This window comes from Telopea speciosissima, chromosome 2, assembly GCF_018873765.1.
Source record: "Telopea speciosissima isolate NSW1024214 ecotype Mountain lineage chromosome 2, Tspe_v1, whole genome shotgun sequence".
NCBI classification, from domain to species: domain Eukaryota; kingdom Viridiplantae; phylum Streptophyta; class Magnoliopsida; order Proteales; family Proteaceae; genus Telopea; species Telopea speciosissima.
The window spans coordinates 27,145,297-27,217,385 of NC_057917.1; the positions used below are offsets into that span (position 1 = coordinate 27,145,297).

At 41.7% G+C, this 72,089-nt stretch overlaps 1 protein-coding gene across 2 annotated transcripts; it reads right to left on the bottom strand.

The window, feature by feature from the left end:
* Positions 1–417: 417 nt before the first annotated feature.
* LOC122653215 (probable sodium/metabolite cotransporter BASS4, chloroplastic) lies at positions 418–57,494 on the bottom strand. Of its 2 annotated transcripts, XM_043847166.1 has the most exons (14): positions 57,236–57,494; positions 56,829–56,934; positions 39,953–40,060; positions 39,788–39,855; positions 21,244–21,322; positions 21,061–21,119; positions 20,897–20,965; positions 20,468–20,581; positions 13,047–13,068; positions 11,585–11,652; positions 10,758–10,843; positions 1,092–1,221; positions 602–703; positions 418–518 (listed from the first exon to the last, which is right to left on the bottom strand). In XM_043847166.1, exons 1-14 carry the CDS (start codon positions 57,431–57,433, stop codon positions 444–446), a joined length of 1,284 nt encoding a protein of 427 aa, XP_043703101.1. In that variant the 5' UTR covers positions 57,434–57,494; the 3' UTR covers positions 418–443. The 2 variants fall into 2 exon arrangements, 1 of the variants encoding a protein (XP_043703101.1); XR_006331722.1 differs by lacking the exon at positions 1,092–1,221.
* Between the last annotated feature and the right edge of the window lie 14,595 nt (positions 57,495–72,089).

Consider the following 72,089-nt stretch of genomic DNA (forward strand, 5'->3'; position numbering starts at 1 on the left):
GGTGCTCCTATCATGGGAGACACTTGAACTGAGCAAATGTCGAAAGATCGCTAATTACAGGCAGTGTGTTCCACACTTCCACCTATGAGAAGATCAATTGAACAGGCCTCTGGCTTAAGGAGCATAAAACAACACTAAACAGAAGCACGGTCTTTAATCAGAGAAAAAATTTTCCCTTACATAATTACTCTCTGTAGGTAACTCAAAACCCGACAGGAAAACAATTCAAAGAAAATAAAGAGGAAATTGGCAAGATATAGAACTAAGACATAAAAAATGTATTAATTCGAGACCATGTCAAAGAATAGATAATAAAAACACCAAATGCTTCCTAGCACTCCATCCTCCACATTTGGATCCACAATGATGAATAACCACATAAGATGTTGCAAATAACCAAGTACCTGTCAGTGGTCCCTTCCTCAAATTTTCTTGTCCATGTTTCATGCTTCCTTGGCATTGTTAGATGACTGATCCTTTTGGAGCCAGAAGTTTACTAGAAAAGAGTCAACGATGATCTACATTGACAGTTTGGTGCATGAGGAGGTGATGCATTGTATTGTATATTGAAAAGACAGAAGATAAACATACACATAATTACCTGGTTGATATGTGCTGCGACACATGGAAGAACTAGCAAGCCTGATTCACCAAGAGCACCACCGAGCTGCTCCACAACTGCTACCATTACAGGAAGTGTTTTCTACAGAAACACAATTAAGACTCAATTAACACTAAAGCTATTAATTCATCCGAAAAAACACTAAAGCAATTCTAGACTAGAGGAGTGAAATGTTGCACACACTGGGAGAAAGACCCCAGCAGGGAACTTTTCCAAGATTTTAGCAGAAAAATCTCTAAAATTTTACCCATATTGTTTTCCATAAAGTTTCTGTTATTGCATGAAAGTATGTGTGATTACAAATTACAATCACCCAGTTGAGCTGACCTCTTATATAAGCCTCGTAGGTGCAGCAATTGAATAATCAAACACACACCCTGGCTATTTACCAAATATACTGGCATTATATAGTAGATGATAGTGACTGTCCACATCAGATCGTAGATTATTTGGCAAAGAACATACTGACCTGGCTTGCAACAATTACAACCGCACGGGTATTCTCTTTCTTGGCAAAAACTGATTCTCTACCACCAGGGACACTCGAAAGGATCTTTATTAAAAGAGCATTCAAAGCCAATAGGATGAGATGCAGGACTCTGCAATAGGTGATCATTGCTGTAAGTTGATAAGATTCAACAACGCAAGAAATGTTCAACCATGCACCCAAACTGTAGCAAGGGGAGACATAAATGTTGTGATGAGTAACATAAAATTCACAGATCCTTTCAAAATACATGAGACATGGCCCATTGAGTCATCATGATGGTGTTAGAGTTTATGTAATAGGGGTACTTTAGTCACTGATTTATTGTAATCTCATGTTGAGTTGTAATTTTTATCTTTTTTACTTTTTACCTTTTACCTTTACCTCCCTAGGGAGGCACATGTAATTTCCATGAAATGATAAATGGACAATATAGGGGAGAAGTCGATTCTCTCTCCCTATGGTTCTCTCATCTTTTCTTCTTCTTTCTTTCTTTCTTCTCCTCTCTTCTCTACTCAGCCTTTACTTCCATGTTCCTTGTTTGAATCAATCCATACTTGGTATCAGCGCCTGGTATGAGAGTCGACCAAGCTTACACTTTCTTTCTACATTTCTTTGGAACCCTAGAAAGGTAGAGGGTTCCAATAGAAGCTATACCATGTAAGATAATACTATTAGAAGATCTAATAGAGTTCGTCCATTAACTACAAGACCTAATAGAGGAATATTTGGGGCTGTGAAGGTCGATTGAAGAGCAAAAAAGTCCAAAACAGGGTTACTGCCAGCCTCCTCTTCATGTCTGAGTTTCTCTCTCATTAAACCACCATTTGAAGTGTGGCTAAGCCTACTGTGGTTGGTTTGCTCGCTGGATTGTGTTTTGGGTGGAGTTTACTCCCCACTTGATTGCAGTTTGACATTAGTTCACTAAGTGCTAGTAGTTTGGGTGGTACCAACCCCAGTACGACTCTCTTTGAGAACCCCAATACCTAGATATCCGATGTAAAGTTGGACAATACCAACTATTTAAACTGCGCTCACTCTGTGAAGTAGGGGGAAATTGGGGTACATTACTAGTTCTATTAAGGCCCCTGCGTCGACTGGTCCCATGTATCCGAAATGGGAGACAGAGAACTCGACCATTATGACTTGGTTGATTTTCTCTATGAAACCTGAGATTGGCAGAAGGTTTATGAGGAAGGAGACTGCAAAGAAGATTAGGGACAGTGTCTCTAAGACATTTGACCAAGTGGGTGACTCAACAAAAGTCTATCAACTCCTTCAAAAGGTCTCACTATGAAACAAGGTGACCGGAGTATTTCTGAATATTACAACACTGTCATTGGTCTCTATGAGTATGATCATTATAGGGACCTCCAACTATCCAACCATGAGGATGAGACAAAAGTGTATAGTATACTTGAGAAGGAACGTGTTCTTATTCTACTTGGCGGGCTGAATCCTGAATATGAGCCCATTCGACTATAAATTTTGGGATGGTCCCCTCTTCCATCTTTAGATGTAGTTTGTAGTTATTTTCAGAGTAAGGAGACCAAAAGAGTAGCCATGGACACTGCACCATCCCTGGAGACGTGTCAACCATATCTCTACCTTCTACTCCCTTCTGGGGTCATTGACTGTGGTGCCACTAATCACATAACTAGTATGTCTCAGTATTATGATTCCTACTCCATTTGCTCTAGTAGGGATAAGGTTAGGGTGGCCGATGTTCCCTCTCTTCTATTTTTGGTAAGGATAGTGTTCAAGTCACTTCTTCTATTTCCCTTGTCTCTCTTTCATGTTCCTAATTTCACCACTAATCTATTATCTGCAAGTGATCTCACTTGATCTCTAAATTGTCATGTCACTTTCTTCCCTTCTTATTGTCTTTTTCAGGATTTGGTGACGAAGAGGATTATTGGCAGTGGATGTGAGGAGAAAGGACTCTACCTTCTTGATCCCCGCACACCTGTGTTGCCTACTGCTTAGTCCTATTAGTGTAGCCGGAATGATAGCAGTACTATGGATTCTGTGATGCTTTGGCATCAAGGTTTAGGCCACCCATCTTTTGTTGCTATGAGATAACGGTTAACACACTTGTTTCCTTCTTTTTCTTCCCATGTTTTTAAGTGCGAACTATGTATTTTGGCTAAACATTGTCGTTCATCTTATCCTTGCTGATAACAATGAAGAAGAAGAGAATGGAAGAGAAGAGAAGAGAAGAAAAAGAGAATGGAAAAGTAGCCGTAATATTCACTTATCTCTAAAAAGAATGAGATACAAAGTATATACTAGGGATAGGGGCAAATAAGGAGAAAACCAAAAAGTAAATAGGGATTCTTGGGATTAGCACCTAGCACTAATCCAGAGACCCACTAATGGGACCCACACGATACTTCTAATACTCCCCTTTAAGCTGGAGCATATACATCAATCATGCCTAGCTTGTTACAAATATAATCAATACACCCACTACCCAAAGGCTATGTAAACACATCTACCAGCTGCTCTCCGGTTCTGACATGACTTGGAAGAATCAAACCACTCTGCATCTTCTCATGAACAAAATGACAGTCGATCTCAATATGCTTTATCCTCTCATGAAACATAGGATTTGGAGCAATATAAATGGCTGCCTTGTAATCACACTGCAGCTGTATGGGAACTGAGATTTTAAAACCCAACTCAGATAATAACTGTTGAACTCACATCAGCTCACAAGTCACATGAGATAGTGCTCTATATTCTTATTCAAAACTTGAACGAGCCACAACACTTCTTGCTTTTCCAAAAAACAAGGTTTCCACCAACAAAAGTACAGTATCTTGTAGTTGACCTCCTATCAACTGGAGATCCTGCCCAATCAGCATCAACTCAGTTATGATCATGATCACAATACACTATTCCTCTACCTGGTGCCTTCTTGAGATATTGTAACAACCGAATAATAACATCCCAGTGAGGAGTCCAAGGAGAAGAGAGAAACTGGCTCACCATACTAACAGGAAAAGCAATATCTAGTCAGGTAACCGTTAAGTAATTCAGCTTACCTACCAGCCTTCTATACCTCTCAGGATCATCAAGAACATCTCCCTCTTCAGCAGTCAGCTTTACATTGTGATCCATAGGAGAGTCAATAGGCTTGTACTCAAGCATGCCTGTCTCAGTCAACAAATCCAGAACATACTTCCTCTGTGATAGAAACACTCCCTTTTGAGACTAAGCAACTTTAATTCCCAAAAAATACTTCAACCTCCCTAAGTCCTTGGTCGGGAATTTCTGTTGAAGATAAGAATTCAAATTCACTATACCTGCTGAATCATCACTAGTGATAATAATGTCATCAACATATACCATAAGAAAAATCCTCCCTACACTTGAGTGTCTATAGAAGGAGTGGTCACCACCACACCTAGATAGACCAAACTCAAGGACTACCTAAGTAAAACGATCAAACCATGCACGATGGGACTGTTTCAGCCCATACAAAGACTTTCTTAATCGACAAACCATATCAAACTCCCTCTGAGCAACAAACCCGGGAGGTTGCTCCATATACACCTCTTCTTGCAACATACCATGCAAAAAGGCATTCTTGACATCTAGTTGAAACAAAGGCCAATGATGGGAGGCAGCAAGAGATATCAAAATACGAATAGAAGCTAGCTTGGCAACATGAGAGAAAGTGGCATCGCACTATGAAATCTCCCAAACCAAGCTCGAGGGGACTGCTTTAGTCCGTAAAGGGCATTTTTCAATTTGCATACCTTCCCATGAGTCTTCTGAGTAACGAAATCAGGAGGAACATCTAGGTATACTTCTTCTTTTAGTTCACCATGGAGGAATGCATATTTTACATCGAGTTGATGCAAGTCCCATCCAAGGTTAACTACACATGACAAGGTCACACAGATAGTATTCATCTTTGCAACCAGAGCAAAGGTCTCTTGATAATTAAGCCCATAGGTCTGCATAAACCCCCTAGCAACCAACCTAGCCTTGTATCGATCCACAGTGCCATCAACATTTTGTTTTACTGCAAATACCCACTTACGGCTGATAATCTTCTTCTGAGGAGGAAGGTGAAATAAGTCCCATTTATTGTTCCTTTCCAAAGCCTGCATCTATTCAATCATAGTTGCCTTCCACTACAGATCTTGATGTACTTCCTACCAATTTTTAGGAAGAGAGATAGAGGACAAGGAAGAAACAAAAGCACGGTATGATGGAGAAAGAGACTCACAAGAAACCACTTTAGAAATAGGGTGTTGCGTACAAGTTCTATCCCCTTTCAGAACGGTAATGGGAAGATCTAGAGTAGGATCTGAAATAATAGGAAAAGGACAAGATGGTAGAATCGGTGCAGTAGTGATGGTGTCTATTTGCTTCCCACAAGCTCGACAGGTATAAATAATGGGAGTTGGATTGACTGCAATAGACTGAGGAGCCTGGACAAGATGGTTATCAACAAGAGAAGGCATGTCAAGCATATTAGGTATATCATCAACACCCATCCACGTGGAGCCTCCCCCTTGATAAGATGCCGGAGAAAAATAGGGTGCAGCCTCATTAAAAATTACATCCATAGTAACATACATGCGGCGAGACGGAGGATGGTAACAACGGTAGCCCTTCTGGGTAGGAGAATATCCCACGAACACACATTTCAAACTCCTAGGTTCCAATTTACTGGGATTTTTTATGGTTCCTGGCATAACACACACAGCCAAATACTTTTGGTGGGATGATGAATGTAGTTCATCCCTGAAGAACAAGAGGGGACTGAAAATCCAAAACACAAGTAGGCATGCGGTTGATCAGATAAGCAGCGGTTAAGACATCCTCACTCCAATAATGTAGTGGAACATTCATTTCGAACATGAGAGAATGTGCCACCTCCATTACATGTCAGTTTTTGCGTTCAGCCACCCCATTTTGAGCAAGGGTGTCAACACAACTTGTTTGGTGAATGATGCCCTGTACTGCAAGATATGCCTGAACTGCACCACCCTTATACTCTAGCCCATTATCACTACGAAGGATTTAAATTTGGGGATTAAACTAGGTGCGAACAAGGTTGTGAAACAATTGAAAATAGGAAAAAACCTCACACTTTTGATGCATAAGATAAAGCCAAATAACACGGGTGTGACAATCAATAAAAATAACAAACCATTTATAGCCAAAAATAGAGGTAAAATGGGAAGGGCCCCACACATCCGAATGGATTAAGATAAAGGGAGAAACACTGCAAACATTTCAACGAGGATAAGAAGAACAGGCCTGCTTGGCTAAAATGCAAGCATCACAAAACAACTCTTTGAAATTTCATTTAGAAAATCACAAGGGAAAAGCCCTAACTAAAGTACCCACTGGGGGGTGACCTAAACGCCTACGCCAGAGAAGCAAATCAGGAGGAGCAACTGGTACTGAAGCAAAAACGGTCTGATGAACATGACGGTGAGATGGGATAGCTTCGTCGAGCAAATAAAGAACCATCATGAGCCCTACCAGAGCCAATCATTTCCCCCGTTACCAGGTCCTAAAAAAGACAATGAGAAGGGAAAAAAGTCACTTTACAATTAAGGTCGGAAGTGAGATGACTTATAGAAATGAGATTGGTAGTAAAATTAGGAACATATACAACAGAATTCAATGGTAAGGTAGGAGTACATGTGATGGATCCCTTCCCAAAGACAGGAGAAAGAGAACCATCTGCAATGTGAACCATGTCTTTATCAAGGAGAATATTTAAAGAAAAGACTGGTGTTATTGGTCTTGTGATTAGAGGCACCAGAATCAATAATCCATGGACGGGAGGCCATGGATGTACAATGGCCAGCAAAATAAAGACTTGAAGATGCAGGAGTCGAAGGTACCAAAGTGGAGGAAGAGGCTGAAGCATAATTAGCAGAGGCAAAAGAATCTAATTTGATTACCAAATGATGGAGAAGTGTATTCAGTTCATCTTGCGAAGTGGCAAGGGCAATACTAGGTGGAGGATCAGCAGCAACAGTCTCAATATGGTGGGCAGAGGGTTTCCCATGACCATGTCCTTTGTTCGAAGTGGAAGTAGCAGTGGGACGTCCATGAAGCATCCAACAAAATTCCTTAGTGTGCCTCTCCTTCCCATAATAAACACACCGGATGGGTTCTCGATCAGTAATAGAGCGATCATTGGGACGAGAAGCCCCACCTTTGGGCTGTACGGGAGAACCTGAAAAAAGGGTCGATTGGTCCTGGGAGGGAGGAGGCAACATGGCAGCCCTGCGGCTGTCCTCAAGATGAAGCAGAGAATAGGCCTGCTTCAGAGTAGGAAAGGGATCTCGGCTAAGGACCTGAGCACGAATTGGATCATACTCAATGTTAAGGCCAGCAAGAAAATCACACACACGGAATTTGTCTTCCATTTTCTAAAATGCTATAACATCAACAGGTGTTGAGGCCTGAAAAGTGTCATAAAAGTCCAATTCCTGCCATAAGCTACGCAACTCTGAGTAATACTGGGACAGGTTGAACTCCTTCTGCTTGGTCTCATGAAGTTTCTTGCATAATTCATAGACATGGGCATCATTCCCAACCAGTGAATAGGTTTCTTGAGCTGCCTTCCAAATTTTTGCAGCAAAGTCCAATAAGAGATATCCACAAGCAAGATGGGGTTCCACACTACTGAGGAGATATGACATAACAACAAAATTTGCCGAACCCCATTTTTCTTGGTCAGCACCTTCAGTGGTGGTTTCACTTTTGTACCAGTGAGATAACCCAAATACCCGTGAGAGTCGTTGGCAAGATAGCAAGAACGTGACCACATCAAATAATTGCTTCTGTCTAAGCAAACGAAGCAAACACGGAAGGTGGGAAAGCTGTCATGAGAACCACGAACTTGCCAATCAGTTACAGATGTAGCAGTAGAAAGATCCGAATTTTGTGCCATTGTTCCCATAGGAAAAATTACACAAAGTGCTGGAGAAAGCCTAAAACATCAATCAACGCCAACAAATCCACAGGAAAAATGGAGAAACAGTCCTTCAAAACATCAAAGACGAAAAACACAAAAAGAGACAAAAGGGGCCCTCGGTGGCTTAGAACATCACCACTGAGGGTGGCAGAAGTGGTGGGAGGGTGTACAGCCCTCTCGGTGGTGCTAGAAAGGGCGCCGGGAGAACCAAGAGGGAGAGAGGTGGCAGTAGAGGGTGGCGGTGCTAGGAGAAAATTGAGAGAGAGAGAGAGAGAGAAGAGAGGAGAGGAGAGAGCCGATTAAGGTTGAGACTCCCTAGGTTGATTTTGCTCTAATACCATGATTGATTTAGGGAAGTGTGACTTGTGTCTATGAGATACAGCCCACCTTTATTTATAATAATGACTAATGGAGTACAAAGACAATAACACCCTTAGGGCAACACAAGTTATAAACCCTATGGACAATTATACCCTTGAACCCCATATTACAACACCTTTTTTATTCCATTATCATCTTTTCTTTCCTTCCGTACCTTATCCTTGAAGTCTCTGAACCTACCCTCATGTTACCTTATTCCAGCAATACTGTCAGACCCTAACAATTGGTTCGATCTCCCCCCACCTCTTTTCCTTTCTTCCTCATACCTTGGGATTAACATCCAAACTGTAGGGCAACCTAGACCCTTGGGTCACACCCCCCAAATAAAGCCCTATTGTGAGAAACACTACCAGTTTCAGGTCTGCTTTGCTGGTTTCTGCCAAACCCAGTTGCAGAGAATGAAAAGTTAGTCATTTACTTGATTTTGGTCTATCTTTTTTTTGGTAAAAAGACAATAGAAATTAATTAAAAGAGAGAAATATCCTAAATAAAAGAGTGAGATCTGGTACGTCTGGCTTTGATTGCCAGGTCATTAGCATGGTGGATAACATCTCTATCTTTCTTACATAAATTAAACTTAGAAAAAGTCCCTAAAATCTTCCTAATGTCCCATAAAACAGTAAAACATTCCCAAGGCCAATGTGGAGTAGGTTGGGATAACCACTGGACCAGATCAAGGCACTCAGTCCAGATGTTGAGGGTAGCGCCGTTGTCTGAGTCTTTTTACTTGATTTTGGCCTTAACGCTGGTTCCTTGTAAGAGTGTAGGTAGTAAGAAAGCTTCTTCAGAATTTCACTTCGATCCGACTTCATATGAAGGAGTTCTAACATTAGAAACAGAACCAGTTTGTCTATTGGTTGCCCTGATCAAAAGGTAAGGGACAACCCACCTACAATATAAACTACGACCCCCTTATTCCCTTCTTTCCTAGATTACCCCTCCCTTATTCTTTTATCCATATTAGTCCTTCATTCCAAGTCTGCACTTGATCGATAAATATAAATCTCTTTTTTCCTCTTTGTTCTATTTATCTACTAAATAACCTCTTGAAATTTCTGGTTAATTACCAGATTGTCATTACCTCCTTATAAATTGGGCTATATTTCTTTGGGTAGGCCCATAGCGATCCCAAACAGGGTTCTCAAACCTGGGATTGCATCAAGAAGGTTAACAGCGAAAAAGGACAAAAAAGAGCATCAATGCAATCAACTGACATCTATGTTTCTTTTCTTGATCATAGCCCACTCAGGCGGTGTTCAGCAATCAAACCCTTGTGGATTGATGCACAGGCAGCTAAGTTGGAGGAAAATCTACAAGAGACTTCACCCCACAGAAAGGTCCATATTTTTCATAACAGGTCATATGTGGACCTGTAAAAAAGTACCAAGTAAGCTAAAATACATTAGCTGAGTTTAGAGCGTTGAGGGATGGCCTCAATCTTTGCGCAGAGATGAGATTCATGGGTTTCCATGTGAATTCGGATTCTGCTCTGGCAGTTCATTGTGTTTCTAAGAAAGTGTGCAATTTCTGGAACGGGTGGTATTATCTCCATGGAATTTTGTTCCTGATGGAGATTCTTCAACCTATGATTTCTTTCACATTTAGAGAGGGTAACAGGGCTGCGGATTGGCTGGCGAATTATGCTTGTGAATCGGCATCCAACACATTATTTAGATCTGACCTTCAGCTTCCTATTGAGCTTAGGCGGATTACTCACGAGGATGCTGTAGGTCTTCCTGTTTTGAGGAAATAATTTTAGCTTTTTAATGCCTTCGGGGCTTTGTAAGGGGGTGAGCTTCTCTTGTTTTTTTTTTTTTTGAGAGCAATGCGTCTCTTCGGGTTGGAGTACGGCGGGAATGTCCCCTCCCCTTGTTTGTTTCTTCTCTATGAGTTTGCTTATTAATAAAATCCTAGGGGCCATCCCGGGTCCCAGAGAATATTTGGGATTAAAAAAAAAAACACTAGCTATAATACAATTAAGTATTTTATTCTAAAGGGCGTACCCAGTGCACAAGGCTCCCACCACTGTGGGGTCTAGGGAGGGTCATAATGTACGCAGCCTTACCCCTGCTTTCACAGAGAGGCTGTTTCCAGACTCAAACCTGTGACCACTTGGTCACAATGGAGCAACCTTTACCATTGCACCAAGGCCCGCCCTCTATTAAGTATTTTATTCTAATTGGGAATATATGTCATGTCCATAAATATATGAGCAAATTCAAGTCCCTATTCAAAATGATATGCAAGATTCACATTAGAAGATAAAACCTAAAAATTAGTTAAGAGTAAGAGATGAAGAGAGAACGTACGTTCCCATCAAAATGGCTACAAAAAATACAGCTGGCTTAACCATTAAAAGCAATGGCCTTGATCTGCTCACTTGTATCCATGGAACCTGGTACACATATGATTGAAACTTGAAATGATTACTCAAGAAAAACAGTTCACACAGTATCCTCATGACAAAGCTTCTAGGCAATAACTATTGGTATACAAATACAAACTTAAGGCCAAGTAATGTGAAAGTTGAAGACTGGAGCAATCGGGAAGGCCAAGAATATGCATTACGGTAGTGAGAGAAAATGCAGGGGCTTTGGTTTAGTGGATGCATGTGGCCCTAAGAGAGAGTGGACTGTGAGAATAGATTTGTTTCCCTAGATAGAGTGGACCGCCATAACAGATTTGTTTGTCAGGATAAGGATTTGTCAAGTTGATTTGGAAATGTATAGCAAGGATTTACAACAAAAAAAAATCATGTGATGGATTTGGATTGACTACTAATGGAGTTTACAAAGCCAAAATATCAGCATGTCAAAATGATATGGGAAGCATTTTATGCACAGAGCACTCAGTGGTGTTCTGATGTATTTCCTCAGAAATCAAACACACATATGAATTTTGCTTCTTCCAATCTTGACAGAATCCTCCCCAGTATGTCATACTTATATAATTGCATGACCTTACACATACTACTAAAAAAAGGGGCAGTTAAAAAAATATCTATGTATGACTTGTTTCTTGCAAGAAAAAAGAAATAAGATTGCTAATATTATTCTGTTCAATACTTCTAAATGTGAAAATAATTAACTGAAGACCCCAGACATAATAGGAGGAACACAACAGGTTCAAGTCTTACAAGACTGAGGAAAATAGCACTGATCATGGAGAAAAGTTTACGGTTCTGATCAACACACTCTGCCACACCTACAAGGCAGATTATCAGGTTCAGTATCAAGGATCACATGCATGGATGTTTCAAAGGAATTTAAAGTTAACCTCTTTAGCTAACCCTACAGCATGCATAAGTACAACGTCAAATTACTAATTTCATGCAAAGGACATGTAATGTAAGGTTAGATTATGGGTAACCTAACCGCAATGAATGCCCACAGATGATCAACTAATCCACACTCAACAGCAGCCAAGATATTGAGGCCACAGGTCTGAAACAGGTACTTAGTTATGCCAAATATCATTTAAGTAAATGGTTTTCATTTACTTAAGATATTATTCATAAATAAGCAACCCCCCAGTTCAAGAACAAAAACTAGATTTTCGGTGGTAGGTGAAATTTTCAACTTTCTAATGTTCGGGTTTTTCTCAAATCTAAAAATTTACTTAAATGATATTAGGCCAAAATTTGGTCGAAACAGGTCAAAACTAGTGAAATATGGTCAAAACAAGAAGAAACGGGTTGAGTTGAGTCGAAACATGGGACTTTTTAAAGTCGATGACCATCTAATCTCGGTTTCTTGCGAAACCAAGATATCTCGGTCGAAAGCAATCCTTTCATTCATCTTGCGAAACCGAGATATCTCAGCCTTTCATCCTCTCAGGAAGACATAAACATGCTCAAAGCAATCCTTTCATTCATCATAAAATTGTTTGGAGGCCTCTAAGGGCATTACATTATATAGACTCAATGGTTGAGCCCAATTGAGCCCAAAATAGAAACAATAAAAATAGAAAGTCTCATATAAGAGCTGAGACTTGAGTTACAAGTAATTGAACAAAATTAGAAGGTAACTAAAATAGAAACTCTAACTCAGCTAAGTTCCAAAATAGAAACTTCCTATAAATCTAGCTGCCATACATCAAAATAGGAACTCCTTAAAACAAAAATAATAACAAACTGAAATTAGAACCTACCTAAATGAAATAAAATATACTTTCTAACCTGAAAATAGAAACTAAACTATGGCAGCATTAGGATAAGAGTCTTACTCCGCTTGATGGACCCACAAGATCTTCTAAAAAGCATCCCCACACAAGGCTAATATGGGCTGTGACACTGTTCATGTGAACAGTGTTTTGGACTTTTTTTCTTCATATTTCGATCTACATCAGCATATGAAGTAACTAAAGCAACTCTTAGATGTGATTATCAATATAAGCAAAATTATGAACATGGACACATCATGCATGACAATTAGACACAAGTTCGCAAGCAGATGGCCATGTCCATCAACTTGGTTAATACTTTTTACAGGGACTGGTATTAAAGCATACATATGAATTGGAGGATGCAACACACTTCATTTGTCCATTTGTCATGTAGAAAAGCTATCAAAGGAAAATGAAATTAGGATAACACTAACCATTGAATATATCTCGAGTGACCTGCATATTAAAAGCATGTATAAGCCCCTGAAGTATTAACTGAAAAATCCATATAACATTTATGTAATATAGAAGAACAATGGGAAATTTCCCTGTTATATGCTTCTATAGTACAGGCATATAAACATTTTCGGGGGACTCCTTGAGCTCTCAAGGAAAATGATAGAAGATGTATTAACCCTCTTCAAATTCTACATATAATGATGGTTTTAGGATATGGTGTCAAGTTGTATGAGTAAATACCAGAAGAAAGAACATCATATTTGCTGCCATATTACTGGACGTTGGAAATAAAGAGATGGCATGAGAACATAAATAGGCTGAGCTCCTGAACATTTGGATCAGCTGGTCAGCAAGTGAATCAATTTTACTAATTTCAAAGCAATGCTTGGGGGGAGGGGTTGGAAATGTGGCTGGCTATGTGGTTATCTCTGACTTACCAGGTTATTTCCATGGATAAATAATAATTGGCCAGGAATATTTTAATGTTCTATGGGATCAACTATGATGGATTAGATGGATTGTTGAATGCTTGAAGATGGAAATTTTAGTTTGAGAAATTCAAAGGATTTAATGAAATGGAAAGGTTGATAATATGGACAGCATAGTAGTCAAGGCGACAAGGCGCCCACCTAGGCTTTAGATAGGCTCCATAGGCATATATGTAATATAGCAATGATAATTTTATATAAGGGCTCATGTTCTCTGTGCCGCAGCACAGGCTGCGCCCAGACACATGGGCCTGCCACTCAGGGGGGCAGGGTGGTCATTGCGCCCACCCCCATGTGTCTGGGTGCAGCCTGCGCCCCCAGCAGAGAACATTCTCCCTAATTATGCCTATATGGAACATAGAAGCCATATTAATGGAATATGATATAATTATGCTAGTAATGAACTAATACGAAAATCAACATATAATAAACAAAGCATAGGATTTAATACAAGCATATTCATCAAAAAGCAAAGCAATAAATATATATCAACGTAAATTCGTGAAGTGCCAAATTTGATATAACATAAGTCCTGTTATCACAAAGCCACAAGGTGACACCTAGGTGATCACCTTTCTTGCATCAAACAAGGCGTGTTGTCACCTTGAACTCAAGAAGGCACCTTGACACCTAGACGATACCTTGACAAACATGATAGATGAGGTAGTACCATGCAATTAAAAAAAAAAAACTAGCGGGAGAAATCCAAGTAATTAAAACAAGAGTGATGCAGATTCATCACCAAATAGGGCTTGTTTCATTGGGAATAAGTCTAGGGTTGGGTTACATACATGTTGGGCCTTTGATGCCAAGGGTTTCTAATGTAATAGGCCACTTTTATGGGCCTAAAAAGTGGGTATAGAGGTTGCATACGGGATTAGCCCAATACTTAGTTTATTTTTAAGTTTTTTAATTGAACCGGTTCAAATTAGTTGCATCCAATTGGTTCAATTTAAGTGATCATGTGACTTGGTTAAGTGGTCATGTGACAACTTAAGTGGTCATGTGATGTAAGTTGGGTTGGATTAGGACTCTATAAGTCCAGCCATGTTTTGAGTCTATTTCTTTTAGTATTTTAGTTTCCTAGTTGATTTAAGTTACCTAATGGGTTAGGGATAGGGTTAGACCATTCCTTTTTAGTGTCTAAGTCTATTTTTGAGTCTTCTATATAAGTTTGTAAGGGAGGCCAGCATTACATACGAATTTAATTAATGAAAAAGCTTTTGTTTGCTGCCATAGTTGCTGCTCTGCTCTGTTGAGTGAACCTTGTGAGTAATATCAAGGTGAAGGGATTGGTGGACTCCGATCGACTCCTTGCATCTTGTAGATCGGGAGGTCCTTCTTCTTATTCAATCAAGCTTCTTCAAGCTGATGCTGCTGCCTTTGAAGGAGATCAAACTAGTAAGTAATTTTAATTTCCTGTATATATTCTTCCCCTCTTCATCCACACCCCCCTCCATCCATCAACCCTAATTCTCCATTAAACCTGCACTCCTACCTCCACTAGGATTCCCCCATAACTCCAGATTTAGCCTTCACTTTCAAACCCTACTTCCAGCCTACATTCTCCACATCACTCCCCACACTCGACCTTAACCCTAGCCCTTAGTCTCCACTCTCCACTATAACCCCTCCATTCCTCTACTCCATTAAAACCCTATAAACCCCATTACCATTAGTTAACCCTAACCCTAATTCTGCCCTAATTAGCCTAAGCTGTCCCAATCGGCCAGCCTTGTTTGGTGATCCTATTACCCTGGTTCCTAGTGGGACTACTCCTACCTAGGACTACATTAAAGAGGGCATTCAAAGCATCAAGGCCTTTGACCACTTGACGCCCAAGAAATGGCACACGCCTTACCGAAGTGAGGCAAAAATTCTAAAAACAGTTCCTTGTTTTTTTTTTTTTGAGGGTGCAAAACAGTTTGACAGTAACAATAAACAACTATATAAAAGTACAACTCATCAGAGAATGCCAATTAGGTTATAGTGTAACCATTTTGCAAAACTAAGAGTAGACTTATGGCCATACCGGTCAAAGAAAATGAGGTAACACTTAGATTGCTTGAATAAAACAGCCCAACCGCAAAGGGCACAACCACACAAACAGAAAATAGAGGCACAATAAGGCCCGCTTCGTAGTGAAGTACTGCCTCTTACCTGAGTACAAGGCACTTGCCTAAGGTGTGCTGTCACGGGCTTAGTAGTTAGTATCTACTAAGCCAATCGTGCCGACACTTAGCCCTCCCCTAGTACTAAGTCAACCTTCTACACTGCTTGAGGGACTTGAGAAGAAAATTTGGATGAACACTTAGAGAGTTTGGGAGAATGAGAATTGTATTGCACTAATAATACTTCAAGTAAAAGGCTAGAATGCTCAATTGCTTGGCGGATGCCTTGGCCAAATGAGGCGACCCCTATTTACAGGCACCCTAAGTTACAATGAATGGCTATGATATTTACAAGTGTCCCCCATCTCTAGCTAAGGGGACTAGAATTTTCCCACCTCCTTAACGGAGGGCTCTAGAAACCTCCTACATTATATTCAAGTGTCCTCTAGAACTTTCTTTCTTCTTGAGGCTTCTCCAGTAACATTTAAACTCTTATAAGTATAGAGAGTTCTAGACAATGGGCCTTACTTAGCCCAATGACCCAATAGGCTATAGTGAAGCTGGCCTGTGGGCCTGGTGGCGGGGCGTGACAGTCCACATAGTTGACAAATTCAGATTCAGTACTAATTCGGTTTAAATAAATTCGGTCAAATTTTGGTAAAAAAATCTGACTATTGGAAACAATTTGGACTCAGATTAATTCAAAAATTAATCTTTTTCTAAACAATTGAAAAAAAAAAATCGGTCCAGAATTTTTATTGAAATTTTGAAGAAATTCCAAAATGTTCATCCATTATTCTTTATTTTTTGTTGAGATTTGTAAAGATGCCAAATTTTTCCAACCAACTTTGGATTTGGTCCAAAGATTTTGCAAACTTGGTAACTATGGGTGTGCTACTTAATAATACTGGGAGAAAGCTAGGTCACCTTCACATAGTGAATCAACACTAGAAGAGAAAATTTGAGCAGCAAATTTTGGTTAATTAACTGAGGAAAATAAGTGAAGTGCTCCCTTTTGAGTCTCATATGCTTCGAGTTCCATTAAGATTTGGACCATTCCTACTCACATCATGACTCCGACTATTTAAATTCCGTTATTTTGTTAATAGGAAGCTGTAAAAAATTATCCATAAAAAAAAGGGGTTCAAGGGTGTACGTTATCATTGTATATGATCATATGACCTAGTTCTTCACAAAAAACAGCACATTGTTTTTTTTGGGTGAACAAGAAAAATATATAGAAAAGAGGAAAGAATCCATGAGCTACCCCTAAGAGCCAGAGGAGAATGAAAAAGAAAGTAAAGAAATACAAAGACATGGCCCTCAGCTAGGAAGGGCTCAGGTCATGGTACAATGAGAATGGAAGGTCCCGAGAATCAACAATAAGCCTGTTTTTAGGGGTGGTCTACATCATTAAGAGAGTTCCAGCATAGGCAGCAGTTGGTGGAGGCAGGAATCCATCTCTGGTTGAGGAAGGATTGCATCGGAAGAGAGCGGGTAAGGGCCTGTCAGACAGTGCAGTCATAGCGGGGTATGTGCCTCTTGAACCAAACAATGTTGCACCAAGGAATCACGGGGGCCCCAGCTCGAATAAGATTCCAAGCAGGCTTGGAGGAGAACTGGCCAGAGATAGAAGTAGTCCAAACAACAAGATCTCCACTCCTGCTAGATCTTCTCCTAATATCTGGAAGGGCTTCCCAGACAGCGAACAAGGAGGGGTGGAAGAAGTCTAAGGGGCTCAATCATTGCCAAGAAGGATATCCAAAACCTTAGTCATCCTGTCATACCCTAAGTTAAATCTGGATCTATCGCTGACCGAGTGAATGAAAAACCCAATGCGGTGCCAAGGATCCAACCAAAGAAGGGTGTTAGCCCCATCATCAATAAGGGATTTGATGACAATAAAGGCAAGGTGCCTGAATGTCATAATTTTTTTCCATACCTAAGAAGCATTTGAAGGAGAAGCGGCAGTCCAGATGGAATCATTTGAAGGAGCCCAAAGTAGGCCCATTCCACCCCATAGTTATCATGACGTTTGGGCGACCCAAGGGGTTGGAGGGGGGTCCAGACACAAGGCGACCAATGCACCTGGACGCCTAGGCAACACCTGTGCAACTATGATCTACCCAAATGCTTTTCTTCTAGGAAGCCAGCTTCCAAATCAGCTTATGGATGCCAAAGATGTTAATATCTATAATTCTTCTCAAAACATAGACCCCCTTCCTCGGATCTGACTATGCCTGGTTGTGGGGTTTATCGAACCCTTCTTCTCTGATCATTCTTCTTTGATTCATGTCTTATTGTTCTGTGATGACACTTGTTTGGGGAAGCAAACTGAAGCCCAAGTGCAGATCTGATAAGTTCGAACCGACTGGCATACGAGAGGAGTTTGTCCTTCCATAAGTGGAGCCTCTTGTGGATAAGATCAAGGATGGGGGAGCAATGGCAAGATGACAACTTGGAAGGAATCACAAGGAGGCCAAGGTATTTGATCGGGAGCCGGCCTAAGGAAAACCCCATGATGCCCTTCATACTGTGCTTTTCAACCTCAGAGACACCAGCCAAGAATAGTAGGGATTTCTAGTGATTTACAAACATGCCCGACATTCCTGCGGGCTATTTTGGCTCTAAAATTGGCATTCGTCAGGGCTGTCCCATTTGTCAACTCCTTGATAACCCATTCTTAGTCCGTACAGAATAGGATGGATTTCAGATCTTCCTTGATAACCCATTTGTCAACTCCAGAGTCCTTATGAGTGATTGCCAGCCATTATGATGGACGAAAATGTTGGATATTTTGACATTTGATGTGTTTCCATCAAACCCAATTCAATTTCGATTAATTAATTAATTACATTTCATTATGTGCTTGTTATAATCGTTAGATTTTTGTTCAACTGCCCAATAGTGCCGTTACTTGTTCTCAACTATGGACAGACTTGGGTACTCTGTTCTAGGGTTGTTGTATTGTATATTTCCCCAATGGGGATTGGATGAAAATATAAGTATGGGCACTTTAATGTGTTGAACATTGATCCATTTGAAATTACTGATAGTTCACCACCAGTTATTTAGCAACAATAATTTTTGGTAGTCTCTTTTTTCATACCTAAGAGGTACTTACTGTCACATTTATATTTTGTGTGTTTGTGATGGGCCAATAGTTGATGCCTACCAACAAGACTGAATACATACCAGTCGCTCAGCATACATGATACGAATGGTGATGGGGGTGGTACTCAATAAGGTTTCCATTGCTCTTCTTTTATGAAAGAACATCCAAGTAAGTGAGTTGTCAGAATGTGACTAGTCGAAATCCAAATCTGGAAATTATTTTGTAAAGAGTTTGCAAAAAGTGTTTTTATTTATACTATATTAAATTATATTTGAAAAATATTTTTCAACTGTTTCGTGTCCAGTCACTGGTCATGACACTCCTATAATTATTTGCAATAGATTTATTTACATGGAGGTGATTTTTATTCCATGGTTGCGAGGTCCATTGCGGATGTCAGTAGTGTGGGTAGAAAGTGTAATGAAAATATCTACCATTGGGGGTTTTTAGGTTACGCCTTGTCATCCTTTTGTGCAATTAAGAACAACTTAAAGACTACCCTTTAGGATCACATGACTTGGCACGATCTACTCCGTTAGATTGTAATCTCCTAAGTAAATTTTTTTAAAGAGAAGCTTTGCTGAAACCCTGATTTTTAGTCAGCCCCTCATCCACCCTTCAAATTTTATGACTCAAATAGCAAACAAAAACTAAAGCAACATGCTAATGCCAGAACTCACTGTGACAGCGATGAATGGAGGAAGGAGGATTCATCATATTAATGGGAGATGCAGGAAGACAACTGCTAGCGCAGTTGGTTAGTACCCTGCCAGTAGAGTGCAGGTGTTCCGGGAGGTCATGGGTTCCACTCTCCTGTCTTCACCCCTACCCTCCTTCCCCCCTCACTCTCTAGTAGCTGTGGTCAAAATCCCATGGGGAACTGTTAGATAGTTAGACCCAAAAAAAAAGGGTGATGTGGCTCTAATTCAAAGAGAATTTCAAACCATCTACTTTGAGGTGAACTGTGCAGTTCAAGTCATTGGCTAAACAAACCATCCAGCTCCCAAGTCCTTGCTGTTCGTGGTCTTACAAGTTACAACTGAACCAGTTAAGTGTTATCTTTCAATTTTAAAACATTGGCAACTTGAGATAATGCTCTGTATCTCACAGAACATAATAGATATTTTGCCATATTGAAACTTTCAAGAATTAGTTACTCAATACAAACAAGTAAAAAGCTCTTTTACTTCATGGTGGAACCCAGTAAAGCACTATTAATAAGAGAATGATGTTCCCCTTCCAATCACATTGGTTTCTGGGACTGATGTAGCAGTGTAAATTTGTTATTTAAGATCTTCATATTATGTTTTTCCTGAGACAGCATGTTCACATTTCATTAAACACAAATGATCTTTACATATGCACTATTACTTAATGAAATCAATTTCACTTTTCCTGTCAAAAACTCATCTAACTTGTTTAAATTCATAATTAAATATGGTTGATCTCAATGTGGCTAAACTATTGTCCATAAGATACTAACCTGCAATAAAATGCAATTTTCTACTGATTAAGATAGAAACTAACTGGTTGATAGCCTTCCACTGACAAGAACTCTTATAAAATAGAAAACTATTCTATTCAAAAGATTTACAATATGAAAGCCCCAAGCATTATTTTCTATGGGAAATCAAAACTGTTTTTTTTTATTTTCAGTAAGTGCATCGCAGGGAAAATGTTACCTTCCCTAATATCAAAGGGACCAAAAGTGTAGCAATAAGGCTTCTAAACAGTTGCTCAGTTGGAACAGGAACACCAACTCCAGCTGCTATGAACTTTGAGAGGGAAAGAGGTACCTAAATGTCAGGAGGACCTTTAGCAGTGATAAAATGGCAAACTAAACAATTTACAAGTGAGAAGGGCATTGAGCAATAAGTCATACAAATATAGATATTTTCATACTTGCATCTGATTGAGCTTTTACAAATCTTTTTTTTGTGGGGGGGGAGGGGGGAGAGGGAAGAGTGAAAGTTCTCATCGAAGAAATAATCCAATCTGCCATATTAGAAATGGATGAAGGACCATCTAGAAACCACAAATAAAGAACAAATAGGCTGACATCTGAAAAAATCTTCAACCAGAAATTCTATTAATGTAGTTAAAGTCCTTACAATGAAAATGCCTAACAGATTTGATATCACCGTCATCGCAAGGGCAAGAGCTGAGTTTCCCCCAACAAGCTGCAGGTGAGTATAAACTATAAACTTCCTCAGTTATATGCATAGCTGTTACGCATAAAGTTACCAATGAGGAAGAAAACAATAGATTAGCATACCTGTGTCAATGCCACTCCACTAGACAATGTTGTTGGCATGCAGCTAAAAATAGCTAAACCTATAATAGAAGTTTAACTTACTAAACGAATTGCAAATAATATAGTAACAGTCAATGCCAGAAAGAAATTATTCCTTGAACTAAAGCCACAGAATGTTGGAGCATTTATGTTCAGTCACCATGCCTGTGACAAATTCTTGTGGGGACAGCTTAAGTTGCAAAATAATCCTTGAAAGGAAGGGAGTTAATAACAAAATGGAAACCTGCAAGAACAAGAAAAAAAATTTTAACGTCATATGCAGAGCAGAGAAATAAAAAGAGAGCACGAATAAGTTACTAGGGTTAAAGACTCGGCAGCATTGCAGTACATCCGAAAAACTAAAAGCATAACATTAGTAGAGCATAGGAACCAATAGAACAAGTCAAAACTAATATAAACTTACATAAAATATATAAAGCAAAAATAAAGTTCAAAGATGCTAACCTTCATGTTGAAGAATCCGAAAAGCTTCAATTCTCAATCCTTTTTCTTTTTTTCTTTGGGGGGTTGGTGTGGGGGAGGGGGAGGGGGGAGGGGGGTGTTTTATTGATTATGGAGTTCATCCAGCATTAATTTAAGTGATGGTTAGCTTGCAGTAATATAATTGGGGGTATGGTTGTCCTGAAGTTTATACCTTAAATTATTACCAACAAGGGACAGAGTTGGGCACTCTGTTTGTATGGTTGTCACATTGTGTTCTTGTGAATGGTGATTCCAGACACAAATGTGAGTAACACATATTTGTGTGTATCAGACTGCATCAATTGAGAATCTTGAATGGATTACTGTTAGATGGTTACGGACAAGATTCTCATTAATAGTTCATGATTGGTCCCTAGACCTGAGAGGTTCTTATCATTGCAGTAGAATACTAGAATACTATGGAGCTTTGATGTATTAACGTTGATGCTTCCCTAGCTATATATCAATGCATGATGTTCGTCTGAGACAAAAGAGATGCTCAAAAAGGAATTCACTTCCCATACAATGTGAATACCATGAGAGAGGTATAAGGCCATGATTGGACAGAAATTCCGAATTCAGTGGCATGTTCTGTAAATAGTTTGCAAAAGAATTTAAAATTTTATTATTTATCACTAATTATATCTTAAAAGAGTTTTGAAAATATTTTATGTCAAATCAGTGGTCAGGATTATCTATATACGATATTTTGATGGACTAGGGTGGTGACATAAATAAATTGCAGGCCTATATATATCGTAAAGTGGAAGGACTAAATCATAATAAACCTATTTTATTGGGGATGCAATTGTTATTTCTATTCAAAGTCATCCTTATTATCATTTCTTAAGAGTTAAGAAATGTCCTTCTTTGAAATTATCATTTCTTAAGTATTAAGAAATGTCCTTATTTGCAAAAAAAAAATTGTTTTCGTAAGTGTTAAGAAAGGAAAAACTGAGTAGGCTTACCTAATAGGATCCCACCACTTGGCATCTTGACTGTCACAAGGGGTAGAGATTTAACAAATAACAATAAAAAGGCAATAAAGGAGGTGAGAAAGGGTAGTGTGTTATCTCTCCTTTATCCAGTCCTAATGTTGATGTCCGCAAGATGAGAAAGCCCATATAAAAATCAACTAAAGACCTAAATGAACAAATCCAAGAAACTAGGAAGTTTGACTTAAAAAACTATGTGACTTTACCGTTCACGGACTTCCGTGAGTCAGTGACGGTCATCTGTGCTTATAAAGATAAGAAGTCAGCCTAAGGATTCCCGAACAGACGACCGTGCTTAATATTGAGTGTCTGCGGATGGTTTTGACAGATCCGTGAGCTGCTTCCGTCCAAACCTGAGTAAGGTTCTGAGTCCCTGTTTCCACGGACTTCACTTGGCGATCGTGCAGACTTTCGTCGACAAAACATTGACTGTTCCGCTGTAGTGATGTTTGACTGGTTTTGAATACAATTAAAGCATCACTTGGTCTCTAACCAACTAAGTGGGAACTCTAACATCTTCACCGATGTTGATAAGCTCCAACAGCTATTTTTCTTGGAAAATAAGAAGTTGATTCTTGAAAACCAAAATAATTTGAATACTTCCTATCTTTGAGAAAAACCATGTTTGACTCCAATGGTTAGTTTGTTGACTCCAACAACTAGTTTGTTGACTATATAAAGGCTTGAGTCATGAGAATTCAATAACAAGTAACAACTAAACTTACAAAAAAAAAGGTAAAATTGAAACTACACCCATGTAAGCGATATTATTGTCCCCCATGCATATTTTACATGTCTATGCCCAGGTTACCCACATTAGCTATTCCAACAACATATTCCTATTAATTCCACCTACAAATCCTATAGACCTTTTCCACCTGTCTCTTACAACACAATGATATTCAAGTTAGATTACCAACTCTATCAAAAGATTATTATTGCCACTCTCTGCTTAACAAAAGCTATGTCACAAACATTACAAGAGATCTAATGCACCTTCATTAGGAATTATTTTGTTCTCCCTAACCAACTATCCCTTTGATACCCACCCTCCACCAAACACCATATCTATCAAAACAATCAGCCAATTCTTCCCCCATGTTGTTTCTTGTTAGAATAATGTACACCAGAATACCGTGGGGGTATTCTGGTCCTTTTGGGGTTATTTTTATTTTATTAAGTGTTATTAGCTTATGTCGGCTATGTGGGTTTTAGTCCCACATCGCCTAGCTTCTATTATTTGTAACTTCCCCTCTATTTATAAGGGGTCTTTCTATCATTAATACAAGTCATTCTATTATTTTATTTCCTCTCTCTGACCCACGGTTCAACCAACATGGTATCAGAGCTGGTCTGATCTAGGTTAGAGAGAAAAACCCTATTTTCTCCCTTCTTTTCCTCCAATCAATCTCTCCTCCTCTTCTCCCTTTTCTCGTTTTTTCCTGCTCCTGTTCTTCTCCCTTTCAGCCCAAAAACAGGGGCAGCACTAATGAGGTAGACATAATTAGTGCTGCCCCCCTTTCTCTTCTATCGTTTTTTATTAAAATCCTACTGGACCCTAATCTGCGATTTGGAGTTTCCCTTTTGTCTTTGGAGATCAGATTCCTATCACCTAAAGAAAAACTCTCTCCATAACAATGCTAACACTCCCCCTCAAGTTGGCGCATACAAGGTAATAATGCCCAACTTGAATAAAACGGGAAAAATAAATTGTAGCAGAATCCAGCTTCAGAATGAATGCAGCTCCCAAATAGACCTTCAAGAACTTGAAAAAAATAGACCTTCAAACTTTGCATGTTGAGGCTACTTCCATTCATTGCTGTCCGGATATCTTCTTAGTACTGTCTAGCATGTGGGAGTTTCTACCATGGAATCGTTTACACAATTGCTCCTCCCTGTTTGAAGATTGAACAAGCCTTGACATTTGGATCATTTCCTTACTTCGAATCAGATTTGTATCTTTTTTAGATCTGAATATTGGGGTTAGGAGTTTCTCCCCTGCAGGGGTTTCCATTCAAAGTGTTTGTTTGATTGATGGAAAAAGGTTGGAGCTTTCTATGTTACCCAAGTTAATCCTACTCCATTATCCCACTGCTGTTTTTCCTTCACCACCTCCCAAAACATACCTTTGGCATTACCCATAACACCCTTGGAAGTTAATGGTATTCTCTTCTTTACCATTTCTTCTTTTTCCATTACACTTGGCAGCGACTAAACCATTCTGGAATGTTATGTTTTTCCCTATCTCTAACCTAATCTCTCTTATGTCCACGTGCACTACACGTGAGGGGGGATTATATACAGTATACCTGCAACCATTGCAGAGAGCAGAACATGCAGAGACACTTGGTGCAAAACATAGAAGGTCAGAGGTTTCACCATTGCCAATGGGTATCTACTTTGTTATTGAGTTAAAGTTTGTCATAAGGGGGAGGTTGGCCTTAAAGTTTTGAAGATGTTTGGTTATTGCCTGCCCATATGAGATCCTACAGTTTGGTTGCTTAATCTGCTTTACTGCTGCTTGACTCATTTACCGGCTACCCTAGTTGCTTATCTTCAAGATTATAATTCAGAAATTCATTATTGGACAAAGATTGGTGAGAGATGCCTTTTTTGCTGATCAAATCGGTCCAAGTTTGAAGGTCTATTTTTTTCAAGTTCTTGAAGGTCTATTTGGGAGCTGCATTCATTCTGAAGCTGGATTCTGCTACAACTTATTTTTCCCGTTTTATTCAAGTTGAGCATTAGTACCTTTTATGCGCCAACTTGAGGGGGAGTGTTAGCATTGTTATGGAAAGAGTTTTTCTTTAGTAGAGAGTTTTTTTCTTTAGTCCACGCTGGATCTTCTTCTTTCATATTTGTATAATCCAATGTGAGGGGGAGTGTTAGAATAATGTACACCAGAATACCGTGGGGGTATTCTGGTCCTTTTGGGGTTATTTTTATTTTATTAAGTGTTATTAGCTTATGTCGGCTATGTGGGTTTTAGTCCCACATCGCCTAGCTTCTATTATTTGTAACTTCCCCTCTATTATAAATAGAGGGGCCTTTCTATCATTAATACAAGTCATTCTATTATTTTATTTCCTCTCTGACCCACGGTTCAACCAACATTTCTTTTTGTTAGTAGAACTCATTTAGTTAATAGCTTATGCTTTCCCTCTACCTTCATGTTGAAGTACTGTTCATGTGACACTGTTCACGTGAACAGTGATTTGGTTGATATGTGTATCTTCTATTTTCCTAGTCCTAGTTGGAGTCCTAGTTTCTAATTATGTCAAGTCCTAATTCTAGTGTGAGTTGTTAGTCTTAGTTTCAGTTTGAGTTGTTAGTTCTAGTTCTTTTCCTACTATAACTTGGAATCCTATCATGATTAGGAATTCCTAATCTGATTAGGAGTTCCCCTTTCTATTGTAATTTGATATTATAAATACAAGCATTATGACGGAGACTGATAAGTTTAACAGGTTCTCTCCTCTTCCTCATCTTTTCTTCTCTCTCAATTTACTGGTTACAGGTCCTAGGTTTTCTACATGGTATCAGAACTCATGGTCTGAAGTTACTCTGAGTTATTATCGTCTTGCTGGTTTGAGAGTCGTGTAAGGTCTCTGGTGTGGTGAGCAGCCACCGTCACCGCTGCTGCATGTTTATAGATATTCAGTTTTTTGTTTGATTTTTGTTGCTATGGCTGTCGATTAAAAGTTCGAAGCCTTGTTTATGTGTCGGTTGCTTGCCGCTGTTCCTTTTTGAGGACTGGTTCAAAGGTGGAAGAAGAAGGACATCCACCTGCAATTTTCTGCTGGCTGTGTTCTTTGTCTGGGGATGGGGCTGCTATTACTGCCCTTTTATTTTTGTTATCATGGAGTGATTCTGTTGGAAAAGATGACTGTTGTTGTGTGAATCGAACCAACATCTGAAGAACCTCTGTTCATTGAAAGTGCTGTCCTCTTTAGAAGAAAAAGGTCCTGCTGATCTACATATTGATTTCCTGCTGGGTTAGTTGCGGTGTTTGGTGCTCTGGTTGTATGGTGTTTGCAGCAGCTGTGGTTTTCTTCTTCCCTTTGGACTACTACTCTTCCCTACTTTACCGTACCGTCGGTTCGAAGACGAAGGTTTCTCGGTTCAACTAGGTCCTCTCCTCCTGAGAAGCTAGTGAACAAAGAAGAAGGTGTTCTTCGATTTCTGGTTTCCAAGGTTGATTATTGCTGTGGGAAATTTTATTTGGATCGATTCATCAATTGTCGCTGTTGTTGTTTACTTCGATTGCTATCGAAGGTTTGTTTGTGGAATTAAATTCTGGTTTTCTACTTGCTGAATCGATGCTGTGGGTTGCTTTCGCTATCAGAGGAGATTGAAGGACCTGCTTTTGTTTACTGATCGAAAAAGTAGAAGACACTGCTGCATCTTGATCCATCTCGATCTACCGTATCTGAACCAGATCCGTCGGCTGCTGGTTCGAAGTTTGAAGACAACCTTCATCAATGGGTCCTTTGGTTACTGCCTCTCTGTTTACCCTTTGTTTCCGTTGGTTCAAAGCAATGACTGTCAAGAGGTAGAAGACGATCAAAACTCTTTACCTTTTGCGATCAATTCTTTCCTTTTATGAGTTGGTTTCCCATGTCACTTGTTGCCATATCCTTTGGTCCAGGATTTATCAAGAATGTGTTTTCTTACTTTTCTCTAGTTGCGTGACTCAAGAGACTTGGTTCTTTTCTTAGTTACTCTATTTTATTCCTTAAGTTTCCCTTTATGCCCTTATCATCTTCTCTTATCTACCTCTGTCCTTATATTACTGCTCATTCCAACATTACCCTTTTGCCTTGGGTGGTATTTGTAATCAGATTTCATCTAAATTACAACTATGCCATCCCTTTTTTAATTGTGTTATTTACAATTCTGCCATTCCCCTTGCAAAATACTGGTTATTTACAGAACTGCCATTAATTTAATACATTCCCCTATTTGACTACCCAATTGACCCTTGAAAATTCTGGTTTATTACCAGTTTGCCCTTTGGCTTGGTTTGTATTTAAAAAGTGGAATTCCACCAAATTACAGTCATGCCATCCTTTTTTTCCAACACCATTCCCTTTCAATAATTCTAATTCCCTTCATATCCCATACATTTGGCACATACCCATAACCCCTTTGGAAGTTAATGGTATTCTCTAATTTGTCATTTCTTCCTTTTCCATTACCCTTAGCACCTCTTGAAAAAATATGGAATATTATGTTTTGCCCCTATCTCTTACATCATCTCTGTTATGTCGACGTTACACGTGAGGCGGGGATTATGTACAGTATACCTGCAGACATTGCAGAACGCAGAACTTGTAGGAACATTGGTGCAAAACATAGAAGATTAGTTTTCTCCGCCATTGCCATTGGGTATCCTTCATTATTGGGTTGAGTTTGCCGTAAGGGGGAGATTGAAGTATTGAAGTGTATTGAAGATATTTGGTTGTTGCCTATTTGAGGACTTTCAGTTGGGTTGATACAGTGTTTTTCCGCTGCCTAATTCAACTCGTTTCCACTACTTGCTGCTCTAGTTATTTAACTTCAAAATTTTATGTCATTATGACAATCTGAGATTCATCATTGGTTAGCCATTGAAGATCGTTAAAAGCTGCCTTTTTTTGGAAGAAATTCTAGTCCCGGTTTGCTGATCATGTCTGTCCAGGTTTTGAAGATCAATTATTTCAAGTTCTTGAAGGTTTATTTGAAAGCTACATTCATCTGTCAAGCTGGATTCTGCTGCAACTTAGTTTCTTCTCATTTTGTTCAAGTTGGGCATTAATATTTAATACCTTGTATGCGCCAACTTGAGGGGGAGTGTTTGCATTATTATGGAGTTCTTTTTTTTTCTTTTTAGTTCAAACTGGATCTTCTTTCTTTACTTATTTGTATAATCCAGCTTGAGAGGGAGTGTTGAAGTACTGTTCATGTGACACTGTTCACATGAACAGTGATTTGGTTGATATGTGTATCTTCTATTTTCCTAGTCCTAGTTTCTAATTATGTCAAGTCCTAATTCTATTGTGAGTTGTTAGTCTTAGTTTCAGTTTGAGTTGTTAGTTCTAGTTCTTTTCCTCATAGTTCAAAATCTCGCGAAATCTCGATAGAGATTTCGACCCCCTCGAAACGAAATGACCCCTCGAATCAAAAAAATACTAAATTTCAATCGAAATTCTCGAGATTTCGAGATATTTCGAGATTTTTTCAAAATCTCAAGAAAATGCTTTATATAAAATACCATGTTTCGACCGAGACTGAGAAACAGAGAGCATTTTTCCTCTTTTGCTTGGTTTTTGAAGGTTTTTGCTTATTTCTTCTTCAATCTTCAACCTCCCACTTGAATCCTTGCCGCATCTATGCCAGAATCACTTGGAGAACAAACTTCTTAGCACATCTGTGAAGCCTTTCCACTATTTCAGGTAAAACCATATTCTCAAAATTGATTTTTTTTAGGAAAATGCTTGATCAACATGTTTGTTTGTGATGAAATAAATATATGTTAGACACCGGAAGCCGATCTACGACTTCACGGTGTCGAAATTTTTTTTTGGTATATATATTATTTATTTATTTTTCTACTTCAAAAATTGGATTTATTTACAACAAAAATCAAAAAATAATAGGGGTTATGTATATTGTATGGTGATGAATTAAATATATGTTAGACACCATTGGCCGATCTATGGCCTCATGGTGTCAAAAATATTTTTCTGCCAATAATTAATTATTTTAATTTTTTAAAATTATAAAAAATAGTTAAAAAATTCAAAAAAATAGCAAAAAATAAGAAATAATATGAGGTTTTTGTTTTAAAATTACTGAAAAATATAAAAGTAAATTTTACATACTTCTTATTTGCTGCCCATTTACATATCTTTTCGATTTTGTTGTGCTAGGCCAATATTTATTTGAAAAATATTTTTAAAAATTGTTTTTAAATATGAGAAAAATATGAGGGTTAGGGGAAAAATACTAAATAGTTATATACTTATATACTTGTGTTACTGCTCTTAAATCTTAATTCTTAAACATTTAAAATTTTAAACTAAAAGAATTGATGTGCTTCAGTGATTAATGAATTGTCTTTTATTCATGCAACAGTAAACTAGTCTGATTATGACGAACCGTGGTAAACGACAGAGCCAGAGGCAAGAGGGGCAAAGGCAGCCTGCCTAGACCCAGGGGGAGGGGAGCACACCCAAGCGCACTAGGGGTGACATTGCATGGTTGCATGGCACTCCAATTGATGGGGATAAAAGAAAATCCCAATGCAACTATTGTCACATGCAGTTTTTGGGAGGTGGGGCCACTAGACTCAAACAACATCTAGCTGGGAATTCTCCTGAAGTGGTCGCATGTCATATGGTCCCTGTGGAGGTATCTAGGGCTGTCATTGATTACATGAAGGGAGGGAGTAAGAGGAAGGCTCAGAGGGAGAAGGCAAAAATAGATCTTGAGGAAGCAGTGAGGTGTACAGCGGGAGGCCAATCAAGCCATCATGATGATGATGATGATGACAGTGATGATGTCTATGTTCCTGATGATATAGAGACTGAGCAAGAGGCTAGGGATTGGAGACGAGCACAGATGATGAGCAGAGCCAGTTATCATGAGGATCAGGAGAGAGTCGAGAGACAGAGAGTAGGTGGTAGTGGAGGAGCTAGTACCTCTAGAGCTGGTGCTAGTGGTAGTGGAGGAGCAGTACAAGTGGAGGAGGTGGGTTGCCTAATCCCTTTAGGAGATCACAGTACGAGGGCAGCTCCCCTCCGCCTCCACCACCACAAGATGACCCAAAGACTTCACCAAGCACTGGTGTTTATAGAAAGAAAGGCAACAAACAACCAAAAATCAAGGGAGTATGGAAAAATCTGAAGGGGATGGTGAAGGAATCTATAGCTAAGTGGATGTTATACCATACCATCCCAGCAAACACAGAACAAGGCCCCTTTTATCAAACTATGATAGATTCCATTGCTGAGGTTGGCCCAGGGTATAAGGGGCCCACCCCATATGAGATTATGAATGTGTATTTGCCCCAACAGAAGAGAGAGCTTGAAGACTACATCAATGAAATGAGGGGGTTGTGGGAGAACTATGGGGTGACCATAATGTGTGATGGTTGGACTGGTCCTACAAGAAAGTCCATCATCAACTTTATGGTGTATTGTGATGGGAGGACAGTCTTTCTGAAGTCTGTTGATGCATCCAAGGAGAAAAATGATGCAAAGTATATCTACAAATTATTGAAGGAAGTGGTAGAAGATGTAGGAGTGGGGAACGTTGTCCAAATTGTAACGAACAACGGAAGCAACTACAAGAGTGCCGATGAGAGGTTGATGCAAAACAATAAGCACCAGTTGTTTTGGACTCCATGTGCTGCCCATTGTATAGACCTCATGTTGAAGGACATGGGAAAGATCAAATTGGTACATGTTGTGGAAAAGGTAAGGCAAATGACCAACTTTGTCTACAACCATGGGTTTGCACTAAACCTCCTGAGGGAGAAGTGTGGGGGTGACTTAGTGAGGCCAGGCATAACTAGATTACCACCAACTACATTGCACTCAAGAGTATAGAAACCAAGAAGTCTGGACTGAGATCAATGTTTGCTTCTGAAGACTGGTTCAACTGGAATGGGTCCAATACCCATGGTGGTAGGGAAGCACAAGCTACAATTTCATCAGATGACTTTTGGTCTAAGTTGCATAAAGTGGTACAACTTCTGGACCCAGTGGTCAAGGTTTTACATATAGTTGATTCTGCTATCAAGGGACCAACCATGCCACATCTATATGCTGTCATAGACTTGATGAATGAAGGTGTTTACAATGCAAATCCACGAGGTAGCAAACACTTTCTCAAAATTATCAAGGAACGCTGGGAAAATCAACTTATGCATCAACTGCATAAGGCTGGTGAGTGTACACTCTTTGTTTTTTATGCAATTACATCTTTTAAAGTTAATTTGAAGGATATATTACTAACTAATCAATATGTAATGTCAATTTCAGCATATTATTTGAACCCCAAGTACCAATACAGTCATAGGCTTGGGTTGAATAATAGTCTTATTGACGCAGTCAAAGAAGTAGTTGCCAAGTTGGAGCCAAATAGTAAATTACAGGCGATATGCAACAATGAGGTGAGTCTTAAAAGTTATAATTCATTTGGAATTACTCAATTCAATACTAAATAGTAACGAGTCATTACTAATTTTAAATATTTTCCAAATGATTATAGTTGAAGACTTTTAGGGATGCATTGGGAAGTTTTGGAACCGAGGCGACAAGAAGGCCGGACACGCGTGATGCCGGTACTCATTAGTCATTACTTCATTAGTCATTACTCAATTCAATATCTTATTCTTTTGAAATGAAGGTGACATGTTTCTTTTGTTGTAATGCAGCTGAATGGTGGGTGTTGTATGGGGGTTCGGCAAACAATTTAAAAAAAATAGCAATCAAGGTTCTCTCCCAGACATGTTCAGCATCTGGCTGTGAACGGAATTGGAGCACATTTTCTCTCATCCACTCCAAGAGGAGAAATAGATTGGGTTCTGAACGTCTCTCTGACTTAGTGTATGTGCATTATAATTTGAGGTTGAAGATGCAACACATACGCATGGGACAAGAAGGTATCAGGGAAAATATCGATCTCGCCGACATTTTCCAAGTGGAGTCAGATGATGAAGATCCTATTGTTGATTGGGTGAGGGATAGAGGTGAGCCAGTATTAGATCAGCCTGGAGGTAGACCTGACCCCATGATAGCTGAACACATAGAAGGCGATGTGGATGACTTCATGGCTGAGAGGGTGAGGTACATGCATGGGACGCGCGTCACCCATACCGTTCGATCTCGGTGGTGTTGATGAGGAGGATGAAGATTGGTCTATGTCATGCGGGAGATGGTGGTGGGGGAGATGGTGGTGGTGGTCCTGGTGGAGATGGTGATGATGGAGGTGATGATGAAGGTAATGATGGACGTGATGATGAAGGTGATGGTGGTCAAGCATATGAGGGAACTCGAGTCCCGTTTTTGGTACAAGAGCAGCAAGAGGCAATCCGTGCCCCCACCGGCCCCACACCAGCCACACGGCCCACATCGTCCACCTCGACCTACTCGAGAAAGCAGCATGGCCAATCCCGTCCTGGTGGTCGTGGTAGTGGTACTAGTAGGCAGGCTGAGCTTATAGACATTGATGCCCTATCTGGCTCTGTTGGTGGACTGAGTATTGGCGATAGAGACAGTAGATCGAGTGGGCATTTCCGTGCCCCATCTTTTCATGTAGACAGCAGTCCATCTCCAGCACAACAATCAGAGCATGGTTCATCTCATTCACATCCATGTGGCGAAGGGCATTCTGGGCAGTACCCTTGGGGGCAGCAGCCTATATCTTCTCCATCCATTCCCAGTTTTGAGTATAACTCCCACTCACAAGGATATAGTGGATCGTCTTTTGTGGATGACTTCTTTTCCTACACTAGCTACCCAACCCACCAGCCGCAGCCGTACAACCCATACATGCTCCCAGAGCCGTCATATGACTCATATCATAGTGGATCAGTGGGTAGTACTTCTTCACAGTTTGGTGACCTATATCCTAGGATAGGTTACTGTTGAGATGTGTTACCCGATATTATAAGGGTATTTTTGGTTTTTTATTTATGCTTTATTTATGTACTTTTGAACAAGGGTAGGATTGTAATTTGGGCTGTGACACTGTTCACGTGAACAGTGTCGTGAACAGTGTCATGAATAGTATCGTAAACAGTGTTTCCCTTTGTAATCTCTTTTATTATTATTATTATAAATAGAGAGCTTGACTGATCTCATTGATTATTCAAGCCATTCACGAAATTCCTGTTTTGTTAACATGGTATCAGAGCCAAATACACTCTAATCTAGGTTTTCAAAACCCACCTCCCTCCCTTCGATTTTTTTCTCCTTCCCTCCATCGAGCTTCTTCCCTTCTTCTTTCTTCCTTTCTTTTGGTTCTTCTTCTCCCATTAGGGCAGCACTACTGAGGTGATCGTAATGATCTAGCTGCTGCCCCAATATACCTCCTTTTTTATGCCTCTTTTTTTGGATCGAGTGGAGCTGAAGCACTGTCTGCGATTTGAAGATTCCTATTTTTTTTGGAGATCAGGCCTCTACATCTGTTTCGGCTGCATCTTCTATTGTGGGATCTTTAATTGATATTGTTCTCAGCCCCTATTCACTTCATCAGATTGGTTGAAGACCCCAGCCCCTTATCGATCTCTCTTCTCAGGGTTTTTTTCAAAACCCTGACATTAATCGATCTTGGGGTTGGGCTGCTGGTTCCTGCTGCATCTGATTGGCACCCTTGCTGCCTTCATTCGACATCATTCCCAGCCTACATATCTGAGATTTTTTGCTCCAATACAGCTCTTTTCTATTGGGGGTTGATTCCAGAATTTTTTTGAATATTTTTTGGCTGTTTGCTGCTTCATTGAAGATTGGTTACCTGCTGCAATGACTGGTTCAGATTCTTCTTCGGCCTCTTCTGGCATTGATGGCCAGCCCCGGACCGATTTTCTTCCCCTTGCTGCCCCAATCAAACTTGATGGCTCCAACTACCTGAAGTGGTCTCAGTCTACCTATTTGATAGTAGCTGGCCGTGGCCTCACTGGCCATCTTCTTGGGACAACAACTAAACCAGTGGAAGAGGGTTCTCAGCTCAACAAGTGGTTATCGAATGATGCGATGGTGATGTCCTACTTGATCCATTCTATGCAAGGGGATATCTCAGACAATTTTCTTCTACTGGACACTGCCCATACTATCTGGAATGGTGCCAAAGAGACTTATGGTCGCACGGGGAATGATGCACAGGTCTATGAGATTAGAAAGAAGGCTAATGCCACTACCCAACATGAGCTCTCTGTCTCCAAATACTATGCTGCCCTCAAGAACATGTGGCAGCAATTGGATCATTACTCCGACTATCAGCCCTCTACTGCTACTGATCTGGCTGCCTATCGCAAACACGTTGACAAAATACGTGTCTATGATTTTTTGGCTGGACTAATTATGGAGTTTGATCCTATTCGGGTGCAAGTACTTGGGCAGTCCCCTTTTCCATCCCTAGAACAGGCCTTTGCCTTGGTTCATAAAGAGGAATCTCGTCGGGCTGCTATGCTGCATTCCTCTACTGTTGATCGCTCCGCCTTGCAAGTTGCTTCCAGTACTCCTTCTCTTACCACTACTCATGGTGGTACTGCTGTCCCTAAAGGTCCTGTCAAGTGTGAACACTGCAACAGGCTCTATCATACTAAGGCTCAATGCTGGAAGCTCCATGGGAAGCCTGCTGATTTTGAGGAAAAGAAAGCCCATGGGAAGTTTAAGCCCAAGGCTCATATGGCTGATTCTCCTACTCCTGCTGCTGCTGCCCCTTCATCTGACATTGGGCTTACTCAGGATGAGCTCCTAGCTTTCCGTCACATGCTACAGGCCTCTTCCGTTGCCTCCACTATGGCATCTACACCTGCTGCCCCTCCTGGTTCTAATTTTGCCTCAGGTACTCCAGTCAGTAGTCTGTGTACATCGGCTGTATCTAGTCCTTGGATTATAGATTCCGGTGCCACTGACCACATGACTGGCTCCTCCCATGTATTTCATCTTTATTCTCCTTCTTCTGGCAAAGACAGTGTTCGAGTAGCTAATGGTTCCCTTTCTCCTATTAATGGGAAGGGTTCCATACGCTGCTCCCCTACCCTTTCATTAAAATCTGTTTTGCATGTTCCGTCCTTTTCTACTAACCTTCTCTCTATTAGTAGTCTAACTAGAGATCTGAACTGCAAACTGACTTTTTTCCCTTCTCATTGTGTCATACAGGATCTAGAGACGGGGCGTACGATTGGGGGTGGTAAGATGCAGGGTGGTCTCTACTTACTTGACCCGGGTCAGCCTTCTACTTTGCATTCGGCTTCCTCTACAGCTCATCATTTACAGTCCACCTCGTCCCCTGACCTTCATCTCTGGCACTGCCGACTTGGTCATCCATCCCTTAGTACTTTGTCTCTTTTGTTTCCGAGCTTGATTACGCATTGTAATAGGAATGAGTTTTTATGTGAGGCTTCTGTTTTGGCCAAACAGACTCGTTCCAGTTATTCTTCATTAAATAAAAGAAGTGAGTTTCCTTTTGCTTTGGTTCATTCTGATGTGTGGGGCCCTGCCCGTTGTACTTCCCTTTCTGATCATCGATGGTTTGTCTCGTTTATTGATTGTTATACTCGTGCTACTTGGGTGTACATGATGAGCCATAAAAGTGAGGTCTTCCGCTGTTTTCAGTTATTTCATCGTATGGTTCAGACCCAATTCAATGCCACCTTGCGCATTTTACGCAGTGATAATGGCAGAGAGTACATGGAGGGTCAGTTCCAACTTTATTTGGCTGCACATGGTATTGTCCATCAGACCAACTGTGTTGACACACCTGCCCAGAATGGGGTTGCTGAAAGGAAAAATAGACATCTCCTTGAGGTAGCCCGGGCCATTATGTTTGCACGGCAGGTTCCTTCTCACTACTGGGGTGATGCCATTCTTACCGCTGCTTATCTCATCAACCGTGTGCCTACCCGTGTCCTTGATGGTCGTTCCCCCATTGATCTCCTCCAGGGTTCCTCCTCCTTTGTGGTTCCCCCCAAAGTTTTTGGTTGTGTTGGCTATGTCCGCAATCATCATCCTCATGGGAAATTTGCTCCACGGAGCATTCGGTGTATTTTTCTGGGCTATTCTGCGACCCAGAAAGGATACAAGTGTTACCATCCACCTTCTCGTCGTACTTTTGTCTCCATGGATATTGTCTTCCATGAGTCCTTGTCATATTATTCCCAGACACCTCTTCAGGGGGAGCATGATCAGGGTTTTGAAGATGTGTCTGCTATTCTTCCAGCTTCTATTCAGGGGGAGCCCTCTGTAACCTCAGCTCCTATAGTGGCTCCTATTCAGGGGGAGCGTAGACCAGTCAGTCAAATTCCTGTTGATAAGGTATATACCCGGGAGCGCACAGGACAAGTTGAGACTACCACCACCACCATACCACCTCCACAATCGTCTGCACTTGATCCAGATCCAGACCCTAATACATCATCTGGTAAGGATCCTTCCCTTGACTTACCTATCGCTGTTTTTAAAGGCGTTAGGTCATGCACCCAACACCCCATCTCCAATGTTGTTTCCTATGATGCTTTATCTCCTTCCTATCGTGCATTTGTTTCTTCTCTTTCCTCTGTTTCTATTCCTCGAAATGGCGGGAGGCGATTGCAGATCCAAAGTGGAAAGCAGCCATGATGGAAGAAATAACGGCCTTACTTAAAAATGAGACATGGGAGCTAGTTGTTCTTCCTTCGGGTAAGAAACCAGTCGGGTGCAAATGGGTATTTGTTGTCAAGCAGAAGCCAGATGGAACAGTGGATAGATATAAAGCCAGGCTTGTGGCCAGAGGCTTCACTCAGACTTATGGGATCGACTACCAGGAGACATTTGCCCCTATTGCAAAGTTGAACACTATCCGGGTCTTACTGTCTTGTGCTGTCAACTTTGGCTGGGACCTACAGTAGTTGGATGTAAAAAATGCATTTCTTCATGGGGAGTTGGAAGAGGAGGTTTATATGGATGTTCCTCTGGGTTTTTCCTCTGACAAGACCCATGGGAAAGTTTGTAGGCTCAAAAGGGCACTCTATGGGTTGAAGCAATCTCCACGGGCATGGTTTGGTAGGTTTCTTAAAGCCATGGTCTCCTGTGGATACAAACAGAGTCATGCTGATCACACTCTGTTCATCAAGCGAAAGGGAAAAAAGGTCACTCTTCTCATAGTTTATGTTGATGACATAGTTGATGGTAATGATCTGGATGAAGTTTCTCACTGAAGGCTTTCTTGGGACGGGAATTTGACATAAAAGATCTAGGACAGCTAAGATATTTTCTTGGGATTGAAGTTGCCCGTTCTCCAAAAGGCATCTTTCTCTCCCAGAGAAAGTATGTTCTAGATTTACTATCAGAGACTGGTTTGCTTGGTTGTCATCCTTGTGACACTCCCTTGGAAGCTACTACCCGTCTGCAAGAGAGGGATGGTGAACCTGTTGATAAGGGCAGATATCAACGATTGGTGGGCAAGCTAATTTATCTCTCCCACACCAGACCCAATATTGCCATTGTTGTGAGTCTTGTGAGCCAGTTCATGCATGATCCTTATTCCACTCACATGGCTGTTGTTCTTCGTATTCTCCATTACTTGAAGTCAGCTCCAGGAAAGGGGATCCTTTTGTCTCCTCATGACCATCTTCGCATTGAGGCTTACACAGATGTTGACTGGGGTGGTAACCCTGACAGGAAATCTACCTCTGGCTATTGTACTTTTGTTGGAGGAAATCTAGTCACATGGCGGAGTAAAAAGCAAAATGTTGTGGCAAGATCTAGTGCTGAAGCTGAATTCCGTGCTATGGCCCAGGGCATATGTGAGTTACTGTAGCTTCAGAGTTTACCCCTTGATATTCGTGGTTCTGTTCATCTTCCAATGATGTTGTACTGTGACAACAAAGCAGCAATTAGCATTGCCCACAATCCAGTGCAGCATGACCGTACCAAACATGTGGAGATTGACAGACACTTCATCAAGGAGAAGTTAGAGAGTGGGCAGATTTGTATTCCTTTTGTGAAGTCTGGAGATCAACTGGCTGATGTCTACACCAAAGGGTTGAGTGGGAAGTTGTTTTATCCTAGTCTAGTCAAGTTGGGCATGTGTGATATCTATGCCCCAACTTGAGGGGGAGTGTTGAGATGTGTTACCCGATATTATAAGGGTATTTTGGGTTTTTTATTTATGTTTTATTTATGTACTTTTGAACAAGGGTAGGATTGTAATTTGGGCTGTGACACTGTTCACGTGAACAGTGTCGTGAACAGTGTCGTGAATAGTATCATGAACAGTGTTTCCCTTTGTAATCTCTTTTATTATTATTATTATAAATAGAGAGCTTGACTGATCTCATTGATTATTCAAGCCATTCACGAAATTCCTGTTTTGTTAAATTTCAGCATGTTGATGATGCAGTTTACATGGCCACTGTGGATGACTACACTCGCTTCTTCTCCTAGACTATGACGTGGCATGCATTTGTCCTACAGTCGGAGAGCAATACACGTCGGCTCCAGCGGACCATGAGTGGGGTTGATCCTGGACAGCGGAGTAGTTATTATTAGCAAATTTGTAAACATTTGAGATGAATGATGACTAGTTGAATACTTGACTTGTAGCCTTGTAGGGGACAATTGGGGATATTGAAATATTGTGATTTGGAATGTTTGATATCATCTTCTTAAATCTTAACTCTTAAATTGTTATTTGTTAACTTGTTATTGACTTGATGTCTTATGTACTTAATATTATGATTTATGACTTAACTTATGAGTCATTATGTTTCCAACTTAGTTCCAAGTCAATTTACTTGTTTAATGTACAATGTGTATGTGTAAATGTGTAATTAACTAAGTTATACATTAGGGTTCGACCGTACGTTGCCAATCAATGGTGCACATCCAAAACATCATTTTGGGTGACTATTTTTACAATTTGAACATTTAAATGTGTTTATATAGCCTAAAATAGGGTTTCCATGAAGTTTCAGGCCTTAACTTGGCCTAAAAGCCACCGAAATGACCTATCGAAACATACCAGAAAAAATACAATATTTCGGTCAGCTCGAAATACCGAAACGAAACGAGTTCTCGAACTATGCTTTTCCTACTGTAACTTGGAATCCTATCATGATTAGGAATTCCTAATCTGATTAGGAGTTCCCCTTTCTATTGTAATTTGAGATTATAAATACAAGCATTATAAGGGAGACTGATAAGTTTAACAGTTCTCTCCTCTTCCTCATCTTTTCTTCTCTCTCAAGTTACTGGTTACAGGTCCTAGGTTTTCTACACTTCACAAGCAGGAAAAATAAAAGACAACGCTCAATTGACATTCAAAAGTACAACAATAAAACAAATAAATCACCTTGCCAAACAAATAATGAATGATATGATGTGTTTCCATAAGAAGCATCAAGCATTGCTACTTGGAAAATTTACAAACTCACAAGTGTGTGCACACCTGCATGCATATAAAGTTCATAATCCAAGAGGGGGTACTGATGGTGATGAATCTACAACATACATACAGAAAAAAGATATTCAAGGTCATACTAGCCCAAACAGTCCAGCAGGCCATGCTTTTACTGCGGCACTAATTTCCTTACTCTGCAACGTCAGCCCTACGTCATGAAAAAAGAATAATTTTAAAAACTGTGACCGTATAATATGATAGATCAAGCTGGTAATAGTGTCACTCTTTTCTTCTACCCTGAATACCTGAGATGAGAAAAATCCCAAAAGTGCTAAATTTTGATACAGAATATTTGTTGGCAAGACAACCAAGACCAGGGTTTGCAAGTCCTAAAGCTATTCCGCCAACAAGAGCTGCAACAAATACTTAGTGAGGAAACTGAACTACTAAAATCAATGGAGAACAATAGTCAGAGAGCAGTACAAAATGATATATTAGCAACAAAAGCATAAAGTTCTCAGAATTACAAAGATATTTTCCTAAAAAAATTCAAATGGCCAAAAAAAGACGCTACTTTTTGGTTGGGAGGAGTAGAGAACCTCATTCTAGTAAGTTACACAATTTTAGATCGACTCTTGCAACAAGTAGATGTGTTGCTATTTAGCGATCTACTCTTTCAACAACTTGAAGTGTTCCTATGAAGCAACAAAGAGTGCAGCAGCAACTATGCTACATCATCTAGACCAAATTGTGCTATGAAGCAACAAAAGTGAAGCAGCACCTATAACTTGGTAACCATTCCCATAGTTACTATTGTTACCAAAATTTTCTTAACATATGTGCTCTCTCCAATTCCTATTGTTTTCTTTTTCCTTTTATGGTCAAGGAACTCCGGGTCAGTTACCGTGATTATATCTGTAAGTCATTTATCCTCCTCATATTACACCCCTTGTCCAGAAAAAGAGGGGCAAAAATGAATGCCCTTAATATTATGCAGATTGTATGTGTGATATTATCAGTGTCTGAATACCAGTAACCACAGAAAGGAAAGAGAGAAGAAGTCGAGACTGCTGAGAAAGAGAGCAGATCGAGAGATACCTGCCCCCCTCCGCCCCAAATTGATTGTATTTATATAATAAAAAGATTACAAAAGGACGACTCCAAATTTAGTCCAACTAGGAATCCTAGAGTCCTATGAATAAACACAAAAATAGAATATAACTAAACTATGAAAGCTAACTCTAACTGGGAAAGCTAATAGGAACAAATTTAGTAGTCAGCCACAATAGGGCTTAACCTATCGTGGTGAACTCAAGCTATTCTAACAGTATGGATGGAGGAAAAACTAGGGTTTCAGGTCATTGCCTCACACACAAATCCACAAAAAACATCAACCATTCTAGTGGTTCTGTCATGATTCATCCCCACCAATTGGATGGTTAATGATGTTGCCAAAAAACAGGGCACAATGGATCATTAGTTGGAACAACGTACCTACCATTTCTCAAAATCCGCAAACATAATGAAACTTCAGTTTTCAATTAGGAATGATGCAGATAAAATACAGAATTGAGCTTACTTTAGTGGAAATAATCCTTGGTTGAGTTATATATGTGGTGGGCCTTTAGTCCAATGGATTTTCTTTGTAATAGGCCACTTTAATGGCCCTAAATAATGGGTAGGAGGTAGGAATACGGGATTTACTTTATCAGTTTAGCTTGAGATATTTTACTTTATTAATTAAATGTTGTTTCCTTGGCTGTTAAGGATAAGATAGTCTTGCCTGAATAGAACTCCTATTCCGACTTTGGATAGAACTTTAATTATATGGGACATCTATTCTAACTAGTTAAGATAGAGTTTTAGATATAAGGGATATCTATTCCTATTATGGATAGAGTTTCCTATTTCTTTCTTTTCTATTTCAAATACACTTCCCTTTCTTATGGTAAGTACACTTTTAGTTTCTATTTAAAGGATGTAAGGCCATTGAATCCCACACAGTTTTTAATATTGAATAAAGTTTGGCTTTGCTCCTATGTTCTCTGTGATTCAGAATAGCTTTTGTGAGATGCAGTAGCAACCTTTGGTGAGATGCTAAGGTATGGCTGATGGGATTTCAGTCTAGTTCCGAGTGAAATGTTTGGTCCATATACATCTATCTCTCTTCCACTATTCTTCATCTTATCCACCATCAAACCAGGTTAGTAATTATAAGTTTCTATTCTGTTCTTATGCTTACCTACTCTATTTAAAGGTCAGATTTGATTTTCTGTTTCAGATTAGTATTCTTATATTATGGTTGAAATCTGTTGGTGTTCTAATACTCTTTAATTGCTGGTTTGAACCCCCATAAGATCTGCCATTGCTAGTCACTTCTGAAATTCTGTTTTAAAGAATCATTTTCCTAATAGGATACCCTTAAAACTCCAAATCAGACCATTGGATCAGACATCTTTTGAGAAGTTATTCTTGACCATACTTTTGACTTTTGACCAGAATTTTTAGCCCATCTAAGTGTCTGAGTCTTAGTTATCAAATTTCTCTCAAAATCTGGTTTCTAAACCTGTCACTGCCATTCTAGTTAATTGGATTTCAGGACCTAGTCACCTTAGGCTTCTAGAAACCCATCAAAGAGACTCCTGAGACAGAATATGAAAATCCATAAAAGTGTCACCAATACAAGATAACAGCTTCATCAGAAATGACTCCCACCTAATGACAACCCAGCAGACAACTGATCTCCATGAGCTTGAATTGGGGCATACTAGTGCAAACAGGAGGAGCTGACATACAATTTATGACCAAGATGCTCAGAATCAAAAACCTTTGATGGCAAGATTTAAGATGACCTGGAATTACAAAACCCTAATGGATTTTCTACTTACAGTTTAACAAAACTCCAAACCATAGCAGAGACAGTTCCCCCTCCCTTCCCCTTTCTTTCCCCTTTCTCCTTCTTCCCTTTTTATAAATGATATTTTGCCAGTGGAGGTCTGCGATAAGATGCCCTCTCTTCTACAATGCATTTTACAGCATTAACTCTCAGTGACAATACTAATCATGATAATAAAAAGGGTGTATCCAGAGCACAAGGCTCCCACCACTGCGGGGTCTGGGGAAGGTCATACTGTACACAACCTTACACCCGCTTCACAGAGAGGCTGTTTCCCAACTCAAACCTGGAGCAACCTTATCATTGCACTGGGGTCAGTCCTCTACAATATTAGTTATGATAATATCTATCAGAAAATATAATGGGCTCAACATAGGCAGAATGTTTTACGGTGATAAAAATAAAGTGTAAAAATGCATTCATCTAGCATTATTCCTTGTTTTGTTTTTGGGTACTCACTCTCCCAGCATAGTTCAACCAACTACTTTGCACTTTCCAAATGAAAAATAGAATATGGGTAACATACAGCACCATGGGCTGAAAGTATCAAATTATGATCAAATAACGTAGATCAAAATCATAGCAGGTCTCTACCAGGGATCAGCATTAAGTCCATAGTTCAGTGATTGTATAAGAGGTTATGCAGAACCAGAATTACATAGGGGAAAGACAAAAACAGTTTTAAGTTAAGCGAGGCTATGTGGAATGTGTAGAGTGCAAGTTAAGTAAAAAAGAGCAGAAATTCATCTGTTACGATTGATGGCCAAGAAATAACCAGAATGACCACTTCTGTGTTCTGTGTTGAATCATAAATAAGGAGGAGGTGAATCGAAGAGGATGTTCCTCAAAGAATTGAAGCTGGGTAGATGAAGTGGAGAGAAGGAGGCCTCTAAAGTGTTTTTGTGATAGAATATTTCACTAAGGCTAAGACAAATTTTATAAGACAGCAATAAGACTAGAAAATGTTTATAGATCCTAAGGTCGTGCAGTATTTTAGCATGAAGGGTAGTTGAAATGAGAATGTTTTGAATTATGAGTACAAGACTGAGAGGATAAAACTAAAAGAATGTTGTCTCCTTTTGGCTTTTTCTAGGCCTCGGGTCTGCCTCTGCTGATGTTGTACTGTATCCTCTAGCATTTCTGCTGCATTTCTTTTTAAAATACAGTTATAGACACACATCACACACACTAAACAAAACTGGGATTAATGTAGCCAACCCTAAGTAGCTATGATAAGGCTGGTTGAATTGAAATCACAATCTAGTTGCTTTAATTGTGACCAACTTTTTTTTATATAATTTTGACCAATTTTTCCATGTCAATAAGAACTGAAATAACAGTGGGTCCTACTCTTGCAAAACAAGAAGATCCAAGCCTCACTATGGATCTAAATAAGGTTATTCTTTTCTAGCTCTTTTTCTTTTGACATGGTATGGCCGAACAAGATTCGCCTAACAGACCCAAATAGTTGTGTTGCGTCAGAAATCCTGCTGGAGCGAGTTCTTCCTGCAAGACAGAGATTAGCAGAGGGTACCGGGCGTCGCCGGTGATCTCACTCCGATGCCTAAGTTAGATCTCTGAGCAATAGTCAATTCAATGAGTGTTCAGATGGCGTTAGACGTGTGTTACCTCCCCTATTTAAGGTGGTTGAGAGTTTGTGTTATGCTTGAATTGGAAAGCTGGAATTTCGGAGTGGAGTGAGACCGTTGGAGAGTGTAATTTGGAGATAACGTTTATCCATAGCTTCCCATGCACCTGATTAAGCGTGACATGGGCAAAAGTCTCTGACCCTATTGGTCCATGATAGACTAATGGTGCCTTACGTAAGCCGCAGGGGTTATTCTCTTCTTTCTTAGTGTTATTCCAAGATGACGAGTTACGTGCCCCCAGCGCAAGGCAGGGTGCGTGTTCACGATTCGACAAGCTCGAGGCCTTGACCTGGCTTGACAACCACAATAGCTCGTTCTTATAGAGCCCGTTTCCATTTCCCAACACGAGCCCCCCACTCCCCTGAACGTGGACGTTCAGGGGGGTCAGGTTCATCTTGCTTTATGACAATTACCCTGGCGTACGTGTCTCAACAATTAGGTGGCTGAGTGTGATTTGTCGTTCCGGCGGCTTTTTGACACGTGTCTGAAACCCTAGAGATGTCTCGATTCGAGGCGACGCTTGACGTTCCTTCTTTGTACTGAGTCTACTGACACGTAGCCGTAGGCATTATGATCTCTGGGCTAGACCTACCATCGGTTGATCCTCGTCACGTTGGGCCCTCCATTGCGTTTCAGCCATGTGGATTGAGCTTTAATTACCTCAAGCCATCCCAAACGTTGGCTACCTTTAGTCATTTGAGGGGTCGTGTCCCTGGGCCATTGGATTGGGAAGCGTTTCTTCTTCTTTATAAACTGGAACTTCACTTTTTTACAGCAATCTTTTTACTATCTTTCATTTATTTTGGGGATTTTTACTCTCGGTGCTTCCTGTTGTCGCCACTACGTTTATTCCGGCGATCATCACGCCCCAGAGCATTAGGAATTCCTCCTTTACGAACATTCGTGATGTGCTTCGATCTCATTGCATCCTCCGCTCTCGATCTCTACCACTCTTTATCAGTAAGTTATTCTTTAACTATGTCTTCTCCTTCGTTGGAGTCTGACAGGGGTTCTGGCAATGCTGCCGAATCTAGTGGGGGTTCTGACCCCGAAGTAAGTTCCGAGGGGACCCAAGAGGAGCGATCTGCACTCTTTGGGTCAAAGAGGTTTGCTGCCAGGGCCCAGCGTCTGACCCGGGGCTCCACCACTCGGCCTAGCGGCGGGCCAGTGTCGGCCGATATTCCAACAGAGCGTACTGCAAACGGCGGCGGTGCCTGTGGTGTTGATGAAGAGGAGGCCCTGGTGAGACCTACCAGTGTGGCAGCCTTTGAGAGTACCATGACCACGGATTCTTTGGCTGTTCTTCGTACCCAGTAAAGCTTTCCCCCATCTGTGGAGACATGGGTTCCTACCAGAGCCGAGAGGGCGAACACCCCACGGCCAAACACTGTATGTCTATATGAGGTCGCTTTTCAGTGCGGCTTGCGCTTCCCTATCCACCGTTTCGTTCTGGAAGTGTTAGACCGTTTTCAGATTTCTCCAGGCCGGTTAGTGGCAAATGCCTGGAAGCACCTCCTTGGCTTCTACCTATACTTTGCCCAGCTTGGCCGTGAGGCTTCCTAGGCGCTTTTTCTTTACTACTACCACCTGAAGCCGACCGGCGGTGAGTGGTTCTGCCTGGCCTTGCGTAGTACAACGAGGTCCTATAGACCTAAGGCGTTTGTTTCCCATAGGCCCGATTTTGCGAAGAAGTGGAAGGATCACTTTTTCTTTGCACGTATCGAGGGCAATCCCTTCCGGGCAGAGTGAAAACCTGTACGATTACGATCAGTGAACCAGGTCCCCATGCTGAGCTTGTACGATCAGCGGTCTCGCGAGCTTGCGGTAAAGGGCACGGCCTTCGATGTGCGCGGTCTGGCAAACAAGGGTCTGTTGATTGAATATGGACTGAGCTCAGCGCGGGGTGAGTCCCTACCATGAAGAACTTGTTTCCTTAACGGCCACGAGCTGTTCTTGACTCGAATTTGCCTTTCTTTCAGTGGACTACAAGCCTGACGCCAACGAGCTGCGCGGAGACGCCGCATCGGCCAGACAGAAAGCCTTGGAGAGGCAATCCAGGCGTTTGTCTCGCCCTTCGCTCCCCGGCATTTCAATAGGGGGTTCGCCGTCCTTCGGCAGTGTTCAGAAGAAGCAGGAAGCCTCCCCCAAGGGGAAGGAGCGGGCAGAGAAGTCCAGTAAGGCTCTTCCGCCCAAGATCCCTGAGAAGAGGACACGCGAAGATGTGGCGAGCTCTGACCCTTCTTCAAAAAGAGTTGCACGACGTGCTGGATCTCCAGAGGAGACTGTCCAAGTCTCGAGAGCTTCAAGGATAGCTCCCCAGGACCTCGCCAAGGGGAAATCTGGCAAGGGTGAGAAGGGCGTTCGGCCTCCTCCCAAGGGGAAGAAGCGCCTCCAATTTCAGTGGGAGGTTTATAAGGGCGATTCCTCCCTCCATTCTCCTCGTGTTACAGGGGAGTTGATGGACCATGGGCCTCCCGGGGACGTCGATGATTTTCGTGCTCGGCCGGATGACGAACTCCTCAATTTGTTTATGCTGGATTTCGCCAGGGTAAGCCTCGGGCCAAGATGATTCCTTCCTTAGTTTGCTCAGGGCACTTCTGATATCGTCCTGTTCTCTGTAGGTTACCCGGGGAGCAAGCGAGTTGCAGCGGCGTGTAACAAGCATGTCCGCCTCTTACGAGGAGGAGAAAAAGATGAGAGTGGCCGCAGAAGAGCAGACGGTAGTCGCTGGGACCACCATTTCTACCATGACTGAGGCGGCCAAGGGCCATGAGGATGCGGTCAAGTCGTTTACCAAGTGTATCGAGGAGCTGGAGGTACAGCTGAGACTGGCGAACAACGAGACCTAGCTGGAGAGGCGGAAAACCGCCACCATTCAGGGAGATTTCGTTGCATTTCAAGATCGGCAACCCCGGGTGATCGAAGACGCCATTAGAGTGGCCCTGGAAGCCTTTAAGTGTTCGGATGAGCTGAAAGATCGCATGAAGGAGGTGAGTCAGAAGGGCTACAAGACTGGAGTGGATGACACCGTGAAGCACGTTCTTGAGACGACCCCTGGCTATGACTTCTCTGGCTTCGACTATTACATTCCTCCCGTTCCGGCAACCCCGGATGTGCCGGAGGCGGTTGGGGATCCTGCGGTCATGGACGACCTTCCTACTGCAATGTCTCCTACTGCCGTCTCACCTTCCGTGGACGAACTCGTTCATCTCGCTTCTCCTCCAACGGACACGACCTTGGCCCACATGGACCCTACTTCAAACCGTCCTCCAACCGACCTATCTCCAACAACTGCAGCCGCTGCTTCTGATCTTCCAGCTCTTGACCTTCCAAACTAGCCATTGAGAACCCCAATGTGGTTTTTTTTTTTTTTTTTTTTTTTTTTTAGATATATAAATATTTAGCTTGTCATCAATGAAACATATCTTCTCTAAGTGTTGGAGCGCGTATTTTTCTCTTTTCTTGGCCCTTCTTACGCGAGCTAGCTGTTTCCTTAGGTCGCACCTCCTTTATCTCCTTTCTGGGCCAGGTTCTCTTGTCTAACCCTTTGATATTGATTCCCTTGCGACGCTTCACCTTTTTTCATGACGTAAGTGTTTTTATGACGTTGAATCTTTCCCAAATATTCTCTACGAGTTTCCCAAGTAAGCCTTTATTGCCTTTCCTTTTCAATTGACCTTTGATTTCTCTTTCCATTTAAGAGAGCCAACTTTTGAACTGCTTTCTTGATAATGACGCTCTTCGGGTTTCTTGGAGAGTCTTCAAACCAGTGAGGGTTGGACACGTGTCCCAGTGGATTTGGGAACCGAATCATTACCCCCGTATATGCGTCGCTCTTACCTTTTTGGAGAGACGTGAGGCCAACAGGATCTAGACACGTGGTCCACGACGTGACTCATCATATACGTGGCCCTGGATTTGAACCGTCATTCCTCTGTGCTCGTATCTTTTCCAACGTCTACGGGAAGCGTGAGCCAATGGGACTAAACCACGTGGCTCAAAGCTTAATACATCTCTTAAGTGATTTGGGTCTCTGAACCGCCGTCCTTCCTCTTTAAATAGAGGCTGAGTCCTTCAACTTTGGCGTCGTCCACAGAATCATGGCTTCTTCTCCTATCTTGCGGCTTCTTTTCCACCTTTGGGGTTTACTTCTCTTTTCCCTTGCATGGCTTCGCCATCTTTTCAGATATAGAGGCTTCAAATTCTGGGAGCTTGATCCCTTCGTTAGTGTTTGTTTTCGGCTTCAATCTTCCATCGACATTGGCCCTTACAGCTTCAATCCTCGATCGACATGTCCTGTCTTTCGATCAATTGGCCGTGGGGCATCCTCTTTATGTTTCCTTCCATACCAATCTCGTTGGAGTGGTGGGGTTACATCAAAGAGGTGGAGAATCTTGAGGAGACCGCTCCTTGCTTCTTTTCACTGTTGACATATCTGGCAGGTTGTGGTATGGAACCATCAAGTGCGCCGGAGGACCTAAGGCCGTAGCCCACTCCTGTAGTTCAAGGTCTTCACTCTTGGTGGAGATAGAGGGGTGATGACTGAGTTTCTTGGGTCCCAGAGCATTTGCATGGTGAATCCCATTTGACCCGGTGTTCTTCTCCTGATTCTCGGGTCGCCCAGCGACAAAAGCTTTTGATGAGCTCAGTATCGATCTATCCGATGCTGTTGTTATGCTACTCCTGTCTTACACTTGGCGGCCCCTGGTGCTTGTGTTTCATCAGCGTTCTTTTGTTCTAGTGCGTCTAAACGGGTTACTTCGAACTTCTGTGTCTAGTGGGCATTAGATTGCCACGTTTTCTCCTTACAGGTTGTTGTATTTGTGCCGATAGCGATCTCTGTATAACACGATCTTCTCATGCACTTGTATCTTCTGTAAATATCAATAAAGGATTTTTTTTATTGGCATTTCCTCTATCTTTTCTGAGACTTTTGTACTGCCATTCCTTGGTATTTGCGTAATAGCTTAGTCAAACCTTTAGACTTTCCTGCTGACCTCTAAGGGCAGTCTTGCTCGTTAACCCAGCGAGCTAAACTTTCGTGCTGTCCTATGAGGGCAATCTTTCTTGATATCTCAACAAGCTAGATTTCGTGCTGTCCTATGAGGGCAGTCTTTCTTGCTAACTCAGCGAGCTAGACTTTCGTGCTGTCCTATGAGGGCAGCCTTTCTTGCTAACTCAGCGAGCTAGACTTTCATGCTGTCCTATGAGGGCAGTCTTTCTTGCTAACTCAGCTATGAGGGCAGTCTTTCATGCTAACTCAACGAGCAAAACTTTCATGCTGTCCTATGAGGGCAGTCTTTCATGCTAACTCAGCGAACTAGACTTTCGTGCTGTCCTATGAGGGCAGTCTTTCTTGCTAACTCAGCGAGCTAGACTTTCGTGCTGTCTTATGAGGGCAGTCTTTCATGCTAACTCAGAGAGTTAGACTTTTGTAAAGAATTTGCACAAAATCTGGAGCGCGAACCACTATTTCATTAATCAAAGACAATTATTGTTTACAACGACCACTTATTGGTAAAAAAATTTCAGATTCTCTGAATTCCATGGTTGTGGTATCTTGTTTACCCCTGGGGTCTTCAAGCGATAGGTCCCTGGCCTTTTTTGCTTGGAGACCACAAATGGTCCTTCCCAGTTCGCGTCCAACTTGCCCTGCTATTGTGGTTTGGAGGCACTTACTTTTCGCAATACTAAGTCTCCAACTCGGAATGTTCTTGCTTTGACCTTGGAATTGTAGTAGCGGGCCGTCCTTTGCTTGTAAGCCAAGTTCCTCATCAACGCGTCCTCCCTAACTTCATCTAGCAATTCCAGGTTGGCTCTCAACCCGTCCTGGTATGTTCTTTCATTAAAGTTTAGACTTCTCAATGATCCTGCTACAACTTCAACCGGGGCCAATGCCTCTGTCCCATAGGTAAGCCAGAACGGGCTCTCCCCCGTGGGTGTTCGAACCATAATACGCTGGGGAGCTCGTCTACCCACCTTCCTTTTGCTTCTATTAGCCTTCTTTTTACTCCTGCGAGCAGGGTATGGTTGGTGATTTCTGCTTGACCGTTTGCCTGTGGATACGCGACTGAAGTCGTTCGGTGTTCCACTCCGTACTGGGCACAGAATGCTCCAAACTACTGGTTGTCAAATTGTTTCTCATTATCGGTTACCAGTATCTTAGGTAGGCCAAACCTGTAGATGATCTTGTCTCTAAAGAATTTCTCCATCTGTTGCCGCGTAATCTTTGCTAACGGCTCTACCTCCACCCATTTGGTGAAGTAATCTACGGCGACCAAGAGATATTTTCTTCCCCCTAATACCGGGGTGAAGTTGCCCAATATATCCATCCCCCACATGGCGAAGGGGATTGGACTAAGTATGGAAGTTAGTTCTGTAGCGGGTTGTCGTGGTACATCCGCGAACTTTTGGCAAGGCTCGCATCTTCTTACGTACTGAATCGCCTCCCTTTGCATGTTGAGCCAGTAGAGCCCTACTCTCAGTATTTTGTAAGCCAGATGCCTTCCCCCATATGACTGCCACATATGCCTTGATGCACTTCGGCCAGGGCTTTCAGAGCATGTGTGGGTGTCAGACATTTCAGCAACGAACCCGAAATTGACCTTTTGTACAGCTCGTTCTCTATCAGCGTGTACCGTGCTGCTCGACCTCAAACCTTATGAGCTTCGACCTTGTCTTCGGGTAGGACGTCATCTCGTAAATACGCGATAATTGGGTCCATCCAACTAGGTTCGATCTCGGCCTGCGCGACCTCTCGAACTAAGTGGGCAGGTGCATCGAGCTGCTCGATATATACTGAGCCATCGAGCTGGGCTAACTCTTCTTTGGATAGTCGTGAGAGCGCATTTGCTTTCTCGTTCTCTTTGCGTGGCACTCTATATATCTCGAGCGTCTCGAACGAGCTTACTAACTTCTTGGCTTCTTTCAAATATGCTGCCATTCGATTGTCCTTAGCCTCATAGTCTCCGTTGACCTGATTCACGATCAGTTGCGAGTCAGCCAGTACAGTCAGCCTTTTGACCTGTATGTCCCTGGCAGTCCTTAGTCCTGCAATCAATGCTTCGTACTCGGCCTCATTGTTCGAGGCAGGGAAGCTCAGCCGTAGTGCGAACTGTATCTTGAAGCCTTCTGGGCTTGTTAGGATGAAGCCAGCTCCCCTGACCACTGCGTTGCTTGACCCATCTACGAACATGGTCCAGGACGGCTTCGGGCTGGGCTCTGCTTCTGTCGTGTCCTCCCGTTCTTGCTTGTTCTCGTTCTAAGTGCATTCAACCACAAAGTCCGCTAGGGCTTGTCCCTTGATAGTTGTTATGGGTTTATACTCGATCTAATATTCACTTAGCTCCACTGCCCAGGCCGTTAATCTCCTAGATACGTCGGGCTTATGGAGTACCTTTTTTAAGGGTTGGTTATTCATGACCGCTATTGGATAGGCTTGAAAGTACGGCCTTAGCTTTCGGGCTGCTTTCACCAGGGCAAATGCTAGTTTCTCGATCTTGGGGTAGCGAGTTTCTGCATCTAGCAGGACGTGGCTGACATAGTACACGGGCTTTTGAACTCCGTCTTCCTCTCTTACCAGGGTAGCGCTTACGGCTACTGGTGACGTCGCCAGGTACAGGAGCAGTTCTTTTTCCGGTACTGGACGTGTCAGGAGCGGCGGGTTGGCGAGGTAAGCTTTGAGGTCTTCGAAAGCTTTCTGACATTCTTCTATCCATTCAAAACCCTTCACATCCTTCAGATTCTTCAAGGTTTTGAAGAAAGGCATGCACTTATCTCCCGAACGAGACACGAAGCGTGCTAATACTGCGATTCTTCTATTTAGCCTTTGTATTTCGCGAACCATCCTGGGCGGGCTCATCTCCTGTATCTTGATCTTTGTTGGATTGGCCTCGATCCCTCCCTGGGACACCATGTAACCCAGGAACTTACCCGAACTAACCCCGAAGGTGCACTTAGCTGGATTCAGCTTCATTTGGTGAGCCAGCAACACTTGGAATGCCTCATCCAGATCGGCCAAGTGATCTTGGGCTTTGATGCTTTTACTAGCATATCGTCCACGTATACCTCCATGTTTCTGCCTATCTGGGCCTTGAAGATCTTGTTCACCATTCTTTGGTAACTCGCTCCCGCGTTCTTTAGCCCGAACAGCATCACCAGGTAGCAGAAGTTCTCCTGGTCGGTTCGAAATGCCATGAACTCATCTCCTTCCTTCATCAGGATCTGGTTGTACCCGGAATATGCATCCATAAAGCTCAGTCTCTCGTGCCCCGCCGTTGCATCTATCAACAGATCGATCCTTGGTAACGGATATTCATCTTTGAGGCACGCCTTATTGAGGTCGGTGTAGTCCACGCACATCCTCCATTTCCCATTTGCCTTAGGAACCATTACTACGTTTGCGAGCCAGGTGGGAAATTGTTCTTCTCTAATAAAGCCGGATGCCTTCAATTTCTCAATTTCTCCTTTCATCGCGGCCTGTCGTTCTAGCGCGAAGATCCTCCTTTTCTGCTGCACTGGCTTCCTGTGGGGATCCACGTGCAGAGCGTGCTCAGTAATATGACGGGGTATACCTGGCATGTCTACTACTGACCAGGCAAACACGTCCTTGTTCTTCTGTAGGAACGCAGCGAGCTCCCTCGCTTCTTCCTTACTTAGTGAGGACCCGATTTTCACAGTCCTTGTGGGGTTCTGTTCATCCAATGGGACCTCCACGAGCTCCTCTACTGGCTCACCCCGCTGATAGCGCTTATCATCCTCGCAGTTATCCACGACCTCTACCTGATAGGCTGTTCCTCTGCAGTTGCCCTTGATGCCTTTCAAGAATGCGGCGTGGCACTCCTGGGCTTTCTTCTGCGCATTCTCCCCCGCCGTCAAGGGTAGAAAACTTAACCTTCAGGTGTTTGGTGGAAACCACTGCCCCCAGCTCGTTCAAGCTTGGTCTGCCCAGGATGTCGTTGTAGGCAGTGGCTACTCGAACGACCATGAAATTGACTTTTACGGTCTTCTGGCATGGTGCCGTTCCCACCATTAGTAAGAGCTCTATCGACCCCTCGATCGGGGCAGGTGCGCCTGAAAATCCGTATAAGGGTGCTGACTCGGGCTTCAAAGTGCCCGGCTCAAACCCGAACTATAGGTACGCATTGTAGGATAGCATGTCTACAGATGCCCCCGTATCCACCAGTATCTTGTGAACTGGTCTATTGGCTATAACTGCCTAAACCACGATAGCATCGTCGTGTGGCCAGCTCAACCCCTCCATGTCCTTGTCTGAGAATGTGATGACAGACTCAGTGCGCGCTTTCTTCTCAGGGACTTCAGCCACCCTATACGTACCTCGCCTTCGCCTTGGCTTTGCGGGCTGACTCCTGTCTCAGACCTCCCAGGATGGTGAGAATGGCTGGTGCAGTGGACGTATTGGCCTCATCCCGACCTCTACGTACCTCTCGCTGATCGTCTCGTTGATTACCTTGGCGATCCCGATCATCTCCTCTACGGGCTCTGTCGTCCCTTCCTCGATTGTTTCTCGTAGCTTCCCGACCTCGGGTGTTATCCTTTGCATCGCCTTTGACGTACCGTCTTAAGTGGCCCTTTTGGATCACATCTTCAATCTCTCTCTTTAGTTGTCTGCAGTTCTCAGTGTCATGGCCCACGTCTTTATGGAACTTGCAGAACTTATTCTTGTTTCTGTCCTCCGGTCTGGAGAACATTGGCCGGGGCCACTGTAGTAGTCCCCGATCAGAGACTTCCATCAGGATTTTGGTCATGGTGGTGTTGAGCGGGGTGTAGTCAGGGCTTTGGTCTCTATCTGACCTTGCTCTCTTGGTGTCCTTACTCTTCTCATCCTTCTCACTTGCCCTCTTTTTCTCAGGGACCTTGCCGTCCACTGCTTTTCTTGCCTTTATGATATCGAACATGTTGGCATATTGGTAGCAGCAGTCCAATAGCTGCGGCATGGTTGTCACTGGGTCCAACGCGAGCGATTTCACTAGGTCGTGGTTGGTGACCCCATTGTGCAAGGCGTTGAAGGCCACTGCGTCGTCCAAGTCCTTGATCTCTAGGTTTTCCACGTTGAAGCGGGCGATATAATCTCTGATAGACTCATCAGAGTGCTGCTTGACAGCCAATAAGTTAGCTGCGGTCTTCTTCTGCTTTACACTGCTCTGGAAGCAGCTGACAAAGGCCTTGGCCAACTCTGTGAAGCTTCAGATCGAGTTAGGCTTCAATTTGGCGAACCACAACGCCGCGGGCCCCTTGAGACAGGTGGGGAAAGATCAGCAGGATACTACATCGGACCCACCATAGACTGTCATCATGGCATTAAAGTAACTGATGTGGTCATTGGGATCACTCTTCCCATCATAAGCCTCGAACCTAGGGGGTTTAAAACCCTTGGGAAGCTCTGCTCTCATGAGCTCCCTTGTAAAGGGATGTTGGCCCGGCCTGAAGCTTCTTCTGGGGCTGTTCCCCTCTCCAGGGCCGCAATTTTTGTGTTCATCTCTCTGAGCTTACGGTCAAGCTCGCTTTCTTCGACCTGGTTGTTGATGATGTTCGTACGTGTACGACATGCATTCAACTCGTCCCTAAGATCTGGACGGGGTAGCCTTGGTGGGTCTACGCGATCAGTGCGTATGTCTGAGGCCCTAGAATGAGTCCTTTCAGACTGGCTATGAGTTCTCCGGCCGGTGGAAATTGATTAATCTTCCACGCGAGGGGGCCTGCTCCGGGTAGGCAGGTTCCCCATACGCACTGTTCCTAAAGGAGGTGGCTCTCGCCTGGAGGGGTGTGATGACCCCACTCTACTTCCTGATGCTCGTACGTCGTCTCTCGCTGTCCTCGGATTCTCCCGGGCGGTTCTTGGGAGTACCAGAGGCAACAAAGGTGCAGGGGATGGTATTGGTGCCGGTGGGAGGCCTGCGGCCGCGGCCGCGGTAGTGGCTGCCCTCAATGCTTGCACCTCACGAACTATATCCCTTAGGACCCCACTCTGGTTGAGAACTTGCAGTTGTAGGTCCTGGATTTGGCCGACATTGGCAGGCGCTCCAGGATCTGTCTTGGGCACGAATCCCTGGGGCATTGGGGCCGAGGTGGTAAAGCCTAAATGCCGCGGCTGGACTGGCCCTGATTCTGAGCCGCCGTTTGGTCAGCCTCCAATGTAGCAGAGGGTTGGGTTCTTGCCCCTTCCCCTGCCGCTGGTAGCTGGGGGTCGACGGATGCAATTGCCGTTCGCCGCTGTTGGGTTTTCTTCCCTACATTCCCGCCGCCACGAGTGTCCTTCGTTGTCTGACGAGTCACCGCGTTTTCCACAGCTGGTGGGGCCTAAGTATCGGATGGAACGACATTGGGTTCTTCGGCCATGATCTCAACTTCAGTCAGATAGAGAGTCTAAGGCTTTGAGAATTGTATCGTTCCCACAGACGGCGCCAAACTGTTGCGTCAGAAATCCCACTGGAGCGAGTTCTTCCTGCAAGACAGAGATTAGCAGAGGGTACCGGGCATCGCCGGTGATCTCACTCCGATGCCTAAGTTAGATCTCTGAGTAATAGTCAATTCAATGAGTGTTCAGATGGCGTTAGACGTGTGTTACCTCCTCTATTTAAGGTGGTTGAGAGTTTGTATTATGCTTGAATTGGAAAGCTGGAATTCCAGAGTGGAGTGAGACCGTTGGAGAGTGTAATTTGGAGATAACGTTTATCCGTAGCTTCCGACGCGCCTGATTAAGCGTGACGTGGGCGAAAGTCTCGGACCCTGTTGGCCATGATAGACTCACGGTGCCTTACGTAAGCCGCAGGGGTTATTCTCTTCTTTTTGAGTGTTATTCCAAGATGACGAGTTACGTGCCCCCAGCGCAAGGCGGGGTGCGTGTTCACGATTCGATGAGCTCGAGGCCCTGACCTGGCTTGACGACCACAATAGCTCGTTCTTATAGAGCCCGTTTCCATATCCCAACAAGTTGGTTATGGCTTGTCAAGTTGTCCTTGTGATTTAAAACCAGGCAAGCTAAGCATTTAGTCATAGGCTTGTATTTGGGTTGTTTTCATATTTCAAAACATGAAGTAGAAGGATCTTATAGGGACAGCAGGGGCTCAATGTTTTCGCTTATTTAGTGGGTGACAGTGATTCTTGTAAGGTTGAAGTGTTCTCTCTTTGCCATGGCCTTAGCTTAGCTTTCTGGTGGTATCAATGATCTTGTTGTGGAGAACAATCTGGTTTATGTTCATTTGACGGATACCAAAAGCAGACATGATCCTTAGAGATTCTCCCATCTTATAAGGAAGGTTCAAGCTAAGTCTTCTTCAATGAGCATGGCAAACCAGTTGAAATCATGAATAGGTAATGACCTAGCTGCTAGTTAGATAAAGAGAGTTATAAAGGGAGGGGGGGGGGGGGAGGAGAGGGGGAGGGCAGGACAGAATCCAAAACTAATGCATCCAGGATCCATGAGAAAAGATAGCAGGGATTTAAAAAAAAAAGAGCACACAGAGACCTTAGCTTCAGAAGCAGACAGCACATGATAAATTACAGAATCTAGGTGGTTATTTTTCAGGAGGAAAGATTGTGAAAAGCAAGGCAGCTAATAATATAAAACCAACAGATAAGCAATGTCATTTGATCCAAATAAAATAACAGCGTTACCTATTGGAAGGAAGTTAGTGGCAGCGAAATCTAATAATGATTTCGCCCATGATAACTCAGTTGCTGAATCCATAATCCTACCATTCTGATTTCGATCATGATCTACCTGAAATGTGACGTAAATTTCATCAGAAAGGGCAAGGCCCGAGTGATAGAATACCTCAAACCATTAACAACTCCACCTAGCATTTGTAGTAAGACCCAAAACACGAATCTGAAGCAGTTGCCTCACTTTAATTTCAAGAGCCAACCAGAATTGGTTCGAATTTAACCACCAATGTCATTAAGACATACCCCACTCCCCCTCCCCCCAAACGGGTGTGTTTTAACCTAACAGAAGGTCGTTGGTAGAAACAAAAACCTCCACTACCGCAAGAAAGAGAGAATTTCATGTCGCAAATGTAAACCTGATCAAATCTTTCTTTTGCTCTGATAGTTCGAGAAAGAGGACCGGATTTCCAGAGGATTGACGAATTAGGGCTACAAGCGAGAGAAGTGCCACGGAATAGGATATAATGAGCCGGAACAATATGTTTTCTCTGACAAGAATTTCCGTTACTGACAGTTGCATGTCTGTAAACTAGCGTTTGAAGAGTTCCCGCCATTCCAAGGATCTGTAACTTCTGAACGAGAAAGAGGTAAGAGACAGCAACCACTGAATATGAATACGACGCGGAGCGTGTTGCTCGCTAGTCGCTAGTATGGTATTCGTACCTACTACCAAACGCTTCGTCCACTCACTAGTGACTCCCACAGCCCACACCCCTGAGGAACAGCTTCGAATGCAGCCCTATAGAGAATAGAATACGTGGACTTCCTTTTATAGATGATATCCGGTGTACCAAGAGTAGTAGGGTGCGGTTCGGTTCGATTCGGTTCAGTTTGGTTCAAACTGCTTAACTAAATGATCTCAACTTGGAAACCACAATCGAATCAATTATTAAATGATTTCGATTTTAAACGGTTCAGTTCGATAAACGGTTTTTATTTCCTTTTGGCACATTTATGTACATTTAAGAGTGTTAAATGGTTTATGCGGTTAAATGGTTCGGGTCGGTTCAAATCGTTTAACTAAACAGCCTCAATTTTGAAACCATAAGGGTGTGTTTGCTTGAAGGTTTCTGTGTCGGATTCGACGAGATCTGGATTCTGTAATTTTTTTTGTGTTTGGTTTCTCGTAACACGGTTCCATGTTGGATTCCATGAATCCACAGGACTCCATTTTTCTATGTAATTTGAGAATCCACTAGAATTCACCCCAAGGGCTAAATTCTGTTACGAATCCACTCGAGTCCATTTTATCGAGTCTCCTTCAACCTCCCAAGGAGTGCCGCGAGATTGGGAAAACGCAGGTCTCCTTCACCTTTGAGTTCGCACAACTTGGGATAGGGAAAAAAAAAAAGGTTTTACCCCAGAGAGATTGGGAAAATGCAAAGGTGCTCTGTACTCTTGAGTTGCAGAAGATGAGATTGGGAGATGAGGTTCCTTTGAAGCGGAAAACCATAAAGACCTAAACGAAAGGGGAAATTGGAGGTTAGTTACCTCTTTACTATCTAGGATTTGTTTTAAATCTATTTTTCTTTGATGGGTTTGTTAGAACTTCCAAAACTTACAATGTGGAGTGGGGAGATCTGTTTTAGACATTTGATTCTGATCTGGTTTTGCGATGTTTCCTAGACTTGATTTTGGAGAAAATAGAGAACTACGAAAGAACCCACATTCTTTTTTGTTGTTTTGTTGATTTATCTTATTGTTTTTTTTTTATTTGTGGGTTCCTGGGTTGTTTGTAAAGTTGCTGTTTGAGTTAAAATAAAACCGCAAGCGTTTGGGTCAATCGTAGCTACGGGTCGAACACGAGGAGATATACGCCATTCTATTTAACTAACTTAAAAGTAATGCAAAGTGAACCAAATTAAAGTGTTAAATTAAACTAATTAAACTAGCGAAAATCAATGCATCCTAACTCATAAGCATCTAACAAAATTAAGGGATTAAATTGACATCCTTATACATGAACATCTAACCTATCAAACTAAAGCGAATTGAAAGGAATAAAAATGCAGCCACACATACTAACCACATAAAAAGAAATAAGGGAATAAAAATGCATCCACAAACCACAACAATATAAAATTAAAATAAAAGAAATAGAGGGAGAAGAAGAAGAAGATAGAGAGAGATAGAGGAGATGGAGAATGAGATTGAGAGTTTAGATAGTAAAACCTGGATGTGCTTGCATGAATGTAATTGAAAAGCGTGACTACGTGCATAAACTTACCATGGCCTCCTCTTCTAAATCTTCAAGTCTTGTCATCAACTTAAGAACTTAGACTAGAAGGCTTAAAACTTAAATTAGAATTAAGAAATTACAACCCAATTGAAGATTTAAATTGAAATTAAAGCATAAATTAAACCTATTATAACCATTAACTAAAAATCATAAAAGCAAACTAGAACTTAGAAAAACCAAAAATCACAAATTAGAAGGAGAAGAAGAGAAAAAATTTCACTAAGTGAATGAGCAAAATTTACAAGAGAGGTAGGGGGTATTTATAGGGGAAAGGGGAGAAGAGAGAAGAGGGAAGTGTAGGAGAAATATTCGCTAAGAAAAGAGAATATTCTCTTCTCCTTCCTCCTTTACATTGCCTTGAATCCCAAGAAAAATAAAATAAAATAAAATAAAGAAGGAGAGAAAAGAATATTGTTTACATAACCTTCTATTTCTAGAAAAGTAAATTTCTAATTCTAACTTGTGCTTCCTTTTCTTTGTAGATATCTTCTCCAAGCAATAAAATCAAAGCATCTTTGATTTTTCAACCTTCCTTAGATGAGAAAATATCTTTCAAAATAAATCTATCCCAAGTGAAATTCCAGGAATACCCTTGAAAAGTTGAAGGAGAGAGAGAGAGTGATGACTAGGATTCCACTCAACCAAATAACAAAATCCCCAATGTGCCCTCTAAAAATCATGGGGCATTAAATGCAACCCATAAAAATCGTAGACACCTTGTGGGCCTTCAAAATTAATAGAATCTAATGGCAATGTGGGTCCCTCCATGTGGGTAGCAGTGATTCTCTCTCTTTAAGAATGCAAAATTACCAAAATGGCCCTGTACTTGCAGTAGATCTCCACCATTGCTTAGAAATATCTTCTATAATTTCAAAAATGTCCTTGGGCAGTGGTAGATTGACTATGGGCTTGCACTACAGCTCCTTTCTGACCCATTATCCTTTCTTGGGTTGAAAAGAATAATCAATTGTACGGTGGGCTAGACGAATGCGTACTTACGTTCCGCCACGTCCAACTTGCTCCAAATTTAGTCCTCTTACAGTCATGGAAGGAAAAATGACAACTTTACGTGTAACTTGGGACATGCAGCTCCCGATAGTCCAGAATGGCCCAAAACCTGAAAAACACAAGAAAGCACCAAAGTAACTCTGTCCAATGTGGTAAAATGTATGCTTTACGCCTTAAGATTTCACACATAAATGTGCTCATCAGATTCCCCCACACTTGAACGATATTTGTCTTCAAGTAAAGCAAAAAGAAAAACTAACCTAAAATACAAAAAAAAATCCTAACTCACTTTCGTAGGAATCACGGTTGCACTTAGCATGTGCAACAAGCCTTTCAACCCCTAGGTTATCCCTAGTGGACGAGTTATGTCTCGTGGGTGTTTGCAGTGAATATACACCCAAAATTCAATAAATCAAAAAGAATGATGTAAAGTTTTCTCATGGCATAAGTAAGATAGTGCACATAATCTCAAAAAAATACTCAACTAAAAATTAAGGAGCCAAAGGTTCCCCCACACTTGAATTTTATCACCCCAGATCAATTCAAGTAACAAGCATGCATCAAGGTCAAGGGATCTCCTCATATTTTCTGAACACTACTCACCTTCAAGTAAACCACTCATAGCACCGATGGAACCAAAGACTTAGGCATTGAGTATTTTTACCATACTTTCTTTTCTAGGCATTAAGGTAAATGTTTTTTTTTTTTTTTTTCTTTCTCAACAACAAACTCTTTTTCTACTCCACTACTGTTCTCTGAATGACATGATGGAGCATACACCAGACACCCAAATACTTGGTAGCTTTGCTTTTTGCATGTATCCATAAGACATTGAGACATTGATGCAAGAGTTTTTTTTTTTTTTTTTTTTTGAGATTCCTTCCAAGGAATTTTGATCAAGTCACCCTGCTTCATGAGGCACAGTGCCCTGTCTAGTCCCAAGGAATTCCACTTTTCTTTCTGTTTCTCTCTTTTTTTTTTTCATTCACTTTCACTTTCATGCCTTGCCACAAACTAATTGGTCTCAACTGCTAGCCAAAAGATCAAAGGGGTACATAAACACATAGAGGAATCTAATGATCACATGAAGTAGCATTCATATTTTCAAACTCAATCCCCATCACCGAATACAAACCAACTACCATCCTTGAAAAGGGATTTTTTTATTATTTCGCATGCTAGGGCACCTAATTCCCTCTCACTCTCGCTTTGCAAATCTAAGAGACTTATGCACATAATAAAAAACTATCGTCACAATCAAAATTCACAATTAAAGTCCAACACACCCCCCCATACTTAATTCATGCAGTGTCCTCAATGCATGCAGAAAAGAAAGAATAAGGACAAGGGAGGGGATACATACCAGGATATCAGCGGTCAAGGTAAAGAGGCTCATGGAGATCCATGACCTCTTCTTCAACTGGAGTATGCATCTTTATGTACGGCTTCAATCTTTGGCCATTGACCTTGAAAGTAGCTCATGTACTTGGATTGAGGACTTCAACAGCCCCATGAGGATAAACTTTTTGAACAATATAGGGGCCATCTCATCTAGAACGTAGCTTACCTGAAAAGATATGCAAACGAGAATTGTACAACAAAACTTTCTGGCCTACCTCAAAAGATTTTCTCAAAATGTGCCTATCATGGAAAGCCTTGGTTTTTTCCTTGTAAATTCGGGCATTCTCATATGCCTCATTCCTAAGCTCTTCCAACTCAGATAATTGGAGTTTCCTATGGGCACCTGTAGTGGGTAGGTCAAAGTTAAGCTTCTTGTTTTAGCCCAAAAGGCCTTGTGCTCAATCTCTACAGGTAAGTGACATGCCTTTCCATACACCAGACAGTACGGAGATTGACCAAGATCGGTCTTGAAGACTGTCCTATGGGCCCACAACGCATCTACCAACCGGTTAGATCAATCTTTGCGGTTCGGGTTGATGGTTTTCTCAAGAATTTGCTTGATCTGCCTATTTGAAACCTCAACCTGGCCACTAGTCTGGGGATGGTAGGGTGTGGCCAACTTATGGATGACACCATACTTTCTCATGAAGGCCTCAAAAGGCCGATTACAAACATGCTGCCCCGATCACTAATGATAGCCCGGGGAGTACCAAAATGGGAGAAGATGTTCTCCTTTAGAAATTTTATAACCACCTTGTGGTCATTGGTCGTACAAGCAACTGCCTCAATCCATTTGGACACATAATCCACAGTAAATAATATGTACAAGTTACCAAAAGAGTTAGGGAAAGGCCCCATGAAATCAATACCCCATACATCAAACACCTCAACCACTAGAATTGGGTTGAGGGGCATCATATTTCTCTTAGTAAGACGCCCTAAGGATTGGCATGAAGAACATGCATTGCAATAAGTAAAAGCATCTTTAAACAGACTAGGCCAATAAAATCCACACTGTAAAACCTTGGTCGCAGTCTTATTAGGCCCAAAATGGCCTCCACAAGATTGATCATGACAAAAAGATAAGACAGATTGTTGCTCATGATCAGGGACACATCTCCGGATTACTTGATCCGGGCAGGTCTTAAAAAGATAAGGATCATCCCAAAAGAAATATTTAACTTGTGAAAAGAAACGATTCTTATCTTGGGTGGATCAATGTGCAGGTGTCACACCCGTAACCAGATAATTAACAATGTCAGCAAACCAAGGTTCACTAGACACTGCCATCAGATACTCATCAGGAAAATTCTCGTTGACTAGAGAATCAACAGTCAAGGAATTAGGCAGCCGAGATAGATGGTCTGCAACCAAATTTTCACACCCTTTCTTATCCCTAATTGCAAGATCAAATTCTTGTAACAAAAGGACCCACCTAATGAGGTGAGCCATGGCATCTTTCTTTTACACAAGATATTTGATAGCTGCATGGTCAGTATAAACAATCACATGTGATCCCACCAAGTAGGGCCTAAACTTCTCTAAAGTAAACACAACAGCTAAAAATTCTTTCTCAGTGGTGGTATAATTAAGCTATGCATCATTAAAAGTCCTACTTGCATAATAAATCACATGAAGCAATTTGTTGATTCTTGCCCAAGAATAACCCCTATAGTAAAATCAAAGGCATCACACATAAGCTCAAATGAAACTGTCCAATTTGGAGCTTGAATAATGGGGGCTAAGGTCAAAGCTCTTTTCAATTGCTCAAAACTATCATGACACTCAGAAGAGAAATCAAATGGACAGTCCTTTGCCAAAAGAGAAGTGAGAGGTCTAGCTATCTGGTTAAAGTCTTTGATGAATCTCCTGTAAAAACCTGCATGGCCAAGAAAAGATCTAATGTCCTTCACACTCTTGGGTGGTTGTAAATTGACAATAAGGTCCACCTTAGATCTATCAACCTTGATCCCTTCTTTGGACACAATGTGACCAAGAACTATGCCTTGCTTCACTATGAAGTGGCACTTCTCCCAATTCAGGACCAAGTTCTTTTCTATGTATCTTTTAAGAACCAAAGAGAGATGATGCAAGCAATTAGAAAAAGTAGAGTCGTGAATACAAAAATCATCCATAAACACCTCTAGAAAGTGTTCTGCCATATCAGAAAAGATACTCATCATGCACCTTTGGAATGTAGCAGGGGCATTGCAAAGCCCAAAAGGCATACGCCGGTAAGCAAAGGTTCCATAAAGGCATGTGAAAGTGGTCTTGTGTTGGTCCTCTAGAGCAATAGGAATTTGGTTATAGCCTGCATAACCAAGAAAACAATAATATTCATGGCCAGCTAGTTGCTCTAACATCTGATCAATAAAAGGTAAGGGGAAGTGGTCCTTCCAAGTTACCGCATTCAATTTCCTATAGTCAATGCACACTCTCCATCCCATTTGGATACGGGTTGGAATAAACTCATTATTGGCATTCTCAACTACAGTGACTCCTCCTTTCTTAGGCACAATCTGCACAGGACTCACCCATTGGCTATCAGAAATAGGATAAATGATGCCATGATCCAAGCATTTTAGGATCTCTTTCTTGATTGCCTCTTTCATCACAGGATTAGCCCTCCTTTGAGGTTCCCTAGAAGGTTTGGAACTCTCCATCAGATGTATATGATGTTGAACAATGGAGGGGCTAATACCTTTGATGTCAGACATGGTCCAACCTATGGCTTTCTTATGGTCCTTTAGAAGCTTAATCAACTCTTCTTCCTGAATAGAAGTCAAATCAAAAGCAATAATAACAGGAAGAGTATGATCATGTCCTAAGAAGACATACTTGAGGTTGAAGGGCAATGCCTTCAACTCTAATGTAGGGGGCTCAATAATAGAGGGTTTGGGAATGGAAGTAGATAGGGGTCCAAGGGGCTCCAAAGGTGGTTGGATGCTCCAGACCTCAGATAAGGGGGTATCATCAACACCCTCCAATTCCTACATACATTCTTGAAATCCCGAATCAAAATCAATCTCAAAGAACGTATCAATATCATCGGGAAATCCTTGAAGCATATGCACCTCGTCATCCATATTAGGCTGCTTGTCCGACCTAAACACATTGAAGTCAACAAAAGTATTGCCAAAAGATAATTTTATGAGAGCATTCCTGTAATTGATTAAAGTATTACTGGTAGCTAGGAATGGCCTACCCAAGATGATAGGGATTTGGTCCTTGAAGTTGACAGTAGGTTGGGTATCTAAAATAATAAAGTCCACAGGAAAAATAAATTCTCCAACCTTCAACAGGACATCCTCAATCATTCCCTTAGGAACTTTAATCGACCGATCTGTAAGCTGAAGAGTGATTTTGGTGGGTTTCAGTTCTCTCAATCCCAGTTGTTGGTAGACATGAAAGGGTAAGAGGTTCACACTTGCACCAAGGTCCAATAAAGCATGATCAATAGTAGTATTGCCTATAGTACAAGAGATGGTGGGGCTGCCAGGATCCTTATGCTTTGCTGCTACTGGCTGTGAGATGAGAGAACTGATGTTAGTAGCCAAGAATGCCTTTTTGGGCACATTGGTGGTCCGCTTTTGGGTGCATAAGTCTTTGAGGACTTTAGCATAAGCGGGGATCTGGGCAATGGCATCCAACAAGGGGATATTCATCTGAACCTGTTTGAACACATCCAATATCTTCTCCACAGAAGGAGATTTCTTGCTAACCAACCTATTTGGGAAAGGTACAGGTGGGGTATAAATTCTTTTAGGATTAGGCTTTTTAACTTCCTCAACAGAATCCTCTTTGGTTTCCTCAACCAAATCATCTGAAATATCTTTAGGTTCAACAGACGAACCTGGAACAGTAGACACTTCAATGGCCTCTTCAGAAGGGGGAGAGTCAACAGGAGTACGAGATGGTAAAGACTAAGGTGCACTAGCCTGTTGATACTCACGGCCACTCCTTAAAGCATAAACAACATTTACTTGTCTGGAGGGCCCTTGGTGTTGTTGGCCTTGTGCAACATTGGTTGGAGGAGCTTGGCTACCTTGCTAAATATGAACCTGATGCCTAGTATTTGGCTCAGGTTGGCTAGGTAACTTTCTGTTTCCCTCTCATGTAGGATTGTGACAAGCTGGGTGAGTTGTTTCTCCATGTTATTGTGGCTTGTCATGAGAAGAGCTATCTTGTTGTCCATCTCATTCAGTCTTGTTGCCTCTCCTGTATTGGTAAACCTTAGGGGTTGCTGATAAGGTGCAAGGAGTGGAGGCCTAGCAGAATTAATAGAAGGTCCTGGATGAAGACGAGGGGGGAAAGGGTTAGGAGACAACCCTTGGTTTTGTGATGCAAAGTTGGGCCTTTGGACACCAGGCTGGCCTTGATGGTTAAAGTTGGATGGGCCTGCTTGGTTCCCTTGATTCCAGGAGAAATTGGGGTGATTTCTCCATCCTGGATTGTAAGTGTTGCTATATGAGTTATTTTAGTAGAGAGTATTTACATTCTCAATACTAAAATTGCCCACCAAGGTATTGGGGCATTCCTCAGAAAGGTGTCCAGGGATTTGGCACCAACTGCATACCAACACATGGTTGACCTGATTAACTGGTATAGACTCTTTAAGAACTATGGACTCCAACCGTTTTATGAGGCTATCAAGTTTGGCCTCTTTGGCTGGCATACCCTCAATGAGATACCCCTTAGGGGTCCTTTCAGCCTCTTGGGAAGATTCTCATTCCCTAGTCTTATCAGCCAAGTTGGTTAAGAATGTCCATGCATCATTCTCCTCAGAAAAAGAAGTAAAGCCCGCTGGACACATGGACTCTACAAGTTGCTTGGTCTGATAATCAATACCCTCATAAATAATTTGGCATAGTTGCCACAAGTCGAAACCATGATGAGGGCATTCTAAGAGGAGGTCCTTGAATCTTTCCATGAATTTAGACAAGGACTCATGTGGTTTCTACCTGAATTGGAGGATGTCACTCTTAAGCTTATTGGTCTTGTGAAGAGGGAAGAATTTTCTCAAAAAGACAATGGTGAACTCATCCCATGTATTAATGGAGTTTGTAGGTAGTCCATAAAGCCACTTCTTGGCCTGGTCTTTCAGGACAAAAGGTATAAACCTAAGCCTAACTGCATCATCAGTCAAATTCTGAACCTTAATTAGAACACAGACCTCCTCAAATTCCCTAAGAAAAAGATATGCATCCTCATTAGCCATCCCATGGAAATGGGGTAGCATGCTGATGAAGTTGGTATTGAGTTCATAGTTATTCCCTGTAACAACAGGCAGACTAATGCATGAGGGCTGTGCAGCCATGGTGGGGTAGAACCTATCCTTAAGAGTCTTGGGTTGTTGGTCAACCATGGTCAAATGTGGGGTTAAGGGTAGTGGAGGAGGTGGTATTCTAATAAGACGATTAGATGAATCACGAGTCCACACCGTAGCCGCCTAAACAGATATGAGGTCTCCTTTGAAAAATTAAAGAAAAAAAAATAAAAGACTTAAGGAAAAAAAAAATACTAAAAATAAGAGGGAGCCCAAGGTAGATAGTGCATCTATCCCTCAAAAATCAAAATAATGGTTCCAAAGCTGTAAGGATGCCATATAGGTTGACAACAAGGGAACCCGTATAGTCTTCTATAGCCACCTACGGGCGAATCCAAATGGATTCTGATGTAGAGTGGAGGACTACTATACATTTATGTTTCCAACGTTCTCACTATGTCGCTTTCCTGTTATCAAGAGTGGCCACCTCCAAAGATAAGTCACATGCCAATCCACCCAACCAAGTCAAGATGTAGCATCATAGGTAACTTAATGCTATGAGGGACACCAAAAGATGGAGGGTTGAAGCATATGAAGGACTTTAGATTGGGCGCACACTATTTGAAACAGAAGAAAAACAAGAAGAGGTTTTCAAAAACTGATTTTTTTTTTCCAGATAAAGCAGAGAAAATAATAAACTAAAACACTTCGAACTACTTAAAAATCAGATAAATAAAATGGACAATAATCTCCCCGGCAACGGCGCCAAAAACTTGTTTGAGTTAAAATAAAACCGCAAGCGTACGGGTCAATCGTAGCTACGGGTCGAACACGAGGAGATATACGCCACTCTATTTAACTAACTTAAAAGTAATGCAAAGTGAACCAAATTAAAGTGTTAAATTAAACTAATTAAATTAACAAAAATCAATGCATCCTAACTCATAAGCATTTAACAAAATTAAGGGATTAAATTGACGTCCTAACACATGAGCATCTAACCTATCAAACTAAAGCGAATTGAAAGGAATAAAAATGCAGGCACACATACTAACCACATAAAAAGAAATAAGGGAATAAAAATGCATCCACAAACCACAACCATATAAAATTAAAATAAAAGAAATAGAGGGAGAAGAAGAAGAAGATAGAGAGAGATAGAGGAGATGGAGAATGAGATTGAGAGTTTAGATAGTAAAACTTGGATGTGCTTGCATGAATGTAATTGAAAAGCTTGAATACTTGCATAAACTTACCATGGCCTCCTCTTCTAAATCTTCAAGTCTTGTCATCAACTTAAGAACTTAGACTAGAAGGCTTAAAACTTAAACTAGAATTAAGAAATTACAACCCAATTGAAGACTTAAATTGAAATTAAAGCGTAAACTAAACCTATTATAACCATTAACTAAAAATCATAAAAGCAAACTAGAACTTAGAAAAGCCAAAAATCACAAATTAGAACGAGAAGAAGAGAAAAAATTTCACTAAGTGAATGAACAAAATTTACAAGAGAGGTAGGGGGTATTTATAAGGGAAAGGGGAGAAGAGAGAAGAGAGAAGTGTAGGAGAAATATTCGCTAAGAAAAGAGAATATTCTCTTCTCCTTCCTCCTTTACATTGCCTTGAATCCCAAGAAAACAAAAAAAAAAAAAAGAAGAAAGAATGAGAGAAAAGAATATTGTTTACATAAACCTTCTATTTCTAGAAAAGTAAATTTCTAATTCTAACTTGTCCTTCTTTTTCTTTGTAGATATCTTCTCCAAGCAATAAAATCAAAGTATCTTTGATTTTTCAACCTTCCATAGATGAGAAAATATCTTTCTAAATAAATATATCCCAAGTGAAATTCTAGGAATGCCCTTGAAAAGTTGGAGGAGAGAGAGAGAGTGATGACTAGGATTCCACTCAACCAAATAACAAAATCCCTAATGTGTCCTCTAAAAATCGTGGGGCATTAAATGTAGCCCATAAAAATCGTGGACACCTTGTGGGCCTTCAAAATTAATGGAATCTAATGGCAATGTGGGTCCCTCGATGTGGGTAGCAGTCCTTCTCTCTCTTCAAGAATGTAAAATTGCCGAAACGGCCCTATACTTGCAGTAGATCTCCACCATTGCTTAGAAATATCTTCTATAATGTCAAAAATGTCCTTGGGCAGTGGTAGACTTACTATGGGCTTGCACTACAGCTCCTTTTTGACCCATTATCCTTTCTTGGGTTGAAAAGAATAATCAATTGTACGGTGGGCTAGACGAATGCGTACTTACGTTCCGCCACGTCCAACTTGCTCCAAATTTAGTCATCTTACAGTCATGGAAGAAAAAATGACAACTTTACGTGTAACTTGGGACATGCAGCTCCCGATAGTCCAGAATAGCCCAAAACCTAAAAAACACAAGAAAGCACCAAAGTAACTCTGTCCAATGTGATAAAATGCATGCTTTACGCCCTAAGATTTCACACATAAATGTGCTCATCAGTTGCATTCCAGTTTCCCATCTTCCTTAGAGAGAAATAAAGGCTGTAAATGGATAATCGAAAATCCGAATTCAATCAGCATCCGTATCCATTTAGGGGCATCCGTATTCGATTTGAGATAGCCGAAAAAAAATCCGAATACTCCGATAAAAATCCGAATCCTAATACTTAATTTTAAAAAATTAAGTAAATAATGATCTTGATGGTTTTTTAAGATTCAACAGGTTCTAGAATATGAGAAGAAGAGAATCATGATCTAAAACTATGGATTGAGAGTGAATTGTATCCACTAGGGGGAGGGAGGTTCGGGTTACACAAGGCAGAGGTGTAAACGGATGGTCGAAAATCCGAATTCGATCCGCATCCAAATCCATCCGAATCCGTTTAGAGGTATTCGTATTCGACTAGGAAATATCCGAATCCAATTACATCCGATCTGTATCTGAGCCGAATTCAATCCGTTTACAAGCTGCTTTAAGGGATAGCATCCATTCTTTTCTTTTACTAAAGATCAGCAATTAAATGTATTAAAAGGAAAAAGAATACAAAGGTTTAAAGTCCAGGCATCCCCAAACACAACGATGGGGCTAAGACACCCCACCCAGACGACATAAAAAGCGCACAAACAGGCTAACCAAATCTAAATCTCTGGTGCCTTAAAGCATCATCTAACAACCAACCATTCATAGGGGCCGGAAAATCTGAATTCCAAGCAAAAGAACAAACACCCTTAGGCGAGAACTTGGCTAAGAAATCAGCTACTGGATTTGCTTCCCTGAAGCAATGACTATCTTCCATTCAATAGAGTTCAAGAATGGAAGGAGAGAAAGACAAAACTGCCGCACCTCCCAAGGAATAAGTCGAGCTTGGAATGCCATCAGGACAGCCGAGGAGTCGTACTCAATCCACAACCGACAAACACCCTTCTCCTTAGCAAGAAGGATACCATGTAAGATAACCCAAAATTCTGCCAGGAAATTAGAGGAAACACCCAAATAAACTACAAAGGCCACGATTGGGATTGCTTGGTCATCACGCAGAACACCTCCAGCCCTAGCCCTACCTGGGTTCCCAAGAGAGCACCCGTCAGCATTCAACTTAACCCAGCCACGAGGTGGTCTACACCACCACACTTCCCTAAGCACTTGGGTAGGCTTAGGGATTAAGGGAATGTGCAGCTTGCGAGCACAAACCAAGTCCTAAGAATTAGACATTGGGCGCTTGAAAGAGACTGAGACCTCCTTAATCAGATTAGACAACACAAGAAAGGAAGCATCCACCGGTCTAGCCCTTGCATCAAACTTCCTGTTATTATGCTCCCCCCCAAATTAAAAAGGGAATCAACACAACCCCCACCAACCACGCATTTGGCATAGGGACCACTTTAGATTTCAATTTCCACCAAGCGACCAACTCCTCAAATGACAGCAAGTTTGGCCAACGAACCCCAAAGACATCCATGAATTTTTTCTACAGAGATTGAGTGAACCCACACTCCAAGAACATATGAGAGAGAGATTCAGATGCACAATGACAAAGCACACAATGAGAAACAATTTGAACACCTTTCAGGCACAAAGACTCTTCCATTGGAATTTTCCCAAGTAGCAGTCTCCAAGCAAAGCAAGAGTGACGAGGGAGCAGGTCATTATTCCAAATCACCTTGCCCCAAGGGACTTTAGGGTTCCTTTTGCGGATGCAATCCCAAGACAACTGAGAATTAAAAAGACCAGTGAGAGAAGGACCCTAGCAACACTGATCAACTAAACCAAAGAGGGGTAGCGGTACCCTACGGATGTCTTAAAAAATATCATGAAGAACCTGGGCATACACCTGAGGAAGAGACCAAGAGGCGTCCTCAATGAAATCAAAAACTTTTGCCTTTTGTCACGAAACCATTCCCCTGGTAAGCTGGACTCTGAGGCAATGGAGGCATTCCCAAACCATCAATCCTTCCAAAAATTAATCGAGGACCCATCACTGATGATCCATCATTCATTACGCTACACAACAGGCCAAACCTTTCTAATCCTAGGCCAAATAGACGAAGGACAAGAAGAGGTTTCAAGAGAACCATTCCCATCAACAAAATGGGCTCTCAAAAACTTACTGACCATACTATCATCATGCTTAATGGACCAAGACAGTTTAAAAAGAAGGGCAGAGTTCACATCACGCAGTTTCTTGATACCCAAACCACCTTCGATCTCGGTCTACACCCCAAAGCCCAGTTGACCACAACCAGTTTCCTTGATTCAATGTCACCGGGCCAGATGAAGTTTCTAATCCACTTCTTCATGAGCGAAACCAAAGAAGACGGCCACCAATATATGGAAATGTTGTGAACCAGAATGCTAAGCATGATCGATTTCACAAGCTCCACTCTGCTTGCAAGGGAAAGGAGCTTACCCTTCCACTCAGTAAGTCTACTCTTGAATTTATCCACCAACAGAAGGACCATCGCATTAGTAACCCTCCCTTTAAAGATGTCAACACCCAAGTATTTCATTGGGAGAGAACAAAGAGGAACATTTAGCACATCTGAGTCCCCACAGCCTCTGCAAAGGACTTCCCTACCCCCCTTCAAGGGCGGAGGGATCTGGGCACCACCAGCAGCAACACTGCTAGGGACGACAGCATGGGCAGCTTCCCTGTCAACACCTTGATCCATATCATCATCTTCATCCACATCCCCGAACAAATCCTTCTCCAATTGGAAGACTGCAGCCAACCTACCACTCGCCATCACCCAAGCTCTTTGAATGAGAATACTAACAAAGTTGGATTAATTGAAAATCATTAACAACATCCATTC

Bases quoted from the DNA above. Each gene is read 5' to 3' on its own strand.
- LOC122653215 (XM_043847166.1), bottom strand. From the start codon at position 57,433: ATGGCGGGAACTCTTCAAACGCTAGTTTACAGACATGCAACTGTCAGT. The intron at 20,582-20,896 runs GTAAGGACTTTA...CCTGACATTTAG, and splicing joins ATCTGTTAGGCATTTTCATT to GTACCTCTTTCCCTCTCAAA. The intron at 519-601 runs GTAATTATGTGT...CTGTCAATGTAG, and splicing joins TCGCAGCACATATCAACCAG to ATCATCGTTGACTCTTTTCT.